The sequence below is a fragment of the Salarias fasciatus genome, chromosome 14 (assembly GCF_902148845.1).
Source record: "Salarias fasciatus chromosome 14, fSalaFa1.1, whole genome shotgun sequence".
NCBI classification, from domain to species: domain Eukaryota; kingdom Metazoa; phylum Chordata; class Actinopteri; order Blenniiformes; family Blenniidae; genus Salarias; species Salarias fasciatus.
In genome coordinates, this window is record NC_043758.1 from 14818337 (window position 1) to 14883611 (window position 65275).

A 65275-nucleotide genomic window follows, 5' to 3' on the forward strand; every position below is an offset into this window, starting at 1 on the left:
GCTTACAGCCATTATTAACAACCTGGAGAGTCTGAAGGTCTCGAAGCTGCAGGAGGCAGAAGAAGAGATATCTGCCCTGCTGTCTGAGTACCAGGAGAGAGTCAACCAGCTCAGTTCAGAGGTCGTCACCCTGAAACAGGAAGCCTCCTCATCTCAGCTAACCCTTGAAAATTCCTTCAAGGAGCGGGAGGTGGAGAGAGAGCAGGCGGCCGCGGCAATGAGAGCTCAGGACGAGGAGAACCGGAACAGGTTCAAGCTCCTCACTGACAAGATCTCCACCCTGACTGAAAACAATGTTGACTCTGTGGCAAAGCTCGAAAGGTTGAGGACCGAAATGACCCAAAAGGAGGCCGAGTGGACAGAAAGATGTCACGTCCTAGAACGAGTGCTCTGGGATGAGACTCTGGCCAAAGAGGAACTGCTGAAACAGTACAGAAAGTTAGAAGAGGGCTTCTTCACTAAGGAGGAGAAATGGATGGAGGCGTTAAACAACAGCACTGTAGAAATCCAGCATTTTCTCCAGAGGATCAGTGAACTGGACCGGCTGGCCTCCATGACGGACAGACAGAAGGCCAAAATGAAAAAAGCTGAGAAAAAAGCCAGAAAAGAGGAGAGGAAAAAAAGAGGAGGAGGACAGGAAGAAGAGGAGTGAGGAGGAATCTAGGAAGAGGAAGAGGAAGAGGAGATAAGATGACCCAAAAAATTCAGCTAGTTAAAAGAAAACAGTGGCAGCCCTTCAAAGTAGAAGTTAAAAACAAACAAAAAACCAACACAAAATACAACCTAAAACCTGAAGCCACTGTGGCAGGGCGGACAGACAGCTCCACCGGGGGAATTTAAAACCAAGAAATAGTTAAAGGTGCTCCACATGCTGTTGTTCAAAAAATGAAAAAGGTCACAGAAACACAAATAAGAAACACAAGAAAGAGTAAGATGCACAAATGCCCCCCTGCCCCCCTTTGAAAAAAGAAAGAAGGTCACAGGGGGTAAGAAACCAGAGGGGAAAGGCCAGACACAGGGGTTTCAAGAACTTTAGAATAAAAAACTGACAAATAAATTGCAAGAGGAGGCCTTGAGAGCACACACTATGGGAGAGAGGGAAAAAAATAAACCTGTGTGTGTGTGTGTGTGTGTGTGTGTGTGTGTGTGTGTGTGTGTGTGTGTGTGTGTGTGTGTGTGTGTGTGTGTGTGTGTATGAACGTTCTGTGTGTGAGATCAGCCATCACAGAGAGTCAGAGTCAGGGAGTCAGAGTTTGGGGATCTGGACCACCGTCTGGTGATCTGGACTACCATCAGGGAACTGGACTGCCGATCCCCGTCAGTCCTGAGGCTGCTCGGCCTGGTGGAACCACAGCGGTTCGCATTTCTCCACGAAGGTCCAGATCCGCTCCTGTCTGTCCCTCAAGCCTCATATTGTCCACATTGACCTGTCTGGGGTGGAGCCTGTCTTCCACTGGTACAGGGCAGACAGACACCCCCCTCACCCAGCTGGGATGGGCTCTATGACTCTGAACAAGATGTGAAACAAAGTGAAGGAATTAAAAATGAATTTGCTGATTGGTACGTTTAATACTTTTAGAAGAAACAATTTATGAGCATTACTCCACAAAATGATTTGACGGTGAAATTCAATTCTGAGTTATTATTAATTACATATATTATATATTGAAACAACAAGGGATTACAAGTTAGACCAACTCAACTTAATAACTGATGTTAAGACAACTAGAGCATTGCATTAAAATCAGCTTGATGAACTTAATTTCCTGAGTTGAAACAAAGATGTTCTTCAGGTTGAGTTAACTTGCATTTTCAAGACAGCAGGGAAATTTTCATTTCCAAGTTGAATCAGCTTGAAATGTCTCACAGTGTGTGCGCATGTGTGTTTGGACTGTGCCTTGTGTGCCTTGCGCATATGGACTCTATGCACAACTCAGCCACTTCCTGAACTTCAGGAGGCTCCTTGTTTCCTGTCTTTCATGATAGGACGAGCTGATTAATGCAGGTGTGTCTGACCTCTATAACAACTTCAGACACACCTGTATTAATCAGCTCGTCCTATCACGAAAGACAGGAAACAAGGAGCCTCCTGAAGTTCAGGAAGTGGCTGAGTTGTGCATAGAGCCTATTGGCAACAGCAGCTTGCAACCTTGAACAGAATAAGTGGTATAAAAGAGGGTCAAAAACAAATTCTTTGTTTCTGTTCTTGTTTTTAATTATTTTGATTTACTAATTGTGTTCTGACCTCTTTGTCCAGAATGCAGCTGAACTCCACGTGGTCACTGATCAGGTGAGCCAGACCCAGAACCTCAGACTTGGTACTGATCCAGAAGGTGGGTGGGGTTCAGCTCCTAATCACACACATAATCTCACACACACACACACACACACACACACACACACACACACACACACACACACACACACACACACACACACACACACACACACCTGTTTGAAGTTCATTCTAAAAAAAAAAAAATCCTTTCTACAACGAACTTATCAAGTGAATCAGACACAACCCCACAATAAAATAATAAATTCAGGCCAAGATGACAGAAATAGTTAAAAAAAAATAAACTTAATAAATAAGTAAGTTCGTCATTTAGAGTTGCTTTCATTCAGTAGTGATAATACCATGGCTTCATCACTTGTCCTTCCCGTGATTACTTTTCTTTCAGCACATATTTGGAAACTGAATCTTTAAATGCCCATCATAATTTATCTCTGTTCCTTCATTTGAAAGATTCTCCAGGTCAGATGTGATCGTAGATTAAATTTCGTATTTCAAAGTATTTATTCTGAGGATTGTTTTTCGTCTTTTGACCTGTGTGTGTTTGTGGTTGAGTCAGGTCACCTGCAAAGACAGAAAATAAAAATAGAGACATTGGTTTTAAGGCAGAAGAATAACGAACTGAAATGATGGGAACTCTTTCAGACATGTTGTTTTCTACCACTTCCGCTGACTGTGGTCGACTCAGGTCTCGCACTGGATCCTGATTGGTCGTTCTAAAATGTAAATTTTCCTCATAGATGAAGTGAAGAACATCATCGACAAGACACTTGAAGACTTATCTAGTTCATGTATTAGATGAGACCCAGCCGTTAAACTTTGAAACATAACGTAGATGTATTTTAGTGTGTTTCTTTGAAATAACCATTTTCTGCACAGCATGGGCCCAAATGGACCTGATTGGTTTTCATGTAACACGGGTTTTCAATAATTGAATTCTGTTGTTCAGTATTCCAGGTATCCCTCTATTAACTTCTTTTTGATCATCATGCATCCCTCCTTTAAAAAATAAATAAATAAATAAATAAATAAATGTTTTCCCTTCTTACGTTTAAAATTCAAACCAACATCTTTTGCATCACAAGTCTTCTAATGTGCAGCATGACTCCAGATAGAACCATACACATGTACTGTGGTATTTCAGGTAGGGTTGAACTGGACTGCTGGAGCCATATTTGGGGTGCTGTGTTTTGGTTTTCTGTCTTATGTCAGGTGGGTGGTGCTGGGCTGAGTGTTGCAGAAGCAGAAAACTGGCTGCTGATTGCAGGGATTTGTTTCACCTCAGTATTATGGACCTTGGTCTAACTGGTTGTCCCTCTGTCTGCAGTCTGATGACCTGCACAGCCAGAAATTCTGTCTCACCCTGCATCTAAACCCTGGCTGTCCACCTGCCCATGCTCCGACCCCGAAGTCTGTTCCAGTCTGAGATCAATCAATCAATCAATCAATTTATTTTTGTATAGCCCAGTATCACAACAACAGTTGCCTCAGAGGGCTTCAAGATGTTACATTGGTCGGTAAAAGTAAAAACAGTGAATAAGCATAATGGTAATATGTCAATATTTACAGTCACGAGACAGAACGAAGCAACCACCGCCTTCGACCCTCACATCCGGCAAGAAAAAACTCCAAAAACCCAGTGGGAAAAGAAGAAATCTTGGGGAGAACCACAGTATGGAGGGATCCCTCTCCCAGGGACGGACAGCTTTGGCAACAGCTAGCATGAGACAATAAGAAGTAAAGCCTAGATCCATTCTGGAGGATCTACTGAAGACTCTGCACCTTGAACTGAGTTTTATTTATTCTAATGGACTTATTTATTTTCATTAAATTTCAGTTTGAGCATAGCATTGCTGCCTCTGTTTGCTTTTTGCGCCTGAGCCTCCGACCTGCACCATGAAGTGCATTTAATAAAAATTATTTTTTTCTAATACAAATCATTGCTTTTATTTTCCCTTTTCTACTTCATGAACCAGTCTAACTAACTTTCTGTATTCAGATCATGACTGTTAGCAAATCAAGCGTTAGATTCATAGCTCTGAATTTGGGTTCAGTGTCAACATGACCAGGGTGAGTTATGTCCAGAACAAGAGGAAGACTGTGGCAAGCTTGACTGTTTTTTTTTTTCAGATCTCTTTAGTAAAATTCTTCCAAGTCGTCTGTGTAATTTGTGATGCCTGCAGCCAATAAGCTGACAGCTTGTGGCCTATTGATGTGGCCTGTTTCATTTTTGGTTGATCATGTTGCAATAGTTACACTAGATCCAGTTCAATGATTGAGTTTTCTGTTCTTACGGGTGTGCTTATATGTGACAAAATGAAAAATGAAGATATTTCAGTTGCATGTTTGTTTGTTTTGGCCTAAACCAGTGCTCAAGTGATTATTTGATGCAAAATATGGTGACAGCATGAAGTCATCAAATTAAAAATCAAATTAGATAAATGGGTCTTTTTGGACACATGAGTATAAACTTGATGTAATATTAATAATAATGATAATTAATAATAATAATTTATTCAATTTAAAAGCGCCTTTCACAACACCCAAGGACGCTGAACATTAAAACACTGCAAAAAAAAATTAAAAGCAGTTTTAACAACATAAACAAAAGGCAACAACATTGAATGGTGAGTGCGACTATGAGCCATTGTTGAAGTAGGACTGTCTGAAGAGGTGAGTTTTGAGTCGGGCTTTAAACAGTGGCAGGAAGTCAATGGTGCGGAGGTTGGGAGGGAGAGCGTTCCAGAGCTGGGGAGCAGAGCGACTGAATGCTCTGTGCCCCATGGAGATGAGGCGGGCAGGGGGAACATAAAGCTGGAGGCTGGAGGAAGAGCGGAGTGAACGGACAGGAGTGGCGATGTGGAGGAGGTCAGATATGTAAGGTGGGGCCAGGTTATGGAGTGCTTTGAATGTAATGAGAAGTGTCTTATAGTTAATTCTCTGTTTTATTGGAAGCCAGTGGAGTTGTTGTAAGATGGGAGTGATGTGGTGAATGGCGGGAGTCCGGGTAATAAGGCGAGCTGCAGAGTTTTGGAGGAGCTGCAGTTTCTGGAGGGATTTGTTGGGGAGACCAAGGAGAAGTGCATTGCAGTAATCAATCCGGGAGGTGACAAGGCTGTGGACGAGGATCGCAGTAGTTTGAGAAGTGAGGAAGGGTCGGAGATGAGAGATGTTGTGCAGGTGAAAGTATGCAGACCGAGTAATGTTATTGATGTGGGAGTGGTAAGAGAGTGTACTATCAAGGATGACACCCAAGCTCTTGACCTGAGGGGAGGGAGGGACAGTCGAGTTGTGGATGGAAATGGAAAAACTTCATATTATAAAATAAAACCAATTTTTGGTCATTTTCAAAAAGGGGGAAATGAAAACGATGAACTGTAGTGACCAAAAACAAGATATTAAAAGGATATTTTGAATATTCAATCATAACTTTTAGCAATTTCAAGAGATACAGCAAAGAAACACTCACCCAGCATGAAATCACATTTAAAATGACCGTGGGTCTTTTCGGCCCCTTAAGAAAAACAATTCCCCACTCCTGTTTTGGACCTATGTTACATTAGAAGGGTGTGCAGAGGTTGTGCATCAAGGGGGAAATAGTCAGTGTTTAGAGATGGCGAGTATAATCAGAAATTCCCATGAATATGCCTCATAACATTAGAAAATGTAATTTAGCCAGCATCTCAATCATATTTTACTGCTGTGGAGTGCTGAGCCACCCAGAAGGTTTTCCTAAATTCTCAAGTTTCTCAGACACAGTTACGTACATTCCATTCAGTGCAATGTAAGCCACCCATTATGGTTATAGAGCATTAATAAAATCCTTCATCGAAGTTCCGCCCCTGGTCGCTGTGGAGCTCCTCCGGCACGCCGAACCTGCAAAACACCTCCTCCACCAGCCGCTCGGCGGTTGTGGAGGCACTCTGGTCAGGAACCGCGTACGCCTTGGGCCACTTTGTGAAGTAGTCCATGGGGACCAACACATACCGGTTTCCGGAGTCGGTGATGGGGAATGGACCCAGGATGTCCACCCCGACGCGCTCCATGGGGGCCCCCACCAGATGACGCTGCAGCAGCGCTTGAGAGCGTTGACTTGGTCCTTTCTGAGCAGTGCAGGTGTCACAGCAGTGGACGTGGAGTTCGACGTCCCGCCGGCAGCCTGGCCAGTAGAATCGAGCCCGCAGACGGTGCAGCGTCTTGGCGATGCCGTAGTGTCCGGTCCCCACCGCACCGTGAACGACACCCAGGACCATGGAGCGGAGCACTCTTGGAACCAGCAGCTGGAGTAAGTCGTGCCCCCAACCCAGCGCCTTCCAGCGACGGTACAGCAGTCCATCATGGTTCTCGAAGCAGCCCCACTGTGAGTAGTAGGCTTTCACCTCGAGCGCACAGCCAGTCACCTCGGCCCGCTCCGGCCGCTGGCTCGCCTCCAGCCACCTCTGGAGGAATTTCAGCGTCTCATCTGCCGCCTGGGACGCCTGTAACTCAGCAGTGGAGAGTGAGAGACCATGGGTGATACTCACCACGTCTGCACTCTGGACTTTGGGTCCCCTCTCCTCCTGCCACTGACAGTAACGGCACTCAGCGGCTGCACAGGGCCGCCGGGATAGCGTGTCAGCATTACTGTGCTGTGCTTCTCAGCCTCCCCCTCACCCTGGGACAGCACCGCTCCCACACCGACACTGCTGGCATCAGTGTCCACGATGAACGGCACACTTGGAGCTGGATACGCCAGGACAGGAGCCTCTGTCAGCGCAGCTTGGAGGGAGCGGAAGGCGGCAGTGCAGCTGTCGTCCCACTGGAACGGCCGGCCCTTGTCGGTCAGCCGGTGGAGTGGACTGGCGATGGAGGCGAAGTTTCTCACGAAGCGGCGGTAGTACGAGGCCAGCCCCAGGAAGCTCCGGAGTTCACTGACGTTGGTCGGCTGCGGCCAGTCCCGGACCGCCCCCACCTTGCTGGGATCGGTGGCCACGCCCCAAGCACTGACGATGTGCCCCAGAAACTCTGTTTCCCGGCTCAGCAGGCGGCACTTCCCCAGGTGCAGCTTCAGCCCGGCCCAGTGGATGCGCTCAAAGACTTCTTTTAATTTGGCGAGGGCTCTCTCAAAGCTGTCAGCGTGTACCAGCAGGTCGTTGAGGTACACCAGCCAGCGCTCACGTGGGACGGCGGCCAGCACTCTCTCCATCAGCCGCTCGAATGTTGCCGGAGCGTTGCAGAGCCCGAATGGCATGACCCGGAACTGCCACAGCCCCTGGCCGAAGGTGAACGCAGTTTTGGGTCTCGGGTCTCGCCTCGGGGGCGAGCTCCACCTGCCAGTAGCCGCTGCGGAGATCAAGGGAGCTGAACCAGCTGGAACCGGAGATGTAGTCGAGGGCATCGTCAATGTGCGGCAGCGGGTACGAGTCTTTCTTGGTTACATTGTTGAGACGCCGGTAATCCACACAACCGCCACCCGCCTCCCTTCTTTTTCACCAGCACGACCGGCGCGGCCCAGGGGCTGTCAGAGGGCTCCACTACTCCAGCCTCGATCATTTCCTGAAGTACGTCTTCTACTACCTGCCGCTTTGTGAATGCGAGCCGGTGGGGGCATAGTCGTATGGGCGGGGCATCCCCCGTCTCGATGTGGTGTTGAACGAGGGAGGTTCGCCGGCAGTCTTTGGTGTTGGCCGCAAAGATGTCTCGGAACTGCTCCAGAAGCTCTCTCAGCTGCTGCTGCTGGTGCGGAGTTAGCCCGGTGCTGCTACGCTGCCACAGCTCGTTAATCGCCTCAGCAGTTTCAACGGAGGGGCTCCTCAACGACGGCGGCCTAGTGGCTGACGCGGGGTGGCCACCAGGGGGGGTGGACTCGGTGAGGCGCTGTCCCTGGACGGCGGACGGCGTTGGGGACAGCTTCTTGAAGGGGGCGGAGCTCTGCTCTCACTCTGCGACTGGTGCGCACTTTGTAGGAACGGAATTGACTTCGCGTTCTGCGGACGTAGTTGACGACTGCCTTTCGGAGTGGGCGGAGTCATCAGTCTGCCCCACTCAGCAGTGTTTCTCCCGGTCAGGCCGGAGCGGGAGGATGTGGGACCCCAGGATGATGCTGCCTCGGGTCACGTCGATCTTGGCTCTCCAGCAGCTCAGCAGGTCCAGACCTGCGGACAGTCAGCTGCTTCTTCACCGCCATGTCGATCTTCTCCCCGGAGACAGTCATCAGCTTGACGTCGGTGGGGGCCCAGTCGGCGGCGAGTTGGTCCGCTGTGTCGGGGAGGAAGCCAGGCCGCACGATGGAGATGGTGGAGCCGGTGTCGACGAGGGCGTGGCACGGTTGATTGTGTACGTGACAGGACAGGTACAGTCCTTCAGCGTGACCGCACTGTCCCACCAGCGGACACGGGTCGGGGCGAGGGGTTGGAGCGGGGAGCGGCGACTGCCCCCGTGACCCAGCCCCGGATAAGCGGCTGAAGATGGATGGATGGATGGATGGATGGATAAAAGTCATTTTGTTTAACACAAAATGATAAAAGATTTTCGGGGGCTGATTCTGAAACCCGGAAGAGAAAACGTTCTGTTTCACTGAAAATCCCGCCTCTCCCCCTGTGGACTTTGACTGACAGAGTACTTCAACCAATCGGAGTTTCAAAACAAATACGTCATGCGTTAGCTTCTCTAAGGGTTAGCTTTAGCTCTTTAGCTCTAGCTTCTCTACACACAAAGACACGTGAAAACGTTTTTTCCTGTTAGAGAAGCGCAAGCAGACCAAGCGCAGACCCTTCAGACTCTTGCTCTTGCTTGATTGTTGCTTTCAGACGATGGTTAAAGTTTATCTCCATAATCGGAGATACAAAAAGCAGCAACGCTGATTGCTGAGGGCTTGGGGGGGGGGAGTTCAACTTTTGTGACGTACATAAGTTTGAAGAGTTTCAAACGAGCTGTTTTCTATCCGAAGGGAGGGGCTGCTGTAAAGAGCAGCAGACTGAAAGAGATTACTTGGACATCCGCAGATGAAGTCAAATAACATTTTGGGGGTGGTTTAAAAGGGAAATTAAATTTGTGGCATGCTTAAAACCTTAAAAAAGTAGATTTTGCATGATATAGGTCCTTTAAAACAAGGTGAAACAGCTCACAACATCACTGTGCAGGCAGGGAGGCTTTTCTTTCTTCTTCTCATTTATTCTGTGTCATAACAATTCACGCATTGACTTTTTGTTTTATCTTTACCAACTTAATTTAATGTTGTGGAATATTTTGAAAGCACTTTTGAAAATGATCAGTGCCAAACATTGTTACAGGGAGACATTGTTCATTTAATAGTTTTAATACAATTTAACAACAACATTGTATTGTTTTGAGAACTGAATTCACAAAGGTAAACATGAAGACCAAACCTCACCGAGATGATCCACCTGAGACTGATGTTGACATGAGACACTAATTACCTTCCTCCTGGATCTCATTTGCCACGTTGTTGCTTGTGTCTTCAGTCTTAAACAAACATGTTGATCTGCTTCTTTGACATAACTTTTTCAAGGGCATTCATGGAAGTTAACAAAACAAAACTTTGTACAATTTAACATGATATTGTCCAGGTCTGCTAACTGTAATGGTTAATGTAATGTGGTATGGCATTAACACTAAATAACGAATGAAGAGTCCTTCAGTGACAGACTGATTGACCTTAAATCTATATTCAGCTTTGCTTCCTAGCTTTACTATTCAGCCATTTGTCAGTTCACTAAGTTTACATGACATTCCGTCTCAAGAACCAAAATGTTTTAGATTGCCAAAGCACATCAGACACCTATAAATAGCCTGGACCTTGCTGAAGCAAGACAGTTATTAAGTTACCAAATTTCCCATATATTTTTCTGTTTTCAAAAGAAGTTAGGTTGAACATTAAAACCACCTACAGATGTGGTAAATGAAACACCTTTCAAGTAGTGGGCTGAGTTTGGCACATACTGATGTGGGTGCCACTTGATCCAAAGTTGTAAAACGGATGAATTAGCAGTTTCACACAAAGGCCCCATCCACACGAAGATGAATCCAGGCCAAAACGCAAAAATATTTGATCAATTCACCCTGTCATCCACACGAATTCAGCATTCCGTGGATCTGAAACCGAACATTTTTGAAACCAGATCCCAGGGTGAACAGATCCGAAAACTGTTGAATCAATCCGTGCCTCCATATTTACTAGGGATGTGCGATAGCACTTTTTTTCAGACCGATACCAAGTACGAGTACTTCATCTTCAGTACTCACCGATACCGATACTTGCATACCGATACTTTATATACATAAAATGTAAAATAATGCAATGAGATTATTTTTGAAAATGAATTTTATTTCCAATAAAAAGGCAGCCCAGCCACTACGTTTAAGTCCAAAATAATAGTCTGAAAAATAAAACAAGCAACTCTGAGTTTGCACTTATTTAAATGAAATTAAGTGCAAGATAAAACAATTTCTCTGAGTTTTACACTTTACATAAACTAAGGTTTTTAAATGTACTAATTTTAATGATTTTTTTATGAACTAAAGTCAAAGATAGAAAAACCCCTGAGTTTAAAGAGTTGCTCGTGTTATTTGTGCTGCTCTCGGATCTCTGCTCTTCAGTTTCTCGGTCTTCTGCAGAGTTTGCCGTCGAGTTGCTGCCGGAGTTTTCTTTTTTCCAGCACAACAGCGTCAGACTCTCGTCCACAAGCTACCCTGAGGTGTTTAAACAAATTACTAGTGGTAAATGAACAACATCGCGCACCTCCTTTAGCAATTTTAGCATTGCAGAGTTAGCATTCTGCAAAGCTCGGCTCGTTTTCACTTTTATAAAAGAATTTCCACACCGGCGAAGTTTTGGTGAGACGAGCAGCCGTTCTGGATTCATCCTGTTGTCTCTGCTCTGGATGAGACTCATGGAGAAATCAGCGCGCTGCAGTGGAGCCCTGCGCCTGTCAGCGCTCCAGAGAGGAGCTTCTTCCTCCTTCATGTTTGTCGCAGCTTGCATCCCATTTGGTTGCACTACCGCCAACTGCTGGTGAGGAGGGCTTGCTACGCGTGGGGTTTTCTTGCCGTGAGTATCGGCGGCTGGCATCGGTAGCCTTCACGAGTACCCGATACCTTGAAATAAGGCCAGTATCGGCCCGATACCGATACCTGGTATCGGTACTCGCACATCCCTAATATTTACTCCTGTTTTGGAGTGCTTCCTGATATGCTTGTGTCATCACCACGTTGTAACAAATGCGCATGTGCAGAACACTGTAAACAACAATGGCGCTGTGCATTGGAGCAGACGTCCTGCTGAAGACTGCGAGCCTTTTGCCGCTTTTACAGCAAAATATTGTACTCCTTCATTACCACCGGATACAACAAATCAACATGGAGAACGCCATGCTACATATATATATTTTTTTTAACTGTAAATATACACGTACATGGCAAACATTGTGCCAGGGGGTACACAATGAGCGAGCAGTTTCTTTCAAACGGTTTAAATTTCTCACAGATACTGATAGTTTTCACAGCCTTTTTGTTTTCAGAGTCTTTAAACATTTTTATACAAGAGAGTACATTTTTGAAGTGGGTAAATGATGGCTTCTGCCTGCTGTATTTGCATTTATGATTAAAGAATTTCAATTTTAGGATTAGAAATTGATGATAAAAAATGAGTCCTTCTTTTTCCTGTTTTCTGAAGAAACGAAAAAACACATTTTCCTACCTCAAATTAAAGTCCTTGTATACATTATTAATTACAAAGCAACAGAAATCCTTCAAATAGATCTTGGAGTCATCACGTCCAAAAGAGGTGTTGAGTTGTTTCAGGGTGATTTCCTCAGAAAGAACAGTTCACATCAATGTCCCTTTTATATTTTGTCATGAAGCGGTGAGCAGGATGCTTCATGTAATGTTGGATCGACCATGAAAAAGATCGCAAAGGGTTACAAAGCGGAGGTGCTATGATATTGCCATGTATTTCCAGCGGTTGTCAATGAAGCACCACCTAACTGCCTGGCATGTTATTGCAACGTTTCGGCCTTTTTGAAAACAGTCATGAGAACAGTCATAAATATCGAATCAACTCTGTCTTTACAGGCAAGTGTTTTTGGAACTATGAGCGTTTTGTCTTCGTGTGGATGGGGCAAAAGTGTTGACAGTTACAGAATTAACTTGCAGCTTGTTTGATTGCTGTTCCTTGCCCTGATACCTTTCACCTGTGCCTGAGTGTGTGTGATTGCAGTCACCTGGTGCCTTGGGTTTGTAAGGAACTGTTCTGTGCTCCGGTTGTCACTTGGTCTGTGTTTCCTGCTTGTCTGTCTGGTAGCTGAGAGCGACCGGGATGAGTTGGCCCTCAGAACTGTGTTTTCGCAGGGGTTGGTTGATGTCATGCAGGATAAATAATTTATCTGGCAAAGTACACAGGGTTAAGGAGCCACTAATTTCCTGGGACATTCACCTGGAGGATTTTTCTCTTTTACCACCACAGGGGGTGAAGTAGCTGAGTAGTACCTTACTGCTCTCAGTCCCCGTCATTTAGCCTTCAGTCCCCTGGTTCCCCATCAGCGAGCCTCCAGTAAGCCTTTCCTCAGCCAATCTTGCCCCAAGCCTCCAGTCCCTTCAACAAAAACAGCATTGATCAGCTAAGCATATTTTTTTTCTATATAACTATTAGAGCTGTCAATCAATCAAAATATTTAATTGCAATTACTTGCATGAATGTCCGTAATGAGTTTTCGATTAATCGCAAATTGATCGCACATTTTTGTATCTACTCTAAATGTATATTAAAAAGAAAATTTTCATGTTCTTAATAATCTCATCAACATGGGAGTGCACAAATATTTATGTATTTATGCTTTATGTGAATACATGTGTATTGTCATTGCCACAATTCAGAACAATATCAAATACTGTCCAGAATAATCTCCACAGAACCTCAAACATTTTGCACGCTCAAAAAATAAAATAAATTAAAAATTAAATAATGGAAAGGCATTTTGACTTGAATGGAACATCATTTAGTATTAATCCGACCATGTGCTGTCCAACCAGCTAAATTTCCAGTTTTCCAAACATTTTTCATCACAAACTGATGAGCTCATTCATCACAACAACAGACTCTGAACCAGCAAATCCTTTTGGTCAGTAAGAGACGAGAATTACCTGAAGCCTTCACAAAATAGAAAGAATGGCATGGCCTCCTTATTCCTCTCTGCTACTCACCCAATGTCTTCTCACCATGGATATCATATGAGGGGGGACCCAAAAGTTTCTGGACGAATTCTATTAATAAAAAAATACAATGAAGTTCTGACTTTGGCCGCTAGATGTCGCTACAGGATAACCTCATGCAAAACTGTGCCAGGTTTGGTCTTCCGCATGATGCGGTTAGCTGACAATCATTGTTTATGTTGACAGAGTTACGCCCCGCTCTTCGATTTTTCAAGATGGCGGATATCCACTGATATGCGCTCTGTCAAAACATTTTGTTTTTTATTGGGAAAAACAGCGGCAGAAACACTCACCATGTTGCAGACATTCTTTAAGAAGGAGTCTTAGGGTGTATGAGTGGTTTGGACCCTTTAAGAGCGATCAGATTACATCACGAAGACCAGGCACGCAGAGGACAACAATCCACTTCCAGAACAGAGGAAAACGTCACAAAAACTGAAGAAGACGTCATGGTAGATCCACGCAGGACTTTTGATGACATTGCAGATCTGATGGGAGTATTGTAGAGATCCAGACATAATCCTCAAGCGGTTATTAGAATCAGTGAGACGAAGGCACCTGGGAATGGCAGCATCATAACAGACAACAGACCACAGGACACCCCGTTGCGCACAGAAATAGCACCAAATGTTGTGCGTAAAGCATATTTTTTGACTAAAACCGTGACCAGCCAGCCTCCCCACCACCATATTCACCTGGTCTGGCCCCAGGCGACTGCTTTTTGTTGTCAAATATGAAACTGGAGCGGCAGCGGAAAGGTAAGACAGGCATACAGGCGGGAAAATTGAAGTTCTATCTTATCGGCACAGTTACGCATGGTCATGGCGACTCTTCTGAACAGTGAAAATGTCAGGTGCAGCGTTGTATTCAAGCCAAAGGAGAGTATTTTGAAGGTGACAGTTTCAAATAATTGCGAAGATTAAAAAATAAAAAGTTATAACCACAGTCCGGGAACTTTTGGGTCCCCCTTCGTAAATGGAGATCCTGCATTCAAGTTGCTATAGGGAAGCCATTTAGGTGGAGGTGCTACTCGCTGCCACGCACAATCTATTTGACATATTATGCTCATTGATAGTATATACAAATGGATGGACCTTTCGTGATGTCACTCATAGAGTTCCGAAATCCCGTTCTGAAGATTTCAGTAATTTCAGCAGGATGTCTCCACATTAAACATTTAAAACCTGATGTAAATGTGATTGGTCAAGCCTGTCACGTCACCGCATCATGTGGACAGAGGAGGCGCTGTGATAGGGCGATCTATCCACAACTTTAACTTGTGGAAAACAAACAAACAAACAAATGATTTATGTGAAAATCAGAGTCTGGTCAAGACGACACGGTTGTAGAAACTAATGACAGAGACCAGAACATATTCTGAAACCGGGCGCTAATATGTTTATTTGCGCTCTGAAAATAGGTATTTTTTTAATTGGTTCCAATGAGACCGGGGCTCTTTTTGAAACCAACATCGTCACACCCTGCTGGAATTTCCCCGGCATTGCAGCTTTTCTCCACTTCCGCATTATCTTCACATTTGCCCAGCGGAGGTTGATGCTTGATTAGAAGGGCGAACCGGAAAAAAAACGGACACGGGTTATAACGTTTCATTTGTTTTATTTTAATAATTATTCAAAGCTGTCACCTTCAAAGTAATCCCCACTGGTTTGAATACACCGTTGCATCTGTGTTTTCCAGCTTTCATGGCGTTTGAAAACTCGTGCGTAACGATGCTGTGCAGTGCCGTTTCGATTTTTTTTTTTTAACCTCCTCGACGTCCTCAAATCTCCGCCCCTTCAGCTCTTTTTTCATTCTTGGGAAAAGAAAAAAGTCACAGGGGGCTAAGTCCGGCGAATAGCGTGGGTGAGGCAGAAGAATCATCCCGTTTTTCACCAGGAACTGCATTACGCGCAGGGCCCGGTGCGCCGGCGCGAAATCGTGGTGCAGCCACCACTCGCCATCCCGCCAAAGCTCAAAGTTAATCATGCATCAATTAAATTTGTAGCATCAATAGAAGTTTCAATTAACCTTTTCTGACAGCCCTAACAACTATATATAACTATATATGTTATCTTTTTTGAAAATAACACATAGTCAGGCTTAGAAAAAGAGGGCAAGGGACAGCCTGCCTGCTGTCCACACCTGACAGACAGGTTAACTCTCAGAAGCATCCCAGGTATTCCATACAGCTTGTATACTTGTCAAACGTGGAGAATGGGAGGCTATAGCAATCACAGTTGTAGCTATAGGTAAAGTAGAGCTTCTCCAAGTAGTGGATTATATTTTGCATTTACAGTTTTAATAATAATTGGCTACTACTTTTCTCTGAATAATTGAGTGATACAACACTGAAATAAAGCAGTATAACCATTAACTTAGCTTAAAACATTTCCTAACAATTCACTTTGTTTTTCTCATAGAGTGTATGTGATGCAGCCATAATTGCCTTTCATATTTTAAATTGCATTTAATAACCTTTAATTAGTTTGTTTTGATGAAGTTAAAGTATGACAAAGCCCCCAATGTAAGGTGATTGGACGATGCATTTGTCCAATGAGAAGCATGATTTTTTTTTAACACCTGTGGGTTAACAGAGCTGTTAAACTCAGAGTCAAACTCAGTTCTTTACAATCTGTCAACAGCTGCTCAGAGCTGACTCTGAGCTACAGTCCTATTTTGCTTTGAGGGAAGCTGGTTGTTATCTCTCTATAGACTTTTTAATTGTGGCTTTTATTTCACAATGTCTTCACACAATTCTTCAATTGAACTGACACATTTTTTCTTTGGTGATGTTGACAGTTTCAAAAGGCCTGTGGTAAGTGGTGTGGTAATCATGATTGTCTATATTATACTTACTATCGCCAATGCAGTAAATACTGTTTTTATTATTTCTGACCAGAAGCTACACAAACCCATGTATCTTTTGATTTGCAATCTGGCTGTTGTTGATATTATGTTTACTTCAAGTGTAGTTCCAACAATAATTGGCGTTCTTTTTGGTACTGTTAAAAGCATATTCTATGTGCCCTGCTTAATTCAAATGTTTGTTCGCCACTGGTCGTCAGCGATGGAGATGTTTGCATTAGCTTTCATGGCATTTGATCGTGTGCTTGCTGTCAGTTATCCTTTTCAATACCACAATTATTTAACAAATGCACGGACTCTCATCACAGCATCGATCCTCTGGCTTTCTTCAGCTTGTATTTTAGCTGTCATGCCTGCAACTGTGGTCCCCCTCCCTCATTGCTACCCCAAGCTGAAGTACATATACTGTGATTATGCTGCCGTTGTGAGAAGCACTTGCGCAGACGTGAATTACTATTTCAATCTCGTCACTGTGATAATATTTTTTTTGTTATTTTTCACTTTCTTTTTTATCTGCCTGTCATATATTGCAATCCTTGTTCAAGTGAAATTGTCATCAAGTTCAGAAAAAAGGAAAATTTATAGCACTTGTTTGAGTCACTTCATTGTCGTCTCATGTTATTATGGTCCTGCATTTGTCCGTGTTGTTTTGACCAGAGTGGGTTTGGTGTTAACAATAGAGCAATGGTATGGTGCAGTGTTTGTCATCATTCTCGGGCCACCTTTTGTAAATCCTTTTGTGTATTGTCTCAGGACTAAAGAGATTAGATCTAAGCTCTTGAAGATTTTCCAAAATATTAAAACGTCTCTTTAGTTTCTGCTAATCTGTCACTGTATTTACTTGACTCCAACATGCCCTGAAAAGCTGGAAATCAGTGGTTATTTTCTATAGCGATGGCTCTGCTCATTATTTTCAATAAGAAAAACAAAGAAACCTTGCTGTTGTTTGTTTTTCAAGGACTACTGTTTGATAATGAAGTACTGGATCACATCCATGCTTTAAACGTTGCCTTTTTCATCAATGTCATGATTCACTGTCACATTTGACTGTTGTGTCCTTCATTTCCGATGTGTTTACATACATTCAATTCATATATATTTAATATATGTAAATATATTTTAGGGAAAACGTTTTATGATAAGCGGTTATTCCACATTCACACTCAATGTCCTTCTTGACTTTGTGTTTACATTTTATTCCAAATCTGGCCACCAATTGTTTTTCAGCTGTATAAATCCTGTTTTTGAGAAGCATCAGTTTGGTGGCAGTGAATGCCACATTGCTGAGCACAGCTCAGGGTCATAAGAAGATTCATTTTGTGTGTTTTTCCCTTCATGTGTTTTTGTGAGAGTGAACTCTCACCCTGCAGCTCTCTTCGCCGGGTGTGTGTTTTCCTCATGAACCCCTGCACTGCTACTTCAGAACTCACCTCACACCCATCATGAATAATCTCTTTTTTTTTTTTGATTGAACATTGCTTACTGCTTGGGCTGTCAAAATTAGTGCGATAATAAAGAGTTAATTCAAATTCCTACTGACGCTGCTAATTTATTTGATGCACGATTTTACTTGCACATGATTTGTGGTCCTCGTCCTGCACTGTAGTTTGGGAAATTGAGCTGTCTGTGATGTGATACTGCACTCTTTTTTAAAGTATGTGGCAGTATGCACTTTAAAGCTGTTTGTAATGCATCAAAACACAAGAAGAAGAAGCAGTTTGGAAAAATCAGGCGTAATACGTCGTGCTCCAATCCACAGCAACGTGAACCCAGCATCTACATACAGTATAAGATGTCTGTGGTGACAACAGTTTGGATGAGGAGTAGAGAGGAATAAGGAGGCTGTGCCTCTTTAATTATCTTAGAAGGTAATTCTCTTGTATTACTGACCAAAAGGACTTGTTGGTTCAGGTGTCTGTTACTGATGCGTGAGCTCAATCAGTTTGTGTTGAAAAATGTTTGGAAAACTGGAAATTTAGTTGGTTGGACACTACATGGTAAGATTATGACTAAATGATGTTCCATTCAGGTCAAAATCTCCCTCCACCCTATTTTTTTTTTTTTTTTACCTGCAGAATGTTTGAGGTTATGTAGAGATTATTCTGAACAGTCTTTGATATTGTTCTGGACTGCGGCAACAACAATAAACATGCATTTACTTAAAGGTGCATTACGGAGTTTTTCAACTTTAAAAATACTTCTTTTCCACCATAAATATGTTACACATATTCAATGATGTGTAGAATGTGCCCTGACATATTCACTGCAAGTACCGCTAACAGCGCTAAATTGTCTCTTGAAAGTTGCAGCGCACAGGGAGAATTGAGACGATTTAACATAATACGCGCTCCCGCTGGCTTTAGCTTTTCGCCACTACTCCGCCAGATGCTTAGTGAGCAACAACTGAGCAGTATTAGAAAAGACCAGTGTCTAGCACTGCCACAACACCAACATAGACTCCATGCAGGCAAAAGAAACTTAAATTTGACTCAAGTGCTACTAAAACAGCGAGGAAGGAGTTCCTCTCTTATGTACACGTTAGAGATGCACGAATGACTCTTTTTTCCATCCGCAACCGCTTCTTAAAATCTCCATCCGCCCGCAGGAAAGATTTTTTATCAATTTTCAAAACTGAACCCGCCCGCCATCCGCAGAATAGTGTTTTGGCTATTAAAATATTGCTTTTTTTTTATTTGAGTGCTTTAACCGCAACCCGCCTGAATGTAATTAAAATCTTAATTTTTCGACACGTCATCCACCCGATCCGTGGTTATGCGCGGGTTCGCGGGTGCAACCGCAATCTGCGCATCTCTCGTGCACGTACATGGACATAAGCCACAGATACGAGCATTTCACTAAGCTGCAGTTATGCCAAAGGCCTGCAGGGGCCGTTGTTTCGCATGAAACGTGCAACTCCTTAATGAACCTTTAAAGCAAGCATATTTGTTCACTTCTAAGTTAATGAGAGGATGAAGAACTTGAAATTTTTGCCTTTCATGTATATTTAGAGTAGATAAATAAATGTGCAATGAAATTGCAAGTAAACGAGAGTTACCTATAGACAATCATGGGAATAATCACAATTAAATATTTTAATCGATTGTCAGCCCTACTTACGACGTAATATACACAATACAAATCTCAGTAATTTTTTTGCTGTCACAGAAAAACATATTTTTGACTGTATTTCTGCTGTATGATTAGCCTAAATAAAAGAGAATCACATAATTCCGACAGTTTATTTGTTGTTTTTGAGGCAAAATTCTAAAAACAATTGTTCAATTCAAACTCAGAATCAGAAAGCCTGGACACTGACTTATTGACGTCAAATGTATGCACAGGATTTAAAGAAGAAATCAGTCTCTGCCAGTGCTGCCAGCTGCTGGTCACAGAACACAATTCCAGATGATCTTTTCTTTGGCTGTGGCCTAAGATTTTCATTTAAAAAACCTATTGCCATTCTACTTTGTATGAAATATATACCAAAACACAGTCTTTAAATAAAGTCAAATAAAGACTTTGAGATGAGTACTAATAAAACAATGACAGTTTTTGTTGTCAGATGTAAAAAGTTGTGAATTTTCAGGATGTGGATTCCAGTGTGTATCAAAACATGGAGAGTCTGTCCCTGTATGGTTCCAAAAGAGACGTTCTGGGAACAATAGGGGGAGGGGGAGAATCATTTTTTGCATGAGCTTTCATGTTTTGTGAGATCTTGCAAAATGGAGTTGAAAAACACCTTTATGATGTGCTGTGTGACCTGTTTCATGGTCGTATATATTGCAAGCCTAATTTATCCTCTGGTGATGTTTGAGTCGTTAGATGTGGGTATTTTGTAGAAATTCCTGATCATACACACCAAAACTTGTCAGTTCGGACAACTTTCATCAGTCACAGATAAAGATATTGGGGATACACATTACTTGAGCGTGTTTGACACTACACCTGCCAGAAAATATATCACCCCCTCTACAATCCCCAGGAGCAGCCTGCGCTCCCGCACTGTCACCCAACTCCACAGGCATGATGCTCAAACATCCATGGTCACCAATGTGGCGGTCGCAGAAGGAGGCCCCCCAAAAAAAGAGGCCCGACGCCAAATCTAATGGTCGACCCCTACTAAAGTGTCTTAGGACAATTTTTGAATATTCTTGTGTGACTTATGCCATTATTTTTTATAGGATGGCGATATTAAAGTTTTGAGTTTGGACATCAGGAGCCTTTCTGTATGCTGTTTACACATTCTCCCTGATTGTGGGTTTTCTCTGTACTGTGATTTCACCCAACATCCAGAAACATCCATTTGTGGATGATTGGTGGCCTGCATGTGTGTGTTGATTTTTGCTGTGTGATTGACAGGTATCCTGTCCATGATTCACTCTGCCTTCATTGGCACTCATCTGAGAATTAATATTAAAAGTGTTGTTAAGATTACATTTTTCTCTTTGAAAAATATTGCCAGAATCATGTATTTCTTTTTTTTTTTTTTTTTTTTTTTTTTTTACACAATGCTGAAACATTGATGCATCTGTTTTTCTTTCCTGGAGCAAATGTAGTCTATACAATTTCCAAAATGACAACTTACATTCCTCCAGTTCCCTTTCATTCGATACACTCTGTTATGTATTATTTAAGGATATATACGTATGTGCACAGAGGTAGAATGTTTAAGCTGATGGTGAGATCTGAAACCTGGGGTGTTTTTGCAGAGGAGGATTGGGAGTGTGACGATGAGGCAGAGGAATGTGCTTTTCTTGGGAAGTTCCCAAGGAAATTAATGAGTGTCTGCTTTGATGTTACAATTAAGGTTTATGGGGGGTTAGTAAAGTGCTCATATTAGCTGCAGCGTAAAGTACTATTTTCTTACAGTGCTTACATATTACATAGATGGACTTGATATTGAGGAAGTTTTGGAGTTTTGGTTTTTTGGGGTCATAGTAGATTATAAACTGACATGGAAACCTCATCTAGCCTACACTAAAACAAAGACAGCACATAAAATTGTTGTACTGAACAAAGCAAAGTATGTGTTGAATTATGATGTTCTGAGAATTTTGTACTGTTCACTCATTCTGCCATATTTAAGTTATTGTTTGAAATTGTGGGGCAATGCATACTGTATGTGAGCAGCATGAAGCCTTTATTTATTTTACAGAAAAAGAGCTGTAAAAATCATTCACAAAGCAGATCCAAGAGAGCCCATAACCACAGTGTTTTTAGGGTCAAGCATGGTGAAACTTAAAGATCGACCGTATTTTCCGCACTATAAGGCGCATCTAAAAGCCTCTAATTTTCTCAAAAACCAACAGTGTGCCTTATAATCAGGTGCGCCTTTTTTTGGCGGAAAATACAATAATAAAGACCACCAGGTTGTCAGTCTGTGTTGTTTTGACTACGGTTCCCATAAGGCTTACGGCCTGATCACATGAGCAAACAACCTCTGCTTGCTTGTAGTTAAGCTTGCCAGTTCAAACAGAATAGCAAACATGAAGCTTCAGGCACATTATCCACCTCTAACCTGTCAGTCACCATAATCACATAATTTGTCCTCTAGTCTCCTAACCGGGGAGCAGTTTTATCATTTGGGCGTGACGGCTCCTTTGGTGGCTTGCTCTGTCATCTCTGCTGGGTCTACTATGCACTGAGTGTTGCAAGCTACACTCATGTACAGTGGCTTCTCTGCAGGGCGTGTACATATGTCCCATACTATGTGTGATGTACCAAGTGAAGTATGAGGCGTGATTGAATTTAGGCTGTCTTGGAGGTAGAATGAAGTTTGAGGAAGTGAGCGCTCATAAGAAACTTCCATTTTTCATCTGGTCTGCTCTTCTTGGTGGTGTGTGTGTGTGTGTGTGTGTGTGTGTGTGTGTGTGTGTGTGTGTGTGTGTGTGTGTGTGTGTGTGTGTGTGTGTGTGTGTGTTGGTGGGCAATCTAGGTAGAGACTTGGTATGTTAAGTAATTATAAATCATAGCTGATGAATTGTAAAATTATTTATGTAACACACACATTTTGAATGGCCTACAAACTTCAAATGAGCCATTTTAATCACAATAATCACGATTAACTCCAGGATTGGGGTGTGATTAATCGCGATTAAGAAATCTAATCGTTGCCCAGCTCTAGACTTTATCATAGGTTTACAGAAAAAGTGACCAAATCTGCTAGGTCAAAAATATACCTACAGCAACATGAATTTGCCATTTTGGTGACTCAGAAAGTTGTGACAATGAAATGAGCTTCATAGTATGACCTCTTACACTGTGTTTCCACCGGACGCATTTAACACAACTGCATTTGCGTGACAAATGACACCGTGCCGTGCTGGACGCACAAGTTTTAATCAGTGGTGTGTGAATTAATTCGCGCGACGCGTCACGCTGGTACAAATATGCAGCACAGAACATCCTGCAGAAACATCACAGCCTCCTCATCACCGTCTCCTGCACAGCAGCAGTGAGCAGGATTCTTTTGTTTGTCCCACAGTCCTGTGTGCACCTGGCTGTCTGTGTATTTGTGTGTATGTGTATGTATATGTGTGTGTGTGTGTGTGTGTGTGTGTGTGTGTGTGTGTGTGTGTGTGTGTGTGTGTGTGCTGATCGATGGTGCGGTTTTGTTCTGTTTTGTTTTTATGACTGTTTTTACTGTTCATCACTTTGCGTTGTTTGTATGAATATGAGAAGTGTTTTCACAAATAAAGATTGAGATTGAGATGACTCCGCCTGCCACCGTCGCTGCTCTGTATGGCATGGGGAAGTCACCTCTGGCTGTGGCTGAGGCGCCGCATCGCTTCTGAATGCATGCTGCCCTCCGGAGGCGGTCTGAGCTCGGTGAGTTCCACCATCTTCTGCAGGAGCTGTGCCTGGATGACGGTCGGTTCCAGCACTACTTCAGGCTGACGCCCGGTTTCCACCAAAAGCGGTGAACAAATGAGATTGTGCTTGCCGCAGGCCACTCGCCTTGGCATCATGCAAACTGTTTTGCGTGGTCGGAGCCCTGCATGCCCTCCGTCAGCACGTCCGTGACGACCTCCACGCTGATAGGTTGTCCTGCCGTGACTTCGCTTGAAAAGTTAAATTATTTCAACTCAAGTGACAAGCTTGGAGTGGTGAATGGGCGGGCTTCGGGCAGCGAGCGGTGGCGAGTGGCAGTGCAAGTCGATGGGTGCATGAATTTTTCGCTGGAAACGCTCGCCGCCGGCCGCCCCCCCCCATTTCATCGCTCGCCGTCCGCCACCCGCTGCTTGAGAGTGAGCGACAATCACGTCATTACATTGACTTTGTATGTAATCTCATCGCACGAAAAATTTGCGTCGCATCCGGTGGAAACACACCGTTAAGTTCTTGTGAGTGGTTATGAGTGACTACAGGTGGTGATTTCCCTGAGGTAATTTAAATAGGGGTCATTGGATACAAATGGCCACAAATGCTACAATGGGAAGTCAAAGGAGCTCAGCATGGATCTGAAAAAGCGAATCATTGATTTACTTTTTGTTGTTGTTGTTGTTGTTACAAAGAAGTATCTGTTCCAGTCACATTATCAGAGAAAAATCAGACTTGTACAAATAACTGAGGGTTCAACAGAACCGTGACATTATGTTCTTTACAAGTGTATGTAAACTTTAGGCCGCAACTGTATATGCATTTGGATTGTTTTGATTATTCTTTTATCTGTCTTTGAATTATTGCATGACTTTTGACCTTTATGTTTGCCTGTGGCCCAAGCTGAACCCTTAAATCCACATGAAATACAGATAAAACTTGAAGTATATTATGAAGAAATATCTTAATGCCACTGGTCATTCATTTAAATATTTATATAAAATTAATAAATAAGTTTAAAAGTATTATCTTCATTTAAAAACACCCCACTGATTAAAGAATCAAATTTTATTTATCTTTTAAAAAAAATTCAATTTATAATTTTCATCCAGTAGCCGTGAGCCAATCATGAGCTCCATTAGCCATGTGGTAGGCCATCACTTCCTGCTTCTCGGCAGACATGGCAGAAACACCTTGTGTAGTGTTGCACAGGAGATTAATCCAAGATCATCATCAGGAACCACGTGTATGATCAAATGTTCAGGCCGAACATTTGGAGAGTTGAGTAAAGCCAGGAGTGCAGAAACTGACTCAGGGGTTTTTGTTTTTTTTTTTTTTGTGTGGACTGTTTTCCTGCTATGTTATGTGATGAATGCCCATCACTTGGCGCATAGGTAAGGCTTCTGACCAGGAGTGGAAACACATTCCGCCAGGAGCTGGAGCTTTGCCGGCCGAGAGTAGTGGGGCTGCACAGCCCAGGATTTCAGATTGCCAGTGTGAACTGGGTGGTGAGCCAGGGCGGACCCAAAGAAACAACGCGCATCTTGATCACTCATCTTCTCCTTCACAGTGGTAGGATTGATCCGAACAATGATACACCGGAGTGCTGACACAGTGGAATACAGACTAAAGAACAGTGACAATTGAAAGGGCTCCAACAAAACAAAGACCACTTGGGAACAGGGTTTTCTTTTTGCCGGCTTTTATTATTTTAGTTTATTATTTTTCATATATTGTGAGGCATTTCTATGTTCATGTTTATTGATGTTGATGGTTTCGAATAATACGTTTACGCTCAATCAAATCGTTGTGTGTGTCGTGTTTGGTATCCAATCACTGGCTCTTAAAAATCTAGAATCGTTCTGATACTAGCCCAATTGATTTGATTGACCGATACCCACCTGTAAATGGTCTACACTTATATAGCGCTTTTACACTGCATTGACACATTCACTCATTCACACACACATTCACACACCAGTGGTGGCGGCTGCCAGACAAGGCGCTCAGTCCATCCACTGGGGGCAATTTGGGGTTCAGTGTCTTGCCCAAGGACACTTCGACATACAGACAGGGGGAGACAGGAATTGAAGTAACAACCTCCCGATTGTGAGCCAACCACTTTCCCCACTGAACCACAGCCGCCCCACACTTGTGCTTTATTTCAACTTTTTAATGCTGGTTACACCAAACTCAATTACTGAAGAACAAACTGCCAGATGTTCCTTGGGTTGTTTTAGAAACCACTGTTAGACATAAATTATGGCCTTTACCGAGAAGCTGTTTGACTTGATGTCTTCAAAAATGCAGTTTTTCATAGAGCACATTTAAAAAAATCAATAGCTAGTAACCAAAGTGCTTTACCATTGTAAAAGACAGAAACAAACAGAGTAAAGCAAGACATTGTGATTTAATTGGAATGGAATGCTATTTATTGTCATTGCAATAAGTTACAACAAGTTACAAGTGCAACGAAATTACTGGGGTTTAAAGATGCCCAGGCAGCCAGTTACAGCGCTCCGTCTTGAAAAGAGTTAAAGGAACCCAGACAGATTTTTTTTTTTTTTTTTGGGGGGGGGGTTTAAAAAAAAAAAAAAAAAAGGTACATCAGTTCAGATCACAGTTCCAGAGAGAGTCCAGATTAAAAGTGAAAGCCCAAAAAGATGGCCAAGCCCGTGCACATACATAGCATGACATAAGACAGTTGCTTCAGTTCAGCAGATCAGCAGTCGCAGCTACATCACAACGCTACACGTCCTTACCACTGGTCGTCAGCAGAAAAGTGTGGTGGAGGCGTTGAGAGTTCTGGGAGGGAATGTGTGTGGCATTTCAGTTCATCAGTCCATGTGTTTGTGTGTGGTTTGGCCCGTCACCCCTTTGCACTCCAGCTCAGATGGTAGTTGCCTGGGACGGCCTTGAACGAAGCAGTTCAAAGGTGATCTGGGATGCGCTGGGAGTAACAAGAGTGAAGATAGATAAGCAATCATTTTGGCCTTGAATCTTCAGAGGGATGTTTGGAGTTCCAGGGGTGCTAGACGCAATCAGAAGGCATCTTGATTTGGTCTGGAAGGAGGCGTTTTGACCTTCCTTTGCTTGGTTCTCCGCTTTTCAGACAGAAGCTGGGTTTAACCCTCTCGGTGATGGTGACAACCAACTTGCATCTCAATCGTCCATAGCCCAAATTGTCTCCCTTTTGAAAGAGTTCGCACAAACGGTCAGCATCAGCAGCTTTTGCCCATTGATTTGAAAAGACCGTCATCCCTTGGACCTCTTCTGTGGTGGCGGTCTTCTTAATCCTCCAGAGCAGGGGTGTCAAACTCGTGCAAGAATAAATATGTGAATTTCAAACAGGTGAGAAGAGCCTGACAAGCAGAGGCAGCATGTCCCAAATATCTTCTGTACCCAATGTGCTTAGTTTACATAGAGTTATGTAATCTCAAGAGGCTTATAGATCATCATCAAATACTTTACATCAAACATCAAATATTATACAACAGTGATGGAGTAAATTCTGCTCCAAATGAGGAAATTCCAATATTAAAGGTTAAAACAAGATGTGATGAGTTATTTGTAGAGAAATTTGTTGTTGCTTTGTTTAGGAAGTCATCAATGGTAACAGCCTGAAATGTGGAAAGTCTGTGGAATTAAAATATTTCATATCCAAATAATGTCTAAATGGAGGGCAGTACTGCCTTACACATTGTTTATTGACTAAGTGCTAAAGGTAAAATTTAAGTTTTAAATAAAATATTTAAAGTAGATAAATTGCACATTTTCATCATCAGTTGAAAGGAGTAACAAGAGTGAAGTTCATGCCAACAATTTAACACAACAGGTTTTTGGTTTAACCTATGAATAAATCCCATATTTTCACAAACACAGCAAACATCAGAAGAGGAACATTTCACTTTACAGAAGTTTAAAGAACATAAAATTGCATAGCAATTACATGTTACTTGAGATTTCATGCACAGATAAGAAAAGAGTGTTCGCCGTTTTGCTGGTATTTAATTTTTTCTCAGCCTTTTCATCAACAACTGCTTAATGTCTAGAGTCTTAAGACAATATATGAGTGGATTGACAGCTGCAGGTAAAAGACTGTACAATAATATTAATACGATGCGAATATCGAGACTGAAGGAAAAGCCCACAGCGTTAGCCAGATAAACAAAACATCTGGGTAGATAAAAGAGGCATGTGATAAATATTTGTGGAGTACATGTTGATAAAGTTTTTTGACGCCCTGAGACATTGGACATTTTTGTAATCACCACAATAATGGAAATGTAAGAAAACAGGATGAATGCAAGAGGCAGCAAAAGAAAAAACATGGCAACACACAGAGCTAAGACAACAGCTCCTCGAACGTGTTCTCCACATGCCTGATTTGATATGGAAATGTGATCACAGTAACACTGTGGAATGACATTAGTTTTACAAAAGGGTAAAGCGACGAGTTGCAGTACAATACCTATCATCCATGGCAGGGGTATGAACCAGGCAAATCCACACATTACAGATATGCTTTTGTTTGTAATTAGAATGGGATAACGCAGTGGGATACATATTGCAATGAACCGATCAAGAGCCATTACCAGCAACATGAAAGAAATCACTGACCCTAAATAATGAACAAAAAACATCTGCGCAAAACAGCCATAAAATGTTATAATGCCGTCACCAAACCAATATTTTGCAATGATCTTTGGGAGAGTGACGGTTCCAAACATCAAGTCATTCAGTGCCAGGTGACAAAAAACCAGGTATGTTGGCTTTTGCAGGCACTTTTCAAGCATAACAAATACCAAAATGAAAACATTCCCAGCAGCAATAGCAAGGTAAATGAGAAAAAGCAGAGCCGATGCAGGCCCATAATATTGGGAGGAAAGTCCAGGGAATCCAAGAATAAAGAAATTGCTTATATTTCTAAAATTAGAAATCATAATTATACTTAGAGTAAAAATATGCTTGAACAAGACATAAAAAAAGAGATGTTAAAAGCACAGATTAAATACAACTAAACACTCTTTGAATTAACAGAAATAATACAAATAATTTACAATAGGTTTGTTATATTTGTTATATGTAACTGTTGTAATTTCTGTCTCAAGACCTCCCGTATCTCTTTAGAAACTGCAGCCTGATGATCAAGACATCACAATGTGTGGAGGACAGCATGTTTTCGTGCTTTTATCATCTTTGATCTGGCATGTCCTCTGAGGATTCTCCAGGAATTCAAAGGATTTTTGTTTTACTGAAGAATTATTCATGGTCACGATTTCCACAGTTATTCGGGCTTTGAATCGCATTGTTAAATTCTGTTCTTTTGCATTTGAATGCAGTTTTCAATCCATAATATAAAGCATTCTTCAGTCCAAACAATCACTTCAAATGGTTTATTTTGAATTCAACCAATGTCTGTTCACCAGTGTGACTTACATCAAAGAGTGGACTCAAACACACACTTTTGTAGTGCTAAAATCAATACCAGGCACAAAGTACGCACAAGTACGCATGAAATACCCGGATGTGGACTAACTCTGCCCACTTTACCAAGTCTGCATCAGACCAGACTTGTGCAGACTTGAGAAGCGAAATTTCCCAGAATGCGTTTCGCAAGACATAACGGAGAAGTAAACATGCAGCAGTGAGTAAAAAAAACTAAAAAAAAGCCATCATAAACTGTTATTATTGGCCTGACATGGCAACAATACTCATGTCCATACTGCCTCTTTCAATAAACATCACTGTGACTCATATCCGTTGTCATTTCTTTGGTTATTGAGCAGTTTAAGCATTGTTGCTATAAAGCTAGCCAGCATCGGAATCCCCTGAAATCACTGAGGGGGGGCGGGGCTACACCTCGGTCACATCTTGACATGGAGTGGGCAGACAGTCACATCTGCCCTGAAAGTTTTGACTGTACTACTTGCCATTTACTGCACACGTCATCACGCCACTACATACGAGGGAATATGTGCGGAACAAATAATCCCCCGTTCATTCTGCTTCGCCGTCAGGTGGCATTTATATGACACACGGAGTGATTTATTGATCAGCGTAGACTACCCTGTACAATCGGATCCAAAATACAATCCGCGCTGAGTGAAGCGGATCCACTCGGGCATTTATATGACACATTTACAATCAGCTTCGCCTTACAATCCGATTGTACGGGGCCCATGTAAACTTGCCTAATGTGGCTGTGAACTCCTACCAGTATGCATACAGGCGGAACCACTCCACAGCTGATGCTATCTCCACTGTGATCCACTAGGCCCTCTCCCACACAGAGATCAAGGACTCCTACGTGAGGCTGCTTTTCCTGGACTTCAGTTCTGCATTTAAGACTCTCATCCCACAGAAACTGGTGTCCAAACTGGCTGAACTGGGAACCCCGTTATCACTGTGCAACTGGGTCCTGGACTTCCTGACTGTGAGGCCACAGAGTGTCAGGATCAACAACACCTCATCCTCCACCATCATCCTGAACACCGGTTCTCCTCAGGGATGTGCACTCAGCCCGCTGCTGTACACGCTGATGACCTTCAACTGCAGAGCTCGGCACAAGAACAATCTGGTTGTCAAGTTCGCTGATACAGGTATTCACTTATTAAACTAATGAGATAGTGCTGAATGAAGTATTTGCCCTATCTGTCATGGATGGAGTGAACTCAGCCACAGACGGAGTTGACTTACAATAAAAAAAAAATAAAAAAAAACAGGTTTACTCAGGCAACCAAAACAGGCAAGTTTAATCCAAGGCTGAGTAAGAGTTCAAAATCCAGATGAGCAGGCAACAACTGAAGGAGCTGAATCATCACACAGACAGGACACATCAGGAACACTAAACTGATCAAAACAGACACGTCACACAGAACAGACAAACCGAGACAAGCTGGAGGGATGAAACTAGTTAAACCTGAGCCGGGAGAGGAGACATGACACCACTGGTCAACAAGAAGTTTGGACACACCAGGTGTAGGAGACCAGGGAAGCAGGGACGAATGCAGATAGTAGGGAGGATGAGAGACACAAATGGGGGTACAGAACTGGAGAGACAGGGAATAAAATAACTCACAGAACCCTGATATTATCAATATATGTAAATCACTTTCCTAATTAGCGTGGTCATATCTTGTGGGGAGTGTTTTTTCAGTGTTTGGTTCTTATGTGACTCTGACTCACTCACATCCATTAAAGGTGCATTGAGGAGTTTTACAACCTTAAAAATACTTATTTTCCACCATAAATATGGTACACATTTTTAATGATGTGTTCAATGCGCCCTGACATATTCATTACAAGTACCTCTAACAGCACTAAATTGTCACTTGAAAGTTGCAGTGCGGGTCCGGCACCAGAATTTTTTGGGGGAGAATTTGAAAGGAATGACGTAATGCGCGCTCCGGCTGGTTAGGTTTCATTTTGTCCGCCATTACTCCGCCAGATGCTTAGTGAGCAACAACTGAGCAGGAGCTTCCAGAAAGTAAGAAAAGACTGGCTTCCAGCACTGCCACAGCTCCAGCACAGACTCCACCATGTAAAAGAAACTTCAATTTTACTTGAGTGCTACTAAACGAGCGAGGAAGGAGTTCCCCTCTTCCGTGCACGCAAGCCACAGGCACGAGTTTTTCACAAAGCTGCATTGCGCCCAAGGCCTGCAGGGGGCGCTGTTTTGCATAAAATGTGCAAACTCCTTAAAGCAACACTAAGGAACTTTCAGTTTTCGTTGATTTTGGCGGCGCCAGTGGACAAAAGCGGTAGTGTTTTGTCTGAAGGAATACTACAGTTCCCATGAGGACTAACGCATGACGTAGTAAAATGCTGCTCCTGATGGCATGCTGTCGGACTGAACTCACCCTCATTTGTTTCCAGTGGTTGTGTGAAGGACGGATAGCGAAGAGGTAATGAATCTAATGGTGGCTAAACAATGTTATATCATGATGTGACACATGCCATAAAACAGTCTGCACATTTGGAGTTTTTTAGTGTGCAGGGTTCCTACCACCCTCCTCACAGCTGCTCAGTCCAAGTGAAAGCAATACTGACGCCCTCAGGCCGTGACAGAGGGGTCATTCAACTAGTTGTAAATCGATGTATCGTCACAAAAGATATTAAAATGTTTTATTAAGGTTAAAAAGTTCCTTAGTGTAGGTTTAATGCACCTTTAATGTTTCCAAAGGTCATGAATGACAGAGACGCTCATTGTTCAGTTATTCTTTCACATTTAAGGTAAAGTGCAGCAAATTTATAGAGCTACTAAAATATTCTTCAACATGGGCAACTCTAATGATTTTTGCCTCATTCATTTTATTTTTATTTAAGCCTTTGGGAAGTTCCCTTAAAATTAGAATTAGTGTGAAAAAAAATTCCTTTTTGTTGGCTTTGGAAGTAAGAGTCCCAAGAAAACCAAATGGTAGATTCATTGATTTAATCAGGCTAATGGGTTTATAAGTCTCACTGGAGTAAACAGCAGGTCTGGAACAAAACCCCAGTGTGAGCCAAAGTGAATACTTTGAAAGGGGCGCTAATATCACAAGGGATTAATGAAGGTCCCTCATCACAGTGAATTCTCACAGCATAATTCTGAAGGGCACACAAAATAAAGAGGGACAGACACTCTTACACACTAACATTCATACCTGGGAACAATTTAGAATGACCACTTTGCCAGAAAGCAACAGTTCAACTGTTGCAGGGTACTCACAAATACACAAGGTAAAAAATGGAAATTACATTTTGAAAGGCCTCAAAGCCCAACTTGGGCTTAAATCAGGTACATTTTGATATGAAGGAAAAATTCCCACAACAACGCCACCGTGCAGCCGGTGATGCTTTATTTCTCACATATTACTGTCTATGTGAACCTAATTCTCCAAAATGTAATATCATGCATAAAAAGAGCTTTGAAACTTGAAAATTAACTATTTTTAAGTAGAAGATTGCTTAAACATTTAACAGTGAATTAAAAAGAAAGCTTTCATGACAACAACATTGCATAAGACTGTTTTGAGAACTGAATTCACAAAGGTACAAAGAAAAACACGTGGACCAAACTTCACCTCAAATGATCCACTTGAGACTGCTGTTGACATGAGACACTAATTACCTTCCTCCTGGATCTCATTTATCACGTTGCTTTTGTCATTGGTCTTAAACAAACATGTTGATCTGCCTCTTTAACACAACCTTTTCATGGACAATCATAAACACAATATAGGTTTGTACTATTTCCAGTGATATTGTTCAGATCTGCTAACTGCAATGATTAATGTTATGTAATGTGACATTTGCTAAATATTTAAATAACAAATTTTTGAGTGTGTTCACAATGAGAAAACACCAAAGACCGAAATCTCAGTTTTGGTGTGGCAAAATTGTGTTTCTCTTACATTATAATGCATTTTTGGACAGATTACATCATTGTGGGCATCTTTGACTCAGTAGTTAGAGCTGACTGTCCAACGGTCACGTAACTGGCACATCAGCTCAATCCTCATAATGTCTGTAATGGCTGAAGAGTCCTTGGATGACCCATTGACCTTGAATTGACCTTAAATCAATATCCAACTCCGCTTCCTAACTTTACATCTCTTCAGTCATTTTTCACTTGTAAAGCTTGAGAAGCGCAGTGGCATCTGCGTGATGAAGAATGAGCGGAGCTTGAGTCAATCTTGTTCACTCCTCAGACGTCTTTATTTCTTCAGCATTTCCTCCAGATTTAACACACGTTTGCTCTCAGCGAATCGAACAGATTGGAGCACAATGATGACATCAGATGTGCGACTCTTAGTCAAACAGAACATCAACATTATTTACATAGAGTAAGGGCGCCATCTATTGGCAACACTTAACACCCCCACTCGCACTTATCTCTACTGGGTTATATAAAATAAAACAACAAAATAAGGTTCCAGTTTGACCTTAACAAAATGAAAACACCATCATTTCACTTCACATTTCAAAGTCCAAACATGTGTTGAGCAAACTTCTTCAGCTTTAGCTTTGTTGCTGGCTTTGTCATCACATCAGCAACCATTTGCTCAGTTGGACAATATTCCAGAGTTACTTTTCCAGTGTTGACAGTTTCCCTTATGAAATGGTACTTGATGTCAATGTGCTTGCATCGTTGCCTGTGAACTGGATTTTTCGCTAAAGCGATAGTTCCCTGGTTGTCCTCATAAACTTTGGTTTTGGCGTACTGGTAGCTGTCAATACCCTCGAGCAGTTGGTTCAAATACAAACATTCCTGTAAAGCTAGTGCCAAGGACATGTATTCTGCCTCGCAGGACGATAACGCTACCGTAGGTTGTTTTCTTGTTTTCCATGCGATCAAAGAACTTCCTTCACTTAGACTAACACAGTATCCGGTTGTACTGCGCCTGTCTGTTGCATCTGATGCCCAATCAGCATCACTGTGGACTCTTAGACCAAGTTTTTCTGTGTCATTTCTTTTGAAATGTAGTTCTTGTTCCACTGTACCTTTAAGGTATCTGAACACGTGTTTCACTGTGTTCCAATGTTCCACTGTTGGTTCAGCGAAGTGTTGAGACAGTTTGCTGACCACAAAATTTATGTCTGGTCGAGTACATGTGGATAAGTAAATTAAACTTCCCACTGCTTCTCTGTACTTCCTTGGATTTTTCATTCTTTCTGCATTTTCTGTGTACACGAGTTGTGACTCACATGGGGTCTCTCTGGATTTGCAATCCTGCATTTCAAACTTCTCCAGTAGTTTATTTACATATTTCTTCTGAGACATTTTAACCTGATCTTCTGATTGGTCAAAATCTATCCCCAGAAAATGTTTCAACTTTCCAAGATCCTTCATTTTGAATTTCTTAGCAAGCATGGTTTTTGCACGTTCGAGTACATTGTCACTATTGGCTGCCAAGATTAGATCGTCAACCCAGATGATCAAAATTACTTTCTCATCATGTTTCTCTTTTGAATATACACAGTGATCGGCCGGGTTCTGAACAAAGCCATTTTCAATCAGATGTGTATGTAACACAGTGTTCCAGTTTCGACCTGATTGCTTTAAGCCATAAAGTGATTTTTGCAATTTCCACACAAGTGTTTCCCCTGTTTTTGTCTTTTTCTCATACCCTTGTGGTTGTTCGATGTAAATCTCTTGGTCAATGGGTGCATGTAAATATGCTGTTTTGACGTCCATTTGATGTAAGATTAGATTTTCTTGTGCTGCTTTTTGCATAATCACTCTTACACTTGTCATGTCAGCTGTAGGTGAGAATGTCTCCTCATAGTCAGTTCCTGGTTTTTGGTTGTAGCCTTTTGCCACAAATCTCGCCTTGTATTTGTCTGATCCGTCACTGTCACGTTTGAGTGCATAGACCCATCTGCCCCCCACTGTCTGTTTACCTGGTGGTAATTTTGTGAGGTTGAACGTCTTGTTTTCCTCAAGTGATCTCATTTCCTCATCCATCGCGCTTTTCCAGTGCTTTGACTTGGTTGACACCATTGCGTCCTGGTAAGTTTGAGGAATGTCACACACTGCCCTGTAACACGAATCAATACACATCTGCTGTTTGTCATCAGCATCATCAGTTTCAAATTCTTGAAGGTGAACTGGCCTTCTCCTGGTTCTTGGAGGATTTCTTCGTGTTACAGTTTCAGTGGTCTGTCCTTGCTGTGTCTCTTCAGTCTTGTCAGGTAGAACGTCAGACATGTCACTCTGAATAGTGGAACTTGGTACATTGTCCTCATTGTCATCTGGCCTGGAATGTACACCTCCATCACAATATTCTGTGTGTGACTCAGATGTCTGCGTTTGTTTTTCGTTAGTTGTCATGGTTGTGAATTTCACCAACCTGTGTTTTTGGATTTTTTCTGAGTTTGGATAGTACACCAAATATGCTGGGCTGTTTTTATCGTAACCAATAAAAACACCTTCTTCACATCGAGAATCGAGTTTGCCTTTCTCTTGTTTGTAAGCAAAACAAACTGATCCAAACTTCTGTAGCTTGGCTATGTTCGGCTCTTTTCCTGTGAAAAGCTCGTATGGGGTTTTCTTTGTGCGTCTACTGTAGCACCGGTTTCTCACGAAAGCTGCCGTCTGCATAGCATAGTTCCACAGCTGTTTTGGTAACTTGCTTTCTAGCAGTAAACATCTCCCCATATCGCAGAGGGTTCTCCAACCTCTTTCTGCTGTTCCATTTTGGTGAGGTGAATAAGGTGCAGATGTCTCGTGTCTGATCTTATTCTTGGTTAACAGCGCTTTGAAATCTCGACTGGTAAATTCAGTTCCGTTGTCTGATCTGATACATTTAACTTCACCATATGGAGCTACATCAGCTAAGAACTTTTCTGTTGCTTGAACTGCATCACTTTTGGATTTCAGAAAGTACACAAACATGGTGCCTGAGTAGTCGTCTGTAAAAGATTGTGCGTACCTGTGTCCCTCTATGCTTGGTGTTTGCATGGGACCGGCTAGGTCAGTGTGAACAAGTCGTAAAGGTCTGTCAGCCTTTCTGTCGGGTTCTCTGTTCCTTGTCTCTGTGAATTTTCCTTGTGTACACACTTCACATAACTGTGTTGGCTTAGCTGCGTTCCCTTGAATCTCCATGCCTTTCACAACACTTTGTAACTTTCGCACATCATCATAATTACAGTGACCCAAAATCTCATGCCAAGTTTGTATATCATGACATACTTTGCATTTATCATTTTCTTCAACAGTATGAAGGTAATACAAGTTCTCTCTCTGATGAATGTCAAACCTGCTTCCTTGCTTGGTAACCATGTGGCTGTCCCCCTTCTTGAAAGTGATTGTTGCGCCTCCATTGGTTGCTCTTGCCACTGAAAAGATGTCCTGTGGATACGAAGGCATGTACAGGGCATCTCGGAGCTGTGCACGTTGTCGTCGTCCATCGTTGTCTAGCAGATAGATCACCGCTGTTCCTCTCTTTTGTGCTGTCCCACTGCATTTGGTCCCATCAGCTAACTCCACTGAATGTGTCTCCGGCTGGAACGTAGTATCGAAGCTCTTGAATTTCTTGATGTCATTTACGATGTGGGAGGTTGCTCCTGCATCGACCATAATGCCTTTCATCTTTACATTGTAGTTGTCCCTTGTGTGCTTGGCCTTAAAGAGGTGGTCTTCATCACTGTTGTGCTCTTCCTCAACTTTTCTGGCATTGTCTTGTCCACCCTTTTTCTTGCACAGAGATTCTTGGTGTGTGTTACTTTTGCAGTGGCTACACCACACTTTTCGATAACATTGTCTTGCTTTGTGTCCTTTCAGTCCACACTTGTAGCATGTCAGACTAGCATTTTCATCTTTTCTGCTGTTGGTGGGTGTCTTTGTGGGGACTCGGCCTCGTCTCATGTGTGTTTTCATCACATTATCTGTAGACTCCGCCACTTTCATTTTCTCTGACTCTTCAAAGATCCGTAGTCTTCTTTTAAAGTCGGTGAATGTAACTGTGTCTTCGTTTTGCGTTACATGAACAGCGAGTGGCTTGAAAAAATCTGGTAGCCCATTGAGAACCATGGCTACAGTCAGCCCGTCACTTAAGCTTTCACCTGCATCTCTCAGAGCTGTGATGATGTTCTCGGCTCGTATCAAATATTCTGTAACGCTCTCATTTTCTGTCATGTGCAGCTTGGTCAGGGATGTGTACAGGTTTATTATGCGTGGTTTACTTTTGCCAGAATAATGCTCTTTCAATATCTTAAGAGCTTTCCTGCCATCATCAGGTGCTTCATGTCTGATCAGTGATAGGCTCTTATCATCTATCAGTCTTACTAGCTCAGCATAGCAGTCAGCATTTTTCCTTGCATCTTCTGCTAGTCGCGCCGCATCAGCATCGGCAGGAGGTTCAGTCAAGATAGTCTCTTTTAGCTTCAGAGTGTGCAAACATCCCAAAAACCTTGTTTCCCAGAGGTCGTACTTATCTTCTGAGCCATCAAACAAAAGTTGTGGTGCCAAGACTCCAGTGGCTCTACTCGCCATTTTGTTTTCACTTTTTCTTCTTCTTTAGCATCAACTCTGTTGCACGGTGTGTTAGCTTGCCTGGATTCATTTCAGTCTCTTTGGCTTCCGAGTTATACGTCTCTGTAGAACAGCTCGCTCATCTTCACACTGGTCATCATGCCGAACAGTCTCTTTAAGCTCCGTGTAATACTTCACGTTGAACTTTTCAGCTAAAGCTAGCACGTTCGCTCGTTAGCTCCTGTCCACTGCTCCGGCGCATGTCTCTGGCTCTGGGCCCATAACCTGTAAAGCTTGAGAAGCGCAGTGGCATCTGCGTGATGAAGAATGAGCGGAGCTTGAGTCAATCTTGTTCACTCCTCAGACGTCTTTATTTCTTCAGCATTTCCTCCAGATTTAACACACGTTTGCTCTCAGCGAATCGAACAGATTGGAGCACAATGATGACATCAGATGTGCGACTCTTAGTCAAACAGAACATCAACATTATTTACATAGAGTAAGGGCGCCATCTATTGGCAACACTTAACATCACTTGACCAATTTGACATGATATCCTATCTCATGAACCAAAAGGTTTTAGGTTGCAACATGACTTCCATCCAAATCTAAACTCTCGTTTTTTTTTTCTACTGAAACACCGACAAATTGGAGACAATATACACATAAATACAAAGCTCTGTGATTTAAAACATTATGCAACACAGTTCGCAAGATATTCAGTCAAAGTGATATAAATGAAAGGTTTACAAACTTGCTGCTTAACACACCACTGAGTGGAAACTTTTAACGCAGCTGTGTCATTGTATAGAGATAACCACAGGGAGTCAGGATTTGGATCTCAACCACCAAAATAGGCAATGACCGTGCTATTAGATGTCATAATACAACAGCAGGTCAGTTGTTGTGATTGTGAGCCAAGGCATCAGTTTCCAATACGCAGGTTTTGGAAGATATTCCATGTATGATTACTATAAGTAATTTACGCAGTCACAAAATGTGCTCTCATCAACAGAAAGTAGCACATTCAATGGCTGATGCATGAGGTGCCTCAATATAGAAAAATAATTATAGATAGATGCTTAATTGATTTATGTATCAATTAGCCAGACAACAATTTTTAATATTTACTCATAAAAAAATCTAAATAGACCACCTTTTTCAAAAATCATATTTCTTGGGGGTGATGTGGGATATGTAGCTGTCCCAGAGAGAACAACAGCACCCCCACATACATGTTTTACGAAGAATGTTTTGGATTATCTCAGACATTTCTTTCAAAATAACTGGCCCACTAAGGTTCTCTGAATAAATAAGTGACACAGCACAAAGATGGAATTAACAAATATAACTATCAACTTTTTAGGTTCAGTGTAATTAAGCAATAATTGCCTTTTATAGATCATTTTAAAATATATTCAATGACATTTTACCAGTTTGATATCATGAAATGAATGGATAACCCCACACTGCAATGTAATTGGACAATGGGTTTGTCCAATGTGAAGCTTCTAATCTGGTGAGCTTAGGGGTTGTCTAGTTAACCAAGAAGGTTTTGGTCAAATTCAGAGTTCTTTACAATCTGACAACAGCTGCTCAGCGCTGACTCTGAGATACGTTCCTATGTTGCTTTGAGGGGAGGTGGTTGTTATCTCCGTGTTGCCTTAACTAAAAATGTCTTCACGCAATTCTTCAATTGAACTGACACATTTTTTGTTTGGTGATGTTGACAGTTTCAAAAGGCCGGTGGTAAGTGGTGTGGTAATCATGATTGTCTATATTATACTTACTATCGCCAATGCGGTGAATATCATTTTTATTATTTCTGACCAGACGTTACACAAACCCATGTATCTTTTGATTTGCAACCTGGCTGTTGTTGATATTGTGTTTACTTCAAGTGTAATTCCAACCAGAGGCGGAGCGTGCCAACAGGCAAACCAGGCAATTGCCTGGGGCCCCGGCTTTTAGGGGGGCCCCGCAAGGAGGCCCCTGAAGGACTGTGTACCCCAAGTGCCAATACATGTACTCCGTAGCGGAGCCAGAGTGGGGGCAACGGGGCTGTCGCCCCAGGGCCCACAAGGTCATAGGGCCCCGTTTCATGTGATGTGTTCAGATTTACTCGTAAATAAATTGGTATAATAAAATGTGCAGTGTGTGCGAGAAGGTGTACGCATATGATTGTGGGCTCCAATTTGCCAATTCTTACATTATGAATGTCCATGAATGCATCAGAGCTGTAAGCCAGCGCTGATTGGCTGTGCGGCATTAAGCATTAAACAGTATGTATGCTAAACACTATGCTAGCCGCTAGCGGTACTACCGAAAACCGGAGCCATTGGTGAGTCAGTGAAACCTTCAAAAATATTATCTTTATCAGAATGCTGTGGTCTTAAACACCTGCCTATTTGAATGTGCCTTGTGTTGCTCTCAACTATGAGACCGCCAAGTCTATTTTTTTCAAATAGGCTATACATGAATTCCAAAAGCTATAGATAGCTGTGTCTATATCTATCTGACTAGACTGTGTAATTTTAGACCAGCTGTGTTCATTTTATATTTAAGTTGTATCAAAGATGGTACAGATTTAGCCCGTGAGTTTTTATCTGACATTTCAGCACCATGGACAGCAGATGCTCTCAGATTGACAGCTGTCAGGCTGCATTTGTGTGTGTGCGTGCGTATGTGTATTTGTTCTTCAGAACAAGTTTGTGGACTGGTTTGTGACTTTATTCTGCTTTCTGAAGCAAATACGTTTGCTTGGATCTATAAAAGTGAGCATTAGTGTGTTGTTTGATGGTAGCATGAGGGATTGTTTGAATGGTAAAATTACGATCATAAGGGCCTGTTGAGAATGCTCCGCCCCCTCTGTACTGAGACTCACGCTCTGCCTCTGCATGTACTGCACAGAAACGACAACAATGGGCATTTATGATGCAATTATGAAATGATGACATAGCAAACCCCCTAATTGGGGGGCCCCGCACGGCCCTATCAGCCTTCAGCGCTGTCTGCGTCAATCAGGCTAGCTGCAAGGTTTATTGTATCATGTAATTATTGATAAGCCAGGACTTTCAAGGACTTCTGTTGGTCCCTGGATCTAATAGAAGAGATTAGGGGTTCTCTTAAGTTTTTCAGTATACATATTATAGCTGGGCCGTTAACGGCGGTAAGGTGCTGCGTTACCGGAGACGCGCGAGAAAAAAATGTCGCCTTTATCTATGCTTTTCAAAGTTGGGTCTGGGAGCTGGGTCTACACACATGCAAGCTATGCAATTCACTTTGATATATTTTAGTGTGGATGTATGCTTGGCCCAGCCTGGCTGAATAACGCTGTGGGGGGTGTGAACAAGCCGAACGTGTCCTGCGCCTGTAGAGTCACACCGCGCTCCAGCTGAGCGTCAAAAAAAAAAAAACAAAAAAAAAAACACAGTCGCGCAAAACACGGTCTATTCCTCATTATTTGCCATATTGAACTCGGCCGAATTATCAGAAAAATCACGAGGAAAAGGCTGGTATGAGGCACAAACTGAAATCAGGAGCGCAAATAAGAAAAAATGAAAATCAAACTTAAATTACGTGTTTTGCCGGTGCACCGTTTCTCCCGCTGGGCCTTCTTCAGGTGCTGAAAACACGCAAAACAAAGTACATTTCCCTTCAACACACAATCTGGCTTAATAAAGATAAGGATGAGGCACAATTCGGCGTGACTGAATTTATCCTGCCTTCTCTGTCTGAGAGTCGGAGATATGATGAAGTTTGAGGAAGTGTGCGCTCATAAGAAAATTCCATTTTTCATCTGTTTAGGACTTGGTTGTGACTTGGTTGTGACTTGGTTGATGACACATGAACACGGAACTGTGTCAAATTACCTGTTGGTTAACTGTGATGCCTGCTGATTATTCATGTCTAATTGAATAAACAGAAACTCGTTCTTGACTACCTATTTCTTATTTATGTAACACACACACATTTTGAATGGACTTGGCAGACTTCAACTGAGCCATTTTAATCGATTAACTCCAGGACTACAATTACTCGAGATTAAGGAATTTAATCGTTGCCCACCGTTACTGTGATTATGCTGCCCTTGTGAGAAGCACTTGCGCAAATGTCAATTACTATTTCAATCTCATTACTGAGATCGTATTTTTTTTTTTGTTATTTTTCACTTTTGTTTTCTTCTGCCTGTCATATATTGTGATCTTTTTTCAGGTGAAATTATCTTCAAGTTCAGAAAAAAGGAAAATTGGTAGCACTTGTTTGAGTCACTTGATTGTGGTTTCATTTTATTATGGTCCTGTGTTTGTCCGCCTTGTTTTGACCAGAGTGGGTATGGTGTTAACATTGGAGGAATAGTATGGTGAAGTGTTTGTTGTCATCATTGGCCCACCTTTTGTAAATCCATTTGTGTATTGTCTCAGGACTAAAGAGATTAGATTTAAACTCATGAAGGTTTTCCAAAATATGGATACATAGTTTCTGCTAATCTGCCACTGTACTGACTTGACTCCAACATGCCCTGAAACGCTGGAAATCAGTGGTTATTTTCATTAGAGATGGCTCTGCTCATTATTTTCAATAAGAAAAAAAGGAGAACCTCATCTTTTGTTTCATTGTCCGTTTTTTCAGGATTGCTATTTGATAATAAAGCACTGGATCACATTCATGCTTTCAACGTTGCCTTTTATTCAACATCATGATTCACTGTTTCATTTGACTATTGTGACCTTCGTTTTTAAGGTGTTTACATACATGCGGTTCATTTTTGATATAATATTATGGATATACTTATTGTTAAATATTTTTTATATGATAATAAGCTCTTATTAGCACTCTCCCGTTACCATCGGGGAGGCTGAGGTGGAGAGGGTGGACACATTTAAATTTTTGGGGACTCACATCAGTAATGACTTGACCTGGACACACAACATAACACAAATAACTAAACGGGCTCACAAGCGACTGTATTTCCTTAGGAGGCTGAGGAAATTTGAAATATCTCCTTAGATCCTCAGCAACTTCTATAGAGGAGCAGTTGAGTGTGTGCTCACCAGTGCCATCACTGTTTGGTACGGAAATTTTACCCTACAGGACAGGAAGTGACTCCAGCGTGTGATAAAAAGCACACAGCAAATCTCTGGACTGATCTTCCTGTCCCTGCAGGACATTTACAATGGTGGGGTCATCAGGAGGGCCCACAACATGATAAAGGACAATACACACCCACAGCACTCACTTTTTGAGCTCCTTCCCTCAGGAAGGCGCTTCAGGAGTATGAGATCTCGAACCACTAGATTCGCAAACAGTTTATTTCCACAAACTATTCGTCTCCTGAACAAGTGTTAGATCTTTATAACACATTATACATTATGCTGTTAAATATGAAAGTTTCTTTTTATTATTTCGTTTTTGCATTGTGTTGTGTATAGATTTTATTGTTTTGTATACAACTGCATACAAATTTTTTGTTTGGACCGCATGCAGATTGTCCTTTTTTAAAAATTCTTGCACTATTTTTTTTCTTTCTTTTAGCTCTTCCTTTTATATATCTTAAGTTATTGTTACTTCTCTTTTACGCTGCCGGGAAGCATGCAATCAAAGAATTTCCCTGCATGGCATTAAAGGTGCTGTAGGCAGGATTTTGCTAGGCAATGCCAGTTTTTCTGTGTTTTCTTTGGATTAAATGTTAGAGTATCCATTGATAATCCTTTAGGAGTGTAGTATAATTGCACTACCGCAAGGGAGCAGCGTTTCCATCTGTCTTTGTTCTGAGCTGAAAAGGAATCTCGACAGCTGCAGGTATCTTTGACCAATCAGAAGAGCCCCTGAGGCTCTAACCGTGATTGGTTGAGCGGCATTCGTCACACGTTCTTGTGGGAGGGGCTTAACTTGCGTAAGGGCATGATGTCAGAGAAAACAGGACAGGATTGGCTGTGCTGGGTTTCAAATCGCCATCTTAGATGGGTCAAATCGCCATCTTGCTTAGGCAAACCGAAGCAAGATGGCGGAGATGCCAAAATTCTGCCTACAGCACCTTTAAGCCTGTGTGTTTTTTACTGTGTATGTGACAATAAACTCTTGAATCTTGAATCTATTCAACATTTACACTCAATGTTTATTCTTATTTACTTAGTTCATTCTTATTTACATTTAATTTGGGCACCTACAAATGTTATGGATGATTTGCACCAGATCAGTTCAGTTCATCTTCCAAATAACATTTTTCAGCTGGATAAATTCCATCATGAATAGTTTCCCCATTTATATTTCATTGAACATTGCTTACAGTGTAATATACACAAGATCCACAATAAAAACTCTTAGTGTTTCAATGAAATAAAAACAAAAACAGTTGTTTTCTCTTCGATAATGGTTTACTGTCACAGAGCAACATGTTTGTAACTGTATTTACAATTTACAATTTACAAAGAGAATCACATAATTACCATTAATTTGTTGATATTGTAACAGGATCCTAAAAAAATGGTCATTTTTAACTCAAAATAAGAAAGTTTAGATGCTCACTTGTTGATATTAAGTGTGCAGAGGGTTTGAGAAGACCTCAATTTCCATATGTCAGTGCTGCCAGCTGCTGGTGATACAACACAACTGCATTTGACCCTTTCTTTGGCTTTAGCCTGATATTTTCATATTAAAAAACTAAGGCCATAATACGTCTTATGTATATCCAAATTCAGACTCCTGAGACAGGTAATACAGCCATATAAGTTTTTAGGATAGATGTAAAATATTGTGAATTTAATTCATGTGGACCATGGTTGCATTTTAATGAGAATCAAAACTGTCTATCCCCCAATATGATTTCACTTCAGTAATGTTTTATCTTAGGACCTATATTTTAGGTAATATCATCAGGAAACAAACCATTGACTTCAAGTGTAATGCTGATGATACACAAATCAATAAAACCAGATGACAATGATCAACTTGTCAAACTAGAAGCTTGTCTTTATGACAAAAAAGCCTGGATGTGTTGTGATTTTCTGCTCTACAACAAAATTTAATTTTGCTCAAAACACATGTTGTCTCATCTTCAAGAGGCCAAGACTGATCATGGCGTGGAGAAAAAGCTTTTGCAGGGTGCTGGTAGTCAGGGCCGGCGATTAGTCTGGGCATCCGGGGCACTTGCCCAGGGCGCCGAGCCATAGGGGGCGCCTGTGGCGCGCCGCCCACAGTGCACCGCTGTGATGGCCCGTGTGAGCAGCGCACTGCTCGGCTTCGCTCGGCATCGCTCGCTCGCTCCACTGTCGGCGACTCTCAGATGTTCTAAATCTGCAAATTAATGCAGTTACTTTGACATCAAAAATCTTTTGTCTGTGTTGTTTTCATTGTTTGATAGAAGTAACAACTGTTCAGATCTTTGAGGTGTCAAAAATATTGACATCAGGACGAATTTGCTTCTCTGCAGAAAAAGCTTGTTTGTTTTTTGGTTCACGTGTTTTCGCTACAAACAAACTTTTGTTTTATTTGACGAGAGAAGAGTCTAGTTTCTTTATATGGTTACAGTATTTTATGAGTCAAAGTTTTACATAAATCACCCTTTCACAACACATCCTCTGACCACGTGATGCAGTCACATGGCAGGCTTGACCAATCATATTTACATATATCTACACAGACCAATACATCTCGTAAGTTTTGTCCATTTTTGGACTTCCGGGGAATCTATGTGCGAGGTAGACGTGTAATTTTCTGCTGTCTCAGTCAGCTTAAAATCGTTCCCAAATTGAGAATTTCAACTCGCTAAATTACACAACATTAAGATGAATGGGAACAAGCCACAGAGATGCCAGAAGAGTTCCAAAAATATATCGACGAGTCAGTCATCAATGAAGAAAGACCAAATGGATGCCTCCGATTATGAAAATAGCACCATGCTAACTAGCAACAAAGTTAGGGAACCCAGAGAAGAGATGGTTCGTGAAATCTACTCCATCTCCAAAGATCTCTGGGAGTTCAGAAGCAACATACACGCAGTAATCTCTGAATTTACCTCTGAACAGATGAGGAATTACATGTTTTCACCATAAAAATGATCATAAACCGATCAATTTTCAAATTATATTCAAGTTTATTGCAAAAAACATAATAAGAGTAAAGAAATTCATGTATTCAATGTGTTTTGGCCAATACAATGTCTCAAATAAGTTATTTCACTCGTAAGCAGCTGTGCAACGTAGAATAATGTAAAGTGAGCCATTATATGATGTAAAGAATGGGAAAACAAACAGACCGGAGGGTTTATCTCACTATTTGACCAGCTCACTCCATATTGTTCTTTGAGTACATTTTTCCAGTGAATATTGATTGTATAGGATTCAGTGTGCATGTTCTCCTCACGAAAATATCTAAAAGTGGGACAAAGGTTTGGATGGTTAAACGGCCATTTTTAAAACATCTCAGTACCCCATGTCATTTGCTGCGCGTTGTGAATGAATCAGATCGTAACCACAGATCATTGGAAATCTGGGGAAAATCCAGTTAATAATTTTAATTTAGGATAAAGAAGATCTTCTTACTTTCATCCACTTTGATGCACTGGTCCTGACAGTCCGTCACCAGCGCTGCAAACACAACGCGGTGTGTATACTACACACCGCGTTGTGTTTACTTTCTATGATCACAGTGTCTAGGTGTACTATGACTATGGTCAGTCAGCTGAGAAGCTCGCTTCTTGATTGGCTACATTTTATTCCACATCACGTCTACAGAAAGACATGCTGTCTTTCAGTCTTGCCTTTTCCAGCCGCTAGTATGTTTTTTCTATGTCTGCTACTTCTTCAATTTGTCAGTAGTGCATGGCGTGTAGGGGTTTGTCTTTCCATGATCCCACCTTTGGCTCCTCTTCTTACAAGGGTTCACTTGTCTGAGACATTCACTTAGCCGGTTGTCATTGGAGGCCATTATCAACACATACCAAGATGTATTCTTGGAGGGATGATATTTCCTCCTGGATGGTGGCTTTGACACTCACCAGTCCTCGGCCTCCCTCACTGCGCTTCGTGTACAGCCTCAGAACGCTGGACTTAGGGTGAAACCTTCCATGCATTGTGAGGAGTTTCCTTGTCTTGATATAAGTAGCTTGCATCTCTTCCAGTGACCAGGATATTATACCAGCAGGGTATCTGATTACTGGTAGGGCGTAGGTGTTTATGGCCTGGATTTGATTTTTGCTATTCAGCTGACTGTTCAAGGACTTGTCTCACCCTCTGAAGGTATTTGGCTGTGGCTGACCTCCGGGCTGCTTCATAATGGTTGCCTTTTGCCTGTGGTATCCCCAGGTAATTGTAGCTGTCTTTCAGATCCATTTTGTTGCCTTCAGGTAATTCAACCCTTTCAGAAGTGATTGTCTTCCCTCTCTTTGATAGTATCTGCACACACTTATCTAGTCCGAATGACATCCAGATGTCCTTGCTGTATATCCTGGTGAGGGGAATCAGAAAGTCGATGTTCCGCTCAGTCTTCGCATATAGCTTAATGTCATCCATGGAGAGGAGGTGGCTGTTGATTGTTCCACTGTGGAATTGGTACCCGTATCCCTTGATGATGCTCTAGCTGAGGGGGTTCAGGTCGATGCAGAACAGTAGGGGGGACAGAGCGTCTCCGTGGTGTACACCACATTTGATGCTCACCTCTGCTACTGGTTTCCAGTTAGCATCCAGAGTTGTCTTCCATAGCCTCGTTGAGTTTCCCAAGGAGGTTCTCAGTTCCCTGTTGATGTTGTACAGTTTCAAGCATTCCAGTATTCTTGTGAGCGGCATTGAGTCATAGGCTGTCTTGTTATCAATCCAGGCAGATTTTACAGTCTTCGCAATCACCCTGTCGACCAGTAACTGCTTACTTGTAGTAGTGCTTACTTGTTTAGGGTGGGGTGTTGCGGGGGTTAAGTCGACAGATGCTGTCTACTGATTGGCCAGAGTGTCACATCAGAAGTAGAGCCGTGACAGCAACTTCAATCAGATTCATGCCTGGCATTTTCAAAACCTCACAACAGCAATCTAGTAATAACGTCAAAAATTGACCCCTTCGGTGGCGTGGCAAGTCTGAGACTATTTTAATCTACAACTGAGAGAGCCATTTTAGTAAGTCCTGGATTAAAATGTGATTTAGTCCAAAACTAAGCTTAATCTTTGGGAAAGCGAGCCCTAGACTTTTGCACAATAAACCCTTTAGAACACCACCCTTGTGTCCATCTGCAATTGAGTCCACCATGGGTTATGACAATGATGACAAAATCAGTAACATTTTGGGTGAAGGAGGTATATCAAGTGAAGCAGATATTCAAGTCACTACCAATAGACTGAATACTGAAATGCTCAGCCATATTAATAATTAGAAAATTGTATTTTATGAATTCAAAAATTATATTATGCATCCACAAATGAACCATGTCCTTTTTTTAATGGCATGTGCACTCTGTTCCTTCAGTGTGTATTAAATATAGTGAAGCGAATTGTAGCACTGTTGAGCTCTTCCTATAATTTACTTCATCTGATTTATTAAGGTCTGTTTCGATTAATATTTCATTGCCTCTGCTTCTTTAAAACATTCCAGGTTGCATAAAATGAACTAAAACCCAATGACAACCTGTGAAATGCCAATGATGTCTTCCTTTCTGAACTCTCACTTTTTATTGTAAATTTATTAGGACTGTCAATTGATTAAAATATTCAATAGCGATTATTTGCACGATTGTCCAAAGTTAACACTTGATTAATCGCAAATTGATGGCACATGTTTTGTCTACTCTATATGAACATTGAAGGGAAAACTTTCACGTTCTTAATACTCTCATCGACATGACAGTGGACAAATATGCTTGTTTTCAGTAAATGCTTCTTTATTGTTGTTGCCACAATCCAGAACAATTTCAAATGCTGTCCAGAATAATCTCCACATAACCTCAAACATTCTGCAAGCTCAAAAAATAGGCTGGAAGTGGAAGGGCATTTTGACCTGTGCATGGACAGTGCGTGGAACGGAGCAGAAATTTTTGAAGGTTTGGAAACTTTTTTGTTTACTTTGAACCAACGGCACTGGTATAGCCCTTGATGGCTGCTTTTTATTTTTTTACTGTTGTATTGTACTCATACAGTTTGTATCTGACCTAAGTGCAATTGTAATAATTTGGATTGATCTACAGTGTGAAATCTGTATTTTTAGTTGTATATGTCATAATGGTGACAGCAGGGGTGGGTGGGGGCATTGTTTTTTTTTCTTTTTTATGTTTTGGATGAATGGAAAATTGTATGTATATATATATATATATATATATATATATACATATACATATGTGTGTGTGTGTGTGTGTGTGTGTGTGTGTATCTATATATATACGTATGTGTATGTATATACATATATATATATATATGTATATAAACACAAAATCAATAACCATAGTTTTGCTTAGCCAGCTATAGTTGTGGAAGTGTGGTGGTGGCTAAAGGCAGCAGGCTCCATTTGATCTAATCTAAGCAAGTTTTGTGCCACCGCTTCATGAATTCATTATGTTGTGTGATTGAAATTGTGAAGTCTGACTCTTCCATTTCTCACTTCTTCAGAGACCAAGTGTGAATGGAGTACCTATGCCGGATGTACATATGGTTTCCGCCACCTTGAACCGATAGATTACCCACGCTATACAAGCAGTCCACATGAGACACCAGCGCGAACTGCACTGGTAAGATGCATTATTACGAGCAACACAGGCTTTGGTAGATTCACTGATTTAATCAGGCTATTGGGTTTATAAGTCTCACTGGAGTAAACAGCAGCTCTGGAACAAAACCCCAGTGTGAGCCAAAGTGAATATTTTGAAAGGGGTGCTAATATCACAAGGGATTAATGAAGTTCCCTCATCACAGTCCATTTTCACAGCAGAATTCTCAAGGGTACACAAAATAAAGAGGGACAGACAATCTTGCACACTCACATTAATACCTGGGAACAATTTACAATGACCAATTTGCCAGAAATGCAACAGTTCAACTGTTGCAGGGTACTCACAAATACAGAAAGAAAAAAAAAAAAGGAATTTCCATTCAGAAAGGCCTCAAAGCCCAACTTGGGCCTGAATCAGGTACATTTTGATATGAGGGAAAAATTCCCACAACAACACCACCTTGCAGCCGGTGATGCTTTATTTCTCACATATACTGTTTATGTGAACCTTATTCACCAAAATATACTATATGTAGAAAGAGCTTTGAAACTTGAAAATCAACTGTTTTAAAGTGGAAGATTGTTAAAACATTTAACAGTGCATTAAATAAAAGCTTTAATGATAACAACATTACATAAGACTGTTTTGAGAAATGAATTCACAAAGGTACAAAGAAAAACACGTGGACCAAACCTCACCTCAAATGATCCACTTGAGACTGCTGTTGACATGAGACACTAATTACCTTCCTCCTGGATCTCATTTGTCACGTTGCTTGTGTGTGCATGGGTCTGAAACATGTTGCTCTGCCTCTTTGACACAACTTTTTCATGGACAATCATTGAACTAAACACAACATAAGTTTGTGCTAGTTCCAATGATATTGTTCAGATCTGCTAACTGCAGTGATTTAATGCTATGTAGGCTAATGTGACATTTGCTAATACCGAATAAATTGTTTTTTTAATGTGTTCACAGTAACAAAACACCAAAGACTGACCCCTCATGCACACTGGATGCAGTCCGGCTGCGTTCCGGCTGCGTTCCAGCTGCGGTCTGTCTCCGGTCCGGTATACCGCAGCACTGTGATTCACACCTCCTGCTGTGTCTCTGCAGTCCACTGGAGGAAGTTGCCAGATATGACGCTCTCCCCTTAAACAATATGACCCGTTTAACTTAATAGAAAGCAGCCCAAACCGCCATCTCGGTTGAAAATGCAAGTTAAAACCGTATTTTTTATTATAACAAACACATCATAAACACATAATCATTTCATCAACCCGTCCGACGTGTTCAAAAAGACGCTTGATTTGGCAGAAACACTCCTTATCTGGCAACACAGAGCTGCTCCGGTCAGAGAGCTGTTTTGTGCCATTTTGGTGTCATTTGACTTTCTTGCAGCGACAAAGTACAAAATCGTTCATTCTTCTAATACGTATGATGACTACATCATGTTGTTTGTTCTGTATTCTACCAGAAGAAGTAAAAAAATAGAACGTTAAGGCAAAAACACGACACAGATTTTATTTTGAAGTCACATATTTTGGAAGACGTATCGCGTTTCCTTTCCGGCCCCCGACTTGCTTCTGTCTGAACTGATGCGGTAAGGCTGCGGCATGCGGAAAAGTAGGATCCTTGCGGAAAGAGACCGGAGCTCCGCAAGGGCTCCGGAGCCAGACTGGAGCCGGACCGCAGCCGGTCCGCAGCCGGTGTGCATCACAGCATTGATTTTAATGACTACGAATTAGCTGCGGTGTCCCGACCGCAGCCATTCTGCAGCCGGACCGCATCCAGTGTGTATCGGGGGTGAGATCTCAGTTTTGGTAAAATTGTGTTTCTCTTACATTATAATGCATTTTTTGGACATATTACATCATTGTAGGTATCTTTGACACAGTAGTTGGAGCAGGTTTGTCCTACGGTCACATGACTGGCACATCAGCTCAATCCTCATCATGTTTGAAATGGGTGAAAATTCCTTGGATGACCGATTGACCTTTAATTGACCTTAAATCAATATCCAACTCTGCCTACTAACTTTACATCTCTTCAGTCATTTGTCAGTTGATCAGTTTCACATGATATTCCAGGGTTTTTGCCAGACCTTTTCAGTCCGGGCACCCCGCCCACACTAAATTCTGCAGCGCCCGGACAACGAACGGGAGAAAAAAAAACCAAATAATTGCACCGCGCTTGTGGCTGAAAAGAAGCTGCGCTCAAATGATTGAGCTGGACGCTCCGACACTACGAGTGAGCTCCGCAAACCCCCTCTCCCCAGTCCGACGTTACGAGTGAGCGCCGCGCTGTGCCGCACAATCACGTTACTTTCATCCTATTTGCTTTTCAACAGTGGGCTTTGTGTATTTACTATCTTACTTTTAATGATTAAAAAAGATATCACTGGTCACTCCTGCCGTTCAGGTATAGAAAGTGGTATTGTTGGAAGTAATGCTGGCTTGTTCAGACACTGTTATGACAGCTCAGCTGTTCCTTCCATCCTGACAGGATCACTCCCTCATCACCTCTGACTCCTGCTCTGCTTCAGTCATATTTTAAACATGATCTACGAGGGTGTACCCAAAAAAAACCGGAATTTGATTATAACGTTTTATTTATGACATTTCAAAATAAAACGCCACCGTCGCCTTCAAAATAATCCCCATCTGTATTAATGCAGCGCTCCAGCCGTGTCTCCCACTTCACCAATGCGTCGTCAGACCCGCGCGTAAAAGTGCCATTTCTTGCCGGCTGCGATTTTTCTGTCACCTCCTCCACATCTGCAAACCGCTGTCCCTTCAGCTCTTTCTTCAACTTGGGGAACAAGAAAAAGTCACTCGAGGCTTCATCTGGCGAATAAGGCGGATGGGAGAGGAGATTCATCTCATTCTTCTCCAGAAACTGCGTGACGCGCAGCGCCGTGTCCGCTGGCGCTCTGTGGTGGTGGATCAACCTGGTTCCACTCCGCCACTCCGCGGGCCGCTTCCTCCTCACATCCTCACGGAGCCGTCTGAGGACTTCCATGTAGTTGTCCTGGTTTACAATCTGACCTGGAGGGACAAACTTGCTGTGGACGATACCCTGGACAGGGGAAAAGCAGCTCAGCATTGTTTTCACGGCTGAGCGCACCTGACGCGCCGACATCTGGCCCTTTTTAAAACCACCCGAACCACTCATGGACCTGATTCTTCGCCAGATCATCATCCTTGTAGGCTTGCTGCAACAAGGTGAGTGTTTCTGCTGCTGTTTTTTCCCAGCAAAAAGCAGAATTTAATGTTTACGCGCTGCTCTGGCTTTCCGGTTAATGTCGCCATTTTGGAAAAAAATCGCAGACCTCCTCTGCACTCTGTTGCTATAAATAGCGCCTGACAGGCGTCAGTGTAACTCTCGGAGCTCAAATTTCTCACAGATGTGCATGAGGCTTACCTGCAGCACATCTGACGGCCAGAAGTCGGAACTCATTATTATTATTGTTTTCTGACCAAATTCCGGTTTTTTTGGGGTACCCCCTCGTAAATTCTCAGCTCAAATCTCCCCAGTTTATAAGGCCATTATGTACTATTGTACATTCACTGGGGTAAATAAACACAGTGAAAGGAATGAAATCAACCTGAACTCATTAGCATATGAAGCAGATAGAACCTGACACTAACAGCCAATAGCTACACACCCACACAGTTTGCTTCAAGATGCTAACTCACGATAATGCTAACGAGCAAAAACAGACGTTTTAAGCAGCATAAATACAGCCCAGGAGCTACACAACACAAACAGAAGATGCATATGACATATACACATTTATTTAACATCACTTGGAACATAACATATGTAAGTGTCATCTAAATGATTTAAACATAAATAAGTTTATATTTTTCAAGTAAAAGGAAGGTCATATTTTGTTACGAATACTAAAATGTCTTTTGTTTAAAGTTTGTTATTGTTAATGTAAAGATGACTTTATTTGTTTGTTTGTTTTTTGTTTCTTTCTAGTGTTTCCTTGTAATACCACTTTATTGCAAGGTTTGGATCAGAGTATGAAAGGCTGCAAGAGCTGTATATGTTCAGACAGACATGCAAAGGACTGACTGAGCCACGTCTGTAGCAGCTGGGCCAAGTAGCCAGCTGCATAAGGTATTTTGTCATAATCATAATCCATGATTAATGCTGTATATATTTTGTTCTAATATTCATTCATTCTTTATTTAAGCCAGACACAATAAAGGCCCGTATAGATTAAAATAAGTACAAAAAAAAAAAGTATATTATACAAAGCCAACCGTCTACATGCAATCATTTTAACAATGCCCTCATCCAGTGCTTTCTCAGCAAAGAGGTGTAATGACTGGTGCTCCTCTGAGGGGTCACACATAGTCTTTATGATGGAGTTCTCAGACTCATCCAGTCGCTCCATAAACGCAAACATTAAGTGTCTCTGCAGAGCCTCACAGGTGGGAATGTTGGCTTCCACAAACAACTGACTTGTACTGTGCCACCGTGGCACCTTCATCAACAGCCTGAAACAGTCATTATAGGCCACAGTCAGTCTGCACAGGGTGTATTGCCGATAGTTACACCACAAGGGGGCAGTATACAGTGGAGTACAAAAGGCTTTGAACAGGGCACATTTAACATCAGTAGAACACATGCGAAATTTGCGCAGCAACATATTTTCTGTGCGTACAGTTTACAATATTGTCTTTTAATGTCTCTGTCATCAGACAAATCGTCAGTCAAAAAGTGTCCAAGATATTTGACCTCATGAGAGTGTGTGAGAGGATGATCACACAAATAGAAGACAGGAAAATCAACATTTCTGTCCTCCCTACTTCTCACTAGCCTCGTAAACCAGACCCGACCACTCCTCATCCACATTTGGATTTTGGAGTTGAGCTCAGTCTGGGTAGGAGCCCATAGAGGGGGATTTCACTCGGTCGTGAAACGACTGAGCCAATCAGCATTGCCGCTTTTTGTTTTCAAATTTTTTTGGCCAATTCCGGTGGCTAAACCAGAAGTGACGCTATCGCTGCGAGTAGCGGAGATGATGGACTTTAACTTCAACCATCGTCTGAAAGCTGCAATAAGTAAAGTTATAGCCAAAATACCAAGAATTACAACAATTAAGCAAGAGCAAGAGTGTGCGCTTGGTGAGTTTCTAACAGAAAAAGACGTTTTCGCATGTCTTTGTGTGTAAGGAAGCTAGAGCTAATAAGCTAATGCTAACCCTTAGAGAAGCGAACGCATTTTGATGACATATTTGTTTTGAAGCGCTGATTGGCTGAAGTGCGCTGTCAGTCAAAGGAGTAACCGACACCCCCTGCAAGAAGTTTCTATGGGCTCCCATCCCAGAACACCAACAAATAATATTGTAGCGTTACGACACTGAAGCAAATACTGGGAACTACTTTTTCTTTTGAAATCACTACGCCCAGACAAGTAGTTCCGTCTTAGCAATCTTCGCATTAACAACTCAATCTCGTAATTTTGCATTAATATTTCACAGCGTAGTGAATATGCGGAATATAATTTGCCCACCAAAGTGTTTTGGGGTTGTTGGATTGTGTATTTGATGAGTTTGACGAGGGGGAACCAAAATACCGTCCACTTCCATTGTGTCCGTCCTGAAAACCTTCCCCGACTCAACTCTGAATAAACAACAGCTCGCCCTCACAAAAAAAGTAAGTATACTGTTCGAAATGACTAATGAATTGCGCTAAACGGGCCAATTTGCCAAAATGTTGAAGTATCACTTTAAGGATAAGAATTAAACCGGCCAGGAAAACCATCAGAACCTGGCCGGAAGGAGCACTCAGCCAGCTGCAGAACTGCTTTGATAGCACGGATTGGACTGTCTTTGATCACCTGGATTTAAATGAACACACTGAGACTGTTTTATGTTATATTAAAACCTGCACAGGCAATGTGGCTGTGAATAAACAGATTAGGGTGTTCAGAAATGAGAAACCCTGGATGACGGGGGCGGTGTCACTGCTGAGGGCAAGAGACTGCTTTTAAAGCTGGGGACCAAGACTGGTACACCGAGGCCAGGGCTAATCTGAAGAGGGGGATCAAAGATGTAAAGAGGGACTACAGGAGGAAGGTGGAGAGACAACTGACTGACAACAACACAAGGCAAGTGTGGCGGGGTTTACACCACCTAACCGACTATAAGGGCAGCTCATCGGAGGTAGCAAATGCCGATGCCTCATTGGCAGAGGAGTTAAACATCTTCTTTACGTGCTTCGAGGCAGAGGGATCCCACTTCGCTCCTCCGACCACACAGTCCTCCAGCACCCCTCCGCTGGAGCTGCAGGAACATCAGGTGAGAAGGGCCCTGAAAGCTGTGAACCCACACAAAGCTGCAGGACCAGACGGGGTACTTGGGAAAGTACTGAAGGCCTGCGCAGACCAGCTGTCAGGAGTCCTAACAAGGATTTTTAACATCTCCCTAAAAGAGGCCACCATCCCATCCTGCCTGAAAACAGCCACCATCATACCTGTCCCCAAGAAAAGCACCATAGACAGCCTGAATGACTACAGACCGGTGGCACTCACGTCTGTGGTTATGAAGTGTTTGGAGAGGCTAGTTCTGCACCATCTTAAGTCCTGTCTCCCCCAGAACTTTGAGCGGCATCAGTTTGCTTATAGGAAAAACAGGTCAACAGCTGATGCAGTGTCCACCGTTCTCCATGCTGCTGCGAGTCATGGAGAGAAATTGGGAGGATGGTTAGGATGCTTTTTGTTGATTATAGTTCGGCATTTAATACCATTTTGCCGAACATACTTGGCAAGAAGCTAACTGACCTGGACTTCCCACCCCTCATCTGTAAGTGGGTTAGCAGCTTCCTGACGTAGCGGCCACAGACAGTGAGGGTGGGGCCCCATATATCCTCCATCCGCACACTCAGCACAGGCTCCCCTCAGGGCTGTATGCTGAGTCCATTCCTGTTCACATTGTACACACATGACTGTGCCCCTTTGCATGACTCTAACATCTTGGTGAAATTTGCTGATGACACCGTTGTGGTGGGTCTCATCTCCAGGGGCGATGAGACAGCATACAGGGAGGATGTTCAGAGACTTGTAGCTTGGAGCTCAGCGAACAAACTGCATCTGAATACAAGTAAAACTAAGGAGATGGCGATGGACTGGAGGAGGAACAGAGCAGACCCCGCTCTGCTACAGATAGATGGTGTCTGTGTGGAAACGGTCTCCTCCTTCTGATATCTGGGAGTACATACAGCAGATGACCTCAGGTGGCACATAAACACAGCTGCAGTCATCGGTAAAGCGCAGCAGAGACTTTACTTTTTAAGGCTATTAAAAAATGTCACCTGGATGGGAATCTGCTGCAGACTTTTTACCGCTCAATTGTAGAAAGTGTGCTTACATACTGTGTTACGGTGTGGTACGCCGGCTGCACGGCTGAAGACAAAAAAGCCCTGCGGGGGGTTATAGAGTCAGCACAGAACATCATTGGCTGCCCCCTGCCCTCCCTGAAGGACATTGCGAACTCTAGGGGTTTGAAGAGAGCAAGGAACATCTTGTTGGACACATCCCACCCTGGCCGGGGCCTCTTTAACCTCTTACCCTCAGGGAGGAGGTATCGGGTTTTGGGGAAACGAACAAACCGGCTTAGAGACACTTTTTACCCCTGGGCAATAAGGCTTTTAAATAAGTAAACTTGGGGTATCCTTTGGGATTTTTTTTAAGCTTTTAAGTTTTTAACTGCCATGCTCACATATTACTTATACATCTTTTTATTATAGCTTTTAAGACTTATTTATAAACTATTGTGTTTTATCTTGTTTATGCTGGATTGCACGGGGGGGGGGGGGGGTTCTGCATAATTTCATTGTAACATGAGTACAATAAAAATAAAGTATATTCATTCATTCATTCATTCATTCATAAAAGCACATACACAGTCATTCACAACTTGAAGACTTCTTAACACCGGCACAACGAAAAAAGTGAACACCGGCCCTTGCGGCCCTAGAATCAGACCGTCCCACCAGGAATTGTCCCGGTCCTCCTGATTAGCCACTCCAGGCCTGGGAAATCTAAACTCTAGTTTATTACCTCCGGCAGGAGGTCATGGAATCACGTTGGTTTGTTGGTTTGTTTGTTAGCAACATTACGGAAAAAGTGATGGACGGATTGCAATGAAACTTTGTGGAAAGGTGGGTCTTGGGCTAACTTAACATTAAAGTTTGGTGATGATCCGGATCACTGTCTGGATCCAGGAATTTTTTTAAAGGATTCTTTATCATTGAGAGATAGGGCAGTCTTTCACATAGTTGGGCAGGCCCACCGACTGGGGGCGTGGGGCGTGCAGCATGGGGCGTGCAGCATGCGGCACAGCATGGTGACTGATTTGACCTGTGGCGGAGGTCTGCACTCTCTGAGTGCAAAATTCTAGTTTTCTACTGAAACACCGACAAATTGGAGACAATGTGTGCATAAATACAAAGCTCTGTGATTTCAAACCTTATGCAACACAATATGCAAGATATTCAAAGTGATAGAAATGAAAGGTTTACAAACTTGTTGCTTAAACACACACTGAGTGGAAACTTTCAACGCAGTTATGTCATTGTATAGAGATAACCACAGGGAATCAGGATATGGATCTCAACCACCAAAATAAGAAATAACCATGCTCTTAGATGTCATAACAACGATCGGTCAGTTGTTGTGGTTGTAAGTAAAGGCATCCGTTTCCAATACGCAGGTGTTTTAGCAGAACATATTTCATGTATGATTACTATAAGTAATTTATGCAGTCACAAAATGTGCTCTCATTAACAGAAAGTGGAACGTTCAATGGCTGATGCACAAGGTGCCTCCATATATATATATATATATACATATATATATATATATATATATATATATATATATATATATATATATATATATATATATATATATATATACATATACATATACATATACATATATATATATATATATATATATATATATAAAATATAGGTAGATGCTTAATTGATGTATGTATCAATTAGCCAGACAACAATTTTTAATATTCACACCCATAAAAAATATAAATCGACCACCTTTTTTAAAAATAATATTTCTTGGGGGTGCTTTGGCTATCCCAGAGAGAACAACAGTATCCCCACATACATCCCAAATCTCACATACACATGCTGACCTCAATGAATGGCCAGACACACCTGGATTAATCAGTTCATCCTATCATGAAAGACAGGAAATAAAGGTGCTGTCTGAACTTCAGGAAGTAATGGAGCTGTGCATATAGCACATTGAAGTCCGTGACATGCTAAATATTGTCAAAATTTTAGTAAGAATGAGCGGGGATAAAGACAAGAAAGGGAGAGTCACAGCTCTGCTTCAATGCCTCTAAAAACCGGCCCGAAAGTTCAGCTGAAAAAACCTCTAGCAAGGATGGAGACAAGATGGAGGACTTGTTAAGAAAAGTGGAGAGCGAGGTGGTTGCGGAGGGCATAAGCGACTTAAAGCCGGAGATGAAGGGGGAGCTTTCCCATGTGAGACTAAGCGTCAAGGAAGACATGAAAGCTCAGCTGGACGAGTTAACTGCCGAGATTAGCCAACAAGTAACGAATGCCACAAGCAGAATTGAGGACATGGTTAAGCGGCTGGGTGAGATGGAAGCAAACATGATGGAAAAAGATAAATGGGATATTGAAGTTAAGGACACCCTTGTTCAGATTACGAACAATCAGAAGTTTCTCCCGGAGAAAATCGCCGATTTAGAGGGACGCTCACGCCACAACAACATACGCATTTATAGGATTCCCGAAGACACAGAGGGCTCGTCAGTGTTGCGGTATGTGGAACGTCTCATTATGTCTGAACTTGGCGAGGGTCTGGATTTGTGTGGAAAGAACAGTTTGGGGATCGAGAGAGCGCACAGGGCGCTGGGGCCGTGGCCGCCGCCGGGCTTCAGGCCACTGTCCATCGTGGTGCGCTTTCTGCACTTCAGAGTCAAAGAAAATGTACTCCGTGCTGTGTGGAGAAAATATTTTCACATTCAAGAGAAGCGTGTGTGTTTTCCTCCGAGAGATGGCTACGGTTCGTCACCTCTCTGTTTACTTTGATCTATTATTCCTTGTGTTTATTTCTCTCTGTCACAGCACGGTACGTGATCATACGCTGTAAACGGTGTAAATGTAAACACTGGCCAACAAGGCCCACAATGCATTGTGAGATATCATATGACCTTTCAAGCCTTACACACAGCCGAAAAAACCAGACAAATCTATTATACAAACATTTCTTGATTCCTTGGACCTCCCTTCCATATAGGCAAAATCGAAAACAATAAACTAACTCGTAAAATTTCAATACAATAAATTCATGGTGGAATTTCAAATCTCCAAACCAATAAATCACCAGGCTGTGATGAATTCCCCCCAGAATGGTATGAGAATGTCTGCTTCCATTATTAAAGACTAATCACCTATTAAAGATTTTTAACTATATTCTCAAAGGTGGCGCCCTCCCGTAATCATCAATGAGGCATTTATTTCAGCTATGCCTAAGGAGGGGAAGGATAGGATGGACTGTAAAAACTAGATCAATTAATATTTTGAATGTAGATTATAAATTGGTTGCTGCAATATTGGCCAAGAGAATATGTGTAATAATGCCCACCTTAATAGATGAGGACCAGACAGGTTTTATAAGTAATCGACAAACATATGATAATATAAGAAGAGCCCTCCACATCATTAATCATATTTCTCAAAAAAATTCAAGGGCAGTTCTTCTCAGCCTGGATGACGAGAAAGCTTATGTGCTTATGCTGTGGGATGAGATTTTTTTATTTCAAGTTTTAAAAAAGTTTTGGCTTTTGAGATACATTTATGCAATGTATAAGAATGCTTTATTGCTCTCCAATTGCAAAAAACAAAGTCAACGGTGATCTTTCAAACAGAATTATATTGCAGTGAGGGTGCACGGTTGCCCGCTAAGTCCTTTGCTTTTTAATTTTTATTGAGCCACTTGCCCAGATTATTGAGAAGAATGATTTGCGAGGTATCACAAATGGCAATATTGAGAATAAAATTTGCAGTTATGCAGATGATACTCTGGTAACCATTGAAAATCTGGAATATGGTATCCCCACTCTGGAAACATATAGAAAACTCTGGGTATACACTCAACATCCAAAAAATTCAAGTTCTGACTTTTAATTTTACACCATCAAAACTACTTGGTAGGCATCACTCCATGATGCATGTCAATTATAAAACCAAGTGTAAGTCTATCTCTGAAAATATGGTCTAATTTGGTCAAAAAATATATCACCTTCAAAAAGAGATACAACTGCTGAGCTGGCCTGCATATCATCCACACTTCCTCCCAGCTTTACTGGATCATAAATATAAGGAATGGACCGAGCAAGGAATCATATCTATCTGTAGGACGACAAGAAATGGGGATTTAATAAGTTTTGAGGAAGTACGTCAGAAATACGATTGGATAAAGAAGTTTTTTTTTGGGGGTTTTTTTTATATTTACAGATCGGAGATTTTTATTAAAAAGAAATTTAGACTTGTGGATTTAATGAAAATTCAGGAATAATTCAAATATTTATGGATGCGTATGAATCTAAAAATCCAAAAGGCACAATTGGGAAATTCTATAAAAATATTATTTACATCAATAAGAATTCCACAGATTGCATCAAACAACGCTAAGAGAAAAAAGCAAATATAATAATTTCGAAAGAGTATGGTTACAACTCTGGGAAAACAAATCTTTCAAAACAAGTTCATTATTATGGCAGGACTTTTGCTAGAAGAATCTAATAATATGTTTCATCACATCAAACCAGAAATCAAATGGAGTAGTTCACAGGTATCCTGCTGGGGGTAATGTGGAGCTGTTTCTGCAGATTGTTATCATATATTTTGGGCTTGTACAAAGCTAGGAAAATTCTGGAAGGAGGTGGAAGAATTGATCTAAAAAACTTTGGGTATTGTGATGGATTAGTCTTTTCATTCCAATGTACCTGGGAAGACTTCCTGGCGGTTTAATTAAAAGGAATGCATACCTGTTGAGGATGATCATGGCTGCAAGTAAGAAAGCAATAACAAAATGTTGGCTACAGCGCAACCTGTCCATCCATCCATTTTCTACCACTTATCCACGGCCGGGTCGCGGGGGCAGCAGTCTCAGCAGGGATGCCTTGACTTCCCTGTCCCCAGACACTTCCTCCAGCTCCTCTGGGAGGATCCCAAGGCATTCCCAGACCAGCCGAGAGACATAGTCTCTCCAGCGTGTCCTGGGTCTTCCCTGGGGTCTCCTCCCGGTGGGACATGCCCGGAACACCTCCCTAGGGAGGCGCCCAGGAGGCAACCTAAACAGATCCCCGAGCCACCTCAGCTGGTTCCTCTCGATGTGGAGGAGTAGCGGCTCTACTCCAAGCTCCTCCCTGGTGACTGAGCTCCTCACCCTATCTCTAAGGGAGCGCCCAGCCACCCTACGGAGGAAACTCATTTCGGCCGCTTGTATTTGGGATCTTGTCCTTTCGGTCATGACCCAAAGCTCATGACCATAGATGAGGGTGGGAACGTAGATTGACCGGTAAATCGAGAGCTTCGCCTTTCGGCTCTGCTCCTGAGCCACAGACCACGGAGCTCTGGTCTTCTCCACTGCTTCCATCTTCGCTGTCATTGTCTTTTCTTTTACGTCCACAGAATTTTTTGGTGGACTTTTTAAAAGGAAAAGTGCAGGCTGCAGGCTTCTGCTCCTCTGACTCCGCCATCTTGGCTCCTGTGTTAGTGACGAGCGCTGATTGGAGCCAGCACGACCCACAAACCATGAAACTGCTTAACAATATTTTTAACTTAATTTACAGGATGGAGATTCTGACTTTTACACTCAAAATGCAAAAAGAGAAAGAGAGAAATATTGGCAAAAATGGGATTGTCACACAGACCTGCGAGAACTGTGCAGAGCAAACATTTTGTCATACACTGAAAAATGTGCTGTGTTGTGTTGATGTCTACAGTTTTTTTTTTTTTTTTTTAATTCTCTCATAATGGTTGCCTTATATATGTTTGGAAAAACAAAAAAAAAGTAAAAAAAAAAAAACATTGGTCATCAACATTTCTTTTTTTCCCAAGCCACTTTCTTGAAGATAACATAAGGCTTTGAAACAGAGGGTGAAGGATGGCCTGCTTCCTGTCTAAACCTTTTTTTTTTTTTTTTTCCCTTCTCCTGTTCGGCAGCTGGGGCATGCAATATTGTATGACTGGAGCCGTTTACTGTCAGAACAGATTTTACTGTTGGCAGCAGGAGGAGATTGAATCTCCTCCTACTGCTACCTTTATTTGAGAGTGGCATCTGGCATGGCTGCCGGACATAACCAGGACGGAAACGGTCAGAGAGACAGAGAAAAAGAGAGAGATAAAGAGAGGGGGAAGGGGGGGTAGCATAACATATACATATATATGCATTCCCAATATGACATATCACATGTGACCAGTGACGGCAGGAGGGGGGGGGGGGGGGGGGGGGGGGGCTAATTCCACTCTGCCAAACTTCTGTATTAATTTTTCTTCTAATAACTTTTAAAACGTTTTAATATAAATAACAATACTAACAAACTCAAGAAACTTAATAAAAAAAACAACTAAAAACAATTTCCTTGTTAAATCTACGTGTGCACATTGAATGTCACTTCCTTATTGCTAACGAGCGATCTCATTGGTTGCACATTTACCAAGAGGTACAGTAGGTGGCGGTATGCACCTAAGTTGTTGATCGCCACCCGCCATTACTCCAAAGAAGAAGAAGAAGAACAACAAAGTGTTGCTCAGGCAGCTTGTTGGAGAGACGCAGATTAGCTACAGCTAAAAATGGATCGTTATACCTAAAAAAAAGGCAAGAGTAAATGAGGAGCAGTGCAGTATTGAGGCAACAAATCTACCTGCTGAGGTGGTGGAGGGCGAGCCCAACTTTATTAAACAGGACGCAACAGACTCGAAGGAGGAGGAGGAGTTTGTTGTTGATGTATACAGACTTGTGTGCATCTCCATGACACTGCCTTTGAGAGAAGCTTTTCTTGCTTACTTGCTTAAAAACCTACCTCAGAAACAAAAGTGGAGATGCCCGGACCAGCAATCTTGGTGTGCTGGCAATCAACTCAAGAAGAACAAAAGAGATGGATGGAGATACAGTCATTGACCGCTTTGCAACCAGCCACAAGAACAGGAGGATCATTCTCTTTTAAGTGGTGACTACACTGTTTGTTTCATATTTAGCAAGCTTATATTGTACTGCATAAACATGATGATCTCCTAACTTTTGCAGGAAATCATATCTGATTGTGGAGCATAAGAAGTGAGAGGAGAGGACAGTGGTGGAAGAGTGGGCAAGAGAGCAGTCAGTGTTGGTAAGAGAAACATTTCAACCCCAAGTGTGGTTTTCTTTATTATTCAGCAAAATGTCTAACCTATAAACCCATATATGTTCCAGAAAATCACAACTGTGGACAATACGACGAAGAATAGACTGGACTGGGGAGTGGAGTGGAGGCCAAACGATGAAGGTGCAAGTGCGCAGATGATACGGTAGGAGCTGGAGCACCACTGGGGAAGGACTAATGGACTAATGGGCAAAGAGCAATCACAGTATGTTTGTGAAAAATACAAATAAATAACTTGTAACCGCCTGTTACGGCCCTGGGGCCGTCTTGTGCCTGAGTACTCTCCTGCTCTGCACCTCACCTCCCTTGTTCCAATCAGCCATGCCAGGTGGAGCCAATCAGCCACAGCATAAGAAGCTGGAGCTGCTGCTGGTGGGGGAGAGAGTTGACCAGTGGGCCCTGGCCTCCTGCAGCAGCATGTCCTGAGCCAGCTGTTGGTTCCTTTACCCATTGTTTTCTTTGGTTCTTTTTCCTTTGTTGGACACCTCACCATTTTTTGTAAATAAATCACTACTTTTTTGAGCACCATACCGCCCAGCTCCACTGCCTCTCCTTTTGCAACCTCCTGACCTGGAACTGACAACAGCCGATCGTGCCCTCGGCACGTAACACCGCCGTTTTAATCATTAGAGTTATTTATTGACCATTGAAATAAGAACTGTATTTTTTACAAATGGGTGCGAGAACCCCGATCGCGAACTTGTGCCCCCCCAACCAGTAATGATGCCCCCCTGGTGCCCCCTCAATTAAAAATTCCTGGAGCCGCCACTGCATGTGACAGAGAACAATCCATAACCACAGCACTTATAACTAACAGAGAGACTGACAAAAAATCGATAGCTAACACCAGGACTGACAGAACCCGAAAAGATTATTACATTCTTTATTTTTTTCTTGTAAAGTTAAACACTACACAATCAGCTACTACTACTACAAGGGTATGACAAAGGGCATCTTAATTTTTTTTTCCCCCTTCCCTACAACAGATCACTATTAGTCTAACCCACCACAGGAAAACAATTTAACTAATTTCACAAGTAGAATGTGAAGCATGATTAAAGGTCAGTGTGATCATGCAAATGTAATAGTGATAGTGATAGTCAGCCACACCCACCCCAGAACACCCCGGCCACCCGGACGTGAACCGGCACCCAGCGACCTAGGCCCCCTGGAACCACCGCCCCGCCACCGCCGGATAGCCCCAACAACCGGCGGCCCCCCCACCCCCATCCAAACCAACCACGAAGACACCCCCCTAGCGAAGCAGCCCAGATCCCAACCCCAAGACAGTGCCAACCACCCGCAGCCATCAGGCCCCCCCCACCAACAACCGACCCCCAAAGAGGCGAGGTCCCCATCTTCCCCTTACATTAATTGATGGAGCTGATCACAGGGGACCAGAGGGAACCAGATTCAGATGATTGATCCTCTGAACAGACAGACATTGTCTCCAACTAATGTGATCTAATAAGAGATTCATATACCCCTTTCACACTGCAACTAGCGGGTCGACCCGTGTTTTCGACCCGCTAATAATCGCCTTTTGTGTCCTTTCACACTGCCTGCAGACCCGAGTCTAAACCGCCTGCTGGCGAGCCGCATCACTGCGTTTTCCCGCGCTGACAGTGTCCCGCGTTGATGACATCATCAGCGCAACGGAGCAAAGTGAAAGTAAGCAATGCAGCGGAACACAGTCCCCGTTACCTGTAGATGAATCTCCTCTTCCCCACGGATCCAGAGGAGCTCTCTGGTCTCGCTATCTTGCCAAAACTGGGCCATCTTGACGAAGGAAATCTCATGCTGTGTCCAGAAACAACAACTAGCACGCTAATGTAGCCACGCTGCGTCAACGTCTTCAAGTAAATTACCGCGTCGACTCGCGTCTGCCTTTCACACTTCCTTTCACCCCTCCCACTAAAAGCCGATAGTAGCCGACCCGATAAAAACCCGTGTCGATTGCAGGGTTGAAAGACCCGGGTCTAATGCCGAGTGAACCCTTTCACACTG

General features: G+C 42.4%; 1 protein-coding gene and 1 pseudogene across 1 annotated transcript; one reads left to right on the top strand and one right to left on the bottom strand.

The window, feature by feature from the left end:
- Positions 1 to 27192: 27192 nt before the first annotated feature.
- Positions 27193 to 30383, bottom strand: LOC115400678 (olfactory receptor 52E8-like). Its single transcript, XM_030108690.1, has 2 exons — positions 30370 to 30383; positions 27193 to 28111 (listed from the first exon to the last, which is right to left on the bottom strand). Exons 1-2 carry the CDS (start codon positions 30381 to 30383, stop codon positions 27193 to 27195), a joined length of 933 nt encoding a protein of 310 aa, XP_029964550.1.
- Positions 30384 to 38629: 8246 nt separating this feature from the next.
- Positions 38630 to 41621, top strand: LOC115400767 (olfactory receptor 51E2-like; annotated as a pseudogene).
- The last annotated feature ends 23654 nt before the right edge of the window (positions 41622 to 65275 follow it).